The 60,948-nt window shown below is 32.0% G+C and overlaps 2 protein-coding genes across 3 annotated transcripts; one reads left to right on the plus strand and one right to left on the minus strand.

Annotated features, from left to right (window-relative positions):
* The first annotated feature begins 41,947 nt into the window (after positions 1-41,947).
* LOC107931945 (probable WRKY transcription factor 9) lies at positions 41,948-44,060 on the plus strand. Its single transcript, XM_016863918.2, has 5 exons — positions 41,948-42,361; positions 42,443-42,580; positions 42,690-43,031; positions 43,110-43,223; positions 43,294-44,060. The coding sequence occupies exons 1-5, from the start codon at positions 42,158-42,160 to the stop codon at positions 43,801-43,803; spliced, it is 1,308 nt and encodes a 435-aa protein (XP_016719407.2). The 5' UTR covers positions 41,948-42,157; the 3' UTR covers positions 43,804-44,060.
* A 6,992-nt stretch (positions 44,061-51,052) lies between these two features.
* Positions 51,053-56,169, minus strand: LOC107939512 (WAT1-related protein At1g68170). Of its 2 annotated transcripts, XM_016872859.2 has the most exons (7): positions 55,799-56,169; positions 52,569-52,628; positions 52,372-52,488; positions 52,039-52,285; positions 51,804-51,962; positions 51,577-51,728; positions 51,053-51,501 (listed from the first exon to the last, which is right to left on the minus strand). In XM_016872859.2, the coding sequence occupies exons 1-7, from the start codon at positions 55,993-55,995 to the stop codon at positions 51,297-51,299; spliced, it is 1,137 nt and encodes a 378-aa protein (XP_016728348.1). In that variant the 5' UTR covers positions 55,996-56,169; the 3' UTR covers positions 51,053-51,296. The 2 variants fall into 2 exon arrangements, with proteins under 2 accessions (XP_016728348.1, XP_040938471.1); XM_041082537.1 differs by lacking the exon at positions 51,804-51,962.
* Between the last annotated feature and the right edge of the window lie 4,779 nt (positions 56,170-60,948).

Raw genomic sequence — 60,948 nt, forward strand, 5'->3', positions numbered from 1 at the left:
ACAATCTACAAGTAAAGGAAGACAACAGTAAGCATTTTGAGGGCTTAGTAAGTTCATAAGAAAATCAACTTAACTCACCTAAGGTTTATATCAAATTAATAAATAGAAACGCAAAGATGCATAACATACGTTTCTTTGACATCTCTAAGCTCTCTTGTACATGTTTACAACATAACCAACAAGTTAGTACATTGATATAATACGATCAAAGTATTCAAATCACATATGTGTACAACCATACCAAATAGTTCCATGCTATTTCAACGTAACCTTTATAAACATATCAACTAAATTCATTATGAATCTTTCCAATCATTTCCCTTTTGTTTTACTACCATTTTCGCCCAAAGAATTATAGTAAATTAATTTCAGATAAACAGGATTGATTTGTTCACACAAGTTGTATAATTCGAGTTTGCTCACACAAGACGTAAGTCAAGATTATTCATATAAGTGTTATCTGATGCTGCTCGCGCAAGCTATAAAGAATCCGCAACATATGCTAGATCTCAATCATCGATAACTAGGTCTCTGACTAGCACTCTATCTGTATCACTTGGGTTTGCTCGCACAAGTTGTAGGTTAGGATTGTTTATAATAGCATTATTAGATGCTTCTTGCACAAGCCGTAGAAAATTCACAACATAAGTTGGATCCTAGCCATTGATAACTAAGTCCTTGACAAGCCAAAAAGCCGAAAGCTCAAACTAGTTTTTCTTTATCTTTTTCTCTACTTGCAGAACGTCCTATCGATTCTGACGCTTCAACAAAGTAAATCAAACAACAATACAATCAAAATTTATCCAAATACTCACTTCAAACAATCCAAAAACACAAGCTTAAGTTAGGTTCTCTTTTGACCAAAACCTTCAACATAGAAAACTTAAAATTCGAATATCTTGGTCTATACTTAATCTTTTCACCTAAAACCAATTCCATTCATCTATTTAATCACCTACGACTAATTCTCAACCTTTAAACTATACAAAACTACTCAATTTATGGTATCGACTTTTTTCGACATGGTTTTGGCTATTTTTCAAATTTTCATTAAACCTCAAAAAATCTTTAACGAAACTTCAAATTAAGTTTAAGTAATTTTAGAAACCTCTTAATCATGTCCAAACTAATTGAAAAACACTTTCAAACAATATTTTTAATCGAAATCCTAAAATCCACCATTAACAAGCCAATTTTTTGCTTTTACTCAAAACATGCGGTTTAATGGCTAAAAACTTGGTTTTAAAGACTAAATAACATTTATAAATAGTTGAATCATTATCTTAGATGATGAAAAATCAAGCGTTTGATCAAAAACTCGAAAAACCCACAAGCTTGATAATAGAGGAAACTATGGGGGTTTTGGGTGTTTCTCTTAACTTCTATGGAGGTTTATGACTAGGAGGATGATAGAAATCAAAGGAATAAAGTTTAGGAATCAAAATTGGAAGATTTGTGCTTAGGAAACTCAAGGGCCTTCAACACTAAAATATGAAGGAGAAACTATCATGACCTTAATATAAATGAAGGGGAAAATAGTGTGTTTTTAAAATTTTGGTTTAATTGCCTTTTAAAAACTCACAATTTAGATCATTTTACAAATCAATCCTTATTTCAAAATTGATGATCTTTTAAACACCTTTTTCAAAATTTGACTTCATTTTTATAAAAATCACAATTGAAAATATTATTGATATACCATGTCGCAAAATTCGAAACACTCTAAGGCTAAAATCCATAAAATACCCTTAAAACTTCTAGGCCCTATTTTGGGGTGTTACACTTCTTTGTGGGTTCCATGAATTGGGTCAGATCAAGTGGGTCAAATGAGGCCCATTTAATCAATTGACCTCCATAGGCGTTCCGTGCATAATGGTCATTGGTTTTGATCAGCGACTCGTGACACTAGAACATTTCCTTACATCTCTAGAATAAAGCATATGCCATAGTAACATTATTATAAATCCATCAAGGACAACTATCACATCAAGTTCAATATCATTTGATGATCCCAACTCCATAAGTTCACCAATCCCTAATAAGGTCAAATCCAATGCACATCCTAAAACGAGCCTAAGGTTGGACTCTATAAAGAAATCATCATGAGACAAGGTCCCACTCCAAGCTCTTCTCTGTTTGAGTAAATGTTCTCAATATATATATTTTAACTTAAGAATAGAATACAATAAGATGCAATAAGACAATTACAAATGAGGAGGAGAGCCTCTATTTATAGTTGAGCTCCCCTAGATCTAACGATATAGATTTAACTATATCAATGAGTGAGATTAGTGTCTATCTGCAAAATGAGATTCCTGAGGAATTTAAAATCTATACATCTTTATCCATTATGATTTACATTAATTACCTTGGTAACTATAGTTTTACTAGAGTGCTTAATTGGGCCACCACTGTTTTTCTCTATGAGTTCCACGAATCAGGCCAAATCAAGCGGGTCAAATAAGCCATATTTAATCAGTTGACCTCCATGGGACATTTTGTGTTCAATGGTCACGGGTTTCGATCTGAGGCCCATGACACTAGAACATTCCCTTACACCCTTAGAATAAAGTATATGCCACAATAACATCACTGTAAATCCATCAAGGACAACCATCACATCAAGTCCAATCTCATTTGATGATCCCAACTTCCCAAGTTCACCAATCCCTAAGAAGGTCAAATCCAATGCACACCTTAAAACGAGCTTAGGTTTAGACTCAATAAAGAGACCCCATGAGGTAAGGTCCCACTTCAACCCCTTCTTCCTTTAAAAAGGGAGGCAAGCAACTATCAACTACCAAAACTCTACTCTTAACATTCTCCATCCACTAAACTTCAATGTTTTTAAACCGAACCGATGGTCGAACTGATCAAGCCACCCATTCGATTTGATTAAAAAATTATTAAAAATTAAAAAAAAAAACCATTTCAACTGATTCTTTAGCTAGCTCAAATGGTCGGTACCTATTTTCAGTCTAACTAATTTAAAGTCATTCTTTGGACCGATACCCCGACTGATCCAATTCAAACATCCTTGCCATACTTGCATCCCTATGTTGTAAATTGCCACAATAGGCCACCCCAGACTTGTATGTTGTAATAGATTCAAAAAGTGAGAATCAGACATATCGAATTTAAATTTTTTCCAAAAAAATTATATCTTGTTTCGTTACAAAACTTAAGTGCAAAGGCTTTCAAAAAATTGTATTACTTGTTATATTCCAAGGATCTTGATTCAGAATCAAATTCGTATTCTAGACTCCATGAAAGAAACATAGAGATTAACTTTTTGGGAAAAATGAAAAACATATTATACCCTTAAAAATAAACCCTTGGTGATGGCTACCCTAAACCTGAAATTGGACTAATGACTACTTTAGCATTGTTTTATAAGTGTATTTGAGAAGCACGATGAAAAAGCATTTTTAAAAAATTTAGTTTAAGATTTAAGTGTTTAATATTGCTATCAAAAAGTACTTTTAAGAAATAAAATATTCATTTTAGAAATGATATTGTAAAATAAAAACATATGCATTTAAATGATGTTCAAATTCCTTAATATTATGATAACTTAGTAAAAATATAAAAAAAATAATTTATTGAATCTTATTATTATTTTAATATATGAAATATAAAATTTAAATATTTTTAAGAAAATAATATTAATTATTTATAAAATTTAATTTGAATAAATAAACTATAATTTAAATATCAAAATACAATCATTATAATTTCAAATACAAAATATTATATAGTTGGAATAAATTTCGATAAAAAAATAATTGTATACCCAATATAAATATTATATAAAATACATTAGATTATAAATGAGGGTTAAAAATATCATTTGACTCCAAAATTGTTTTTTCTCCAAATGCAATAGCTTTTGTGTTTAGATTCAACACACTTTTCAAAAACAATTTTGATTTTAAAAGCTATCTATTTAGCATTGCTTATGGCTCAATAAATTTAGGTCCAATATAAATATTATATAAAATACATTAAATTTTAAATAAGAGTTAAAAATATTCTGACTCCGAAAATGTTTTTTTTTTTAAAAAGGCAATAGTTTTTGGGTTTGGATTGAAAAACAATTTTAACTTCAAAAATGGTCTGTTTTACGTTGCTTATGGCTCAATAAATTCAGGTCCAATATAAATATTAGATAATATATTAGATTAAAAATAAGAGTTAAAAATATCTTTGACTCCAAAAGTGTTTTTTTTTTACAAACATAATAGCTTTTGGGTTTGGATTGAAAACAATTTTAACTTTAAAAATAATCTATTTTGTATTGCTTATGACTCAATAAATTCAGATTCAATATAAATATTATATAAAATGCATTATATTATAAATAAGAGTTAAAAATATCTTTGACTCCAAAAGTGGTTTTTTTTTCAAACACAATAGCTATTGGGTTTGAATTGAAAAACAATTTTAACTTCACAAATAGTCTGTTCTGTATTGCTTATGACTCAATAAATTCAGATAAAATACATTAAATTATAAATAAGAGTTAAAAATACCTTCTTCTTTTTTAACTCTAAAATGCAATAACTTGTGCATTTAAATTTAAAAATACTTTTTAAAAGGCATCTGTTAAGCATTGCTGATTACCCAAAACAATAGATATTTAAATGAGCAGAATTGTTAAATTATTGGCACCTCAAACCCAATATTCAAATATCAACCACTACATTAATCGAACTGCTGAAGTCCAATAGCATAATTTAATGTATAACAAATTGAGAAAGAAAACAAATTTTAAAACCCAAATGCTCAACTTTGACATTAAAATATTAATTAGTTCTACACAATTGTTAAGTATAGTGGTACCCAAATAACGTAAATAAGTAGAAATGAGTATGGTTATATCGATTGCATGCTCTTTACTTATAACATCTTCTGCTTTATGTTGTCAATTAGTGTAGTTTGTTTAACATCTAAAACCACTTGTCCTAGCTTTGGTCCTTACACCTAAAAAAGACTATTTTATTCTTTAAATCTTGGCATCCCAATTGCCCCCCAAGGAAGGTAACTCAAGTATGAAGATGATGACTCTTTTTATAATAACCCTAAATTGCCTCTTACCTACGCCCACATTCCCATAAATGTCGGGGAAAAGTATCATTATAATTCATCACTAGCCTTTGTAAACTTAGATTTTTATTCCACATCATATCGCTTGATTAACTGAATCATCAAATAAAAATCATTTCATAATAATCCAAAAATAAATATCACTTAAATTCTTGAAATTTAGTGTTACTGTGTTATTGGTAATAAACTTTTATATCGTAAAGTTGTGTTTGTACAAGTGTTGCAATAATTTTACATTTGAGCCTCAAAAGATAAAAAAAAAAAGGGTTGTAAAAAAATTGTACAATTTTATACATGTATTATTCCTTTCATGTAATTAAATTAGTGAATCTTCTTTTTACTGACACTACACATGAATTCACATGTGTTTTAATAATATTAATTATAATAAACCTTTTGTTTTCTATGACATAGGAAAAAGAGTTTTAATTGTTTTATTGGATAAATTACTTATTTAATCATTTATATAGTTTAAATATTGTTTTAGTCACTACAATTTAAAAGTTATGATATAATAATTAATATTATTGATTTATTACATTTTAATCAGTTAACTATCAATAACAATGTAATTAGCTGACGTGGCATATTATGTTTATATTAAAAGAAAATTTTAGAAGAAATAGAATAAAAGTCCCTATATATATTTTCTTTTTCAACAATTTAATTTAATTTAATTCTTTTATTTTCTTTATTTTCCTTCTTTTCTTCTTCTCCCATTATCTAACCATTACTAAGTAATAAATGACAAATTGATCTCCACTGTGCAGTAAACCAAATCACCATTCTTTTCATCTTCATTTAGCTTTCCATATATAGATAGAAAACAAAGAAAATGAGGGTGAGAGAAAGAGATGGTGTTGTGAAAGAATGAGCCAAGATGAAGTATGGTATTTGTTTTGGATTTTGTTTTAAGGGGTGGGTTTGGTTCTTCTCTTGGAGTAGGGTTGGCTTTTATTCGGTATGGGGCGAGACGGTCTTGTGTTTGTTATCAGACTTTCACATCCTCAATAACTCTTTTTTTATTTCTTACCTTTATGCTAATTTTGCTTAATTCTTAATTAATTACATTGATTACAATTAAGCGATTCTTGTAAGTTCAAAGTTGGTGATCTATTCAAGAATTCATCTAGCTCAACTATAGGCTAAAGCCCAAACTACCGTTTACACACACAAATATTTGCAGCCCCATTAACCAAAATGGTCCAAAATGGTTACAAATCAATCTCCCCAAAGATACCTCACTTTCATTCAAACAAATCTCTCCAAATAATACATAGAAAAGTGTCACAAAATTATCCAATAAAATAGCAAAATAAAAAAACCAAAGACACTAAAAAACTACTTTCAAAGTGATGCCAAACAAATATAAAGAAGTGTGGTGTACTGCAAGTATACAGGTCAAATTGTAGCATAGTTTAAATTACAATGAAATATAGAAGTATTCTGAGGATTGTACCCAAGAAGGTATAAACTAAAGTCGAATTAAACAAAAGTAAAGAACGTGCAAAGGGAAGTCTAAATAGCTATTTATCTAATCATTATAGCACGACTGATAATAAAATACAGGTGAAAAACTTACTATTAACTAAAAAGGACCTAATTGTAAAAATGACAAAAATTGCAAACAAATTATGCAAGACTGACAAGCAGGAGTTCATGAATTTTCATGGTCACAATTAATCTCAACTTAGGGATTTTTACCGATAACTTCTTAACTAGTCTAATTAATAGTTTTCGGCCAATAATTTTACCAATTTATTATTTAGCCCAATTTATCTTTCGACCTGATGGATCTAAATAGGATAATTGAATCGATTCCGGGTAAAGTCTCTTTTTGGTCTCCTTTACCTAAATTTTCACCTAAAGTTATCAATTCTAGGTTTTTACCTTTATTTAATTCAGTCCTATTATTCAATTTAAACCTTAATTTTGATTAATCACTCCTACTCCAATTAACTAACTTCTCGATAAATTTAGTTACTACTCATCACAACTCTACCATACCCACTTAACTCGTAAGCCACTTAATAGATTTAACAATGAATAATTAAAAGGGTTTAAAGATGCTCAATAGTTGATTGGTGGATTCTAATTATGGAGATTGTGTTGGAGCAGAAAAAACAATTCTCATAGATGGATTTGTTTGATCACTCTTGATGATAATAATCCACATGAACAAAATTAATGAAAAATTAATTTATCTAAATAATGAACGAAATTGCAAGTCTACAATTGTTGGAAAACTAAAATCAAAATAACAACTTTGTAGAGAATCCTTAAAACTAAACTACTTAGCAACTACTAACTATAAAAAAGTTCCCCTAATCATCTTCATAAAGTAGTATTTATACTAATTTTAAGATTTGACCTAATTTGAACGACTTTACCTTGAGTTACACTTAAATTTTCGATTGTGTAGACTAAAGCGCCCCTTCAGATTTTAGGTTCGTTGAGTTTTAATGCCACAATGCCATAGGTCTAGTGTCACGGCTTTCCTGACAGTTTGCTCGAGTCTTTATAGGGTGGCTAGTGTGTCGCAATTTTGCCTCTTAGTGTCGCCACTTCGCTGCAATGTTGTGATCGACTTTCACCTCTGGCTACTATCGTGAGTGTCATGACTTTATCTATTGAATGTCACAACTTTACTTGCCAATGCTGCGACCTCCAGTATTCAATGTCACAAATTTAGCCACAGTCCACATGCAATATTGATATTTCTCGAAACTCTCCTCCCAAGTGCATGTTTAGCTTCAATATCGTGACTTCATGTCTTCAATGTTGTGACATTTTGAGTAGTCATCTAACATCTATTTCATTTGGATAAAGTCATTTCTTGCACCAACTACATTACTTAGAACACATGATTGACCTGCCATAATTTGTAGTGGTAGATTAGGTACTTTTTGGCACTTAACGAGCTTGTTTTTTTTAGCTATTTTACATAGTTTCTACGCATTTTTAGTTTTATTAGCTTAGATTTAATTTCTTACAAAATAAGTGTTTTTACGCAATAAATTTGAGTTAGTTGACCTATTGGGCTAATATAGGTTTTAACATAGTTTTAACAAGTTCATTGAGTGTGCAAGACACCTATTTGCAAGCCTAAAAGCATTAGAAATAGCAATCGGGTCGCAACACGAGCTTTCAGGGTTGCAACACAGTGAAATGAACTCCAGATGTGAGATTCAAATTTGTGTGTCGTGACACACATAAGATGGAGAGAAAAAATTAATTAATGGTGTTTTCGTCCGCACAATCCATATTTAACATAATTAAAGCTTGTAATTGACCTAATTAAGTAGCTAACTTTGCCTACAAATAGCAAAACTTATGTTAAGCTATGGGAAGCTAATTGGGAAGTCGTTTTTAGGTTTTATCTAGTAGATTTAATTATACTTAGGATTTCAATTAGGTTTTATTTTATTTTCAAAAATAATTTATTTCTTGTTCTTCAACTTGGATTCGATTTAAGTCCAAGCATTTATTATTAAGCGTTTTAGTATTTTTCTTTCGCTTCTCGCTTTTCAACATCGACATCTTGCTAACTATTAAAGGAATTCACAGAATCAAGCACATCCAGCTTATCAAATGGATCAATTTCTTTCTTCCTCTCGTTTTAATTTAATTTGTGTGTTTCGCATGATTGAATCATTTCTAGGGAAAATGATATTTAAATTCATGAGTGGCTAATTCCTTTAGGAAGATTAACGAGCAGACGTGGCAGTAGTTAACATAAAAACGAGGATTTACCTTAAAATTAGTTGGCTTAAATTGTGCATGCTTAAACCCTAGGCTTGACAACCCTAGGAAGTAATCTAGGTAGATAGGTCGAAAGGATAAGTCTATTGAGCACCTCGTAATTTATCCCAATTTTAAACTATGAGGTCAAAAGATAAGTGGGTTTCTACCGATTAATTAATCAGTTAGAGGTCGAAAAGTAATAATTGGTTAGTTATTAGCTAATTCATTAAAACCCAAGTTTTGAAGTTAATTACAAACTCTGAAGCAAGTTAATATTCTACTTGTTATTAGAGATTTCATTAATTGTTAATTTCTTTGAAGTCAATTTGTTTTATTTTTATGATATTAGATTTTATTGTTATTTTTCGTAATATAATTTTTAGTTATTATTATTTAGACCTAGTAGAAAATAATATCAAGTTTAATTCATCCTCCCTTGGGTACGATCCTCAGAATACTTACCAAGTGTTTCATTATTAACAAACTATATTATAATTTGACCAATATATTTGTGGACACCGCTCCTTTATTATATATCTTTTTGCTGTAGTATTTTCAATCCAAAAGTTTGCACGTTTGGCGGCAGTCAAGTTGTTGGTGCTATTGTCGATGAGGTTTTGACATTAAATTAAATTTAATTTTCTGCAATTAGTAGGATAAATAGAAAAATTAAAAATTATAGATACAAGTTTTATATTTTCTAATTTTAATTGTAACTTTTATTTTATTCTCTGTCTTTGATTTTAGTGTATAACCCGAAGTGGAAGCATTCTAATTGGGCCATATTCTGGTCCGAAGCGATTTTTTAGACGCAACTATCAATTGATGCAAAATGACCCATATGTGATAGTTGATTTACCACAGGAAAATCCATTATTTGACAATCCACTTGAACCACAAGCACAAATTTGAGGAGAGCCACTGATGGCTTAACAAAGAGCTTTGCGTGACTATGGACTACCAATTCTAGATGTCATGCGAGGCAGCATTGAGAGATTAGTGATTAACGCTAATAATTTTGAGATCAAGATGGCTACTATATAGATGATCCAAAACACTTTGCAGTTCTGAGGCAACATGATGGAGGATCCCAATTAGCATTTAAAACAATTCCTTCAACTTTACAACACATTTAAATATAACGAAGTCACCTATTTGTCTTCAGTTGTTCCCCTTTTCATTGTGTGATAATGCATATGATTGGCTTGATTTGCAGGAACTAGGTTCGATCACTACATGGGATGATTTAGCTAATTTTTTTTTACATAAATTCTTTCCCATCAGCAGAAGTATCCAGCTCAGATGTGATATTGCAAATTTCAAACAGATTGAGGGTGAAACTCTGTACGACGCGTGGGAGTGATTTAAGTGTGTACAAAAATTAAACTTTCTCGCAATAGAAGACAACACTTGAAAGAATGAATTACAATTGAACTCACAAGTGTGTACAAGTGAAAATAAGAATAACAAAAAGAAATGATTGGATTTTTGTTCTTGATCTTTATAAGCTTGTTTCTTGCCTTCACATAAGTGTCTTTGAACCATATTTATATCTCTCACTGATTTTTGGATTCATTGGAAGGAGTTTGTAACACCCCAATACCCGATTCGATCGTTGGGTCTGAGTTACGAGATATCACATTCGTTGTCGAAGCAACGGCGATCAATCACAGTTTTTGCTATTTCATGAATAAATGCAATCAAAACATGCATTTGATATAATATACAATTATTATTGGGTCTTACACGAGCTTAAAAAAGCTCAAATAGTAATCTGAGGTAAAAAAAGGACCAAATTATAAAAGTTTCAAAATGCAAGGTTGACCCATACAATCTATCCTATGGCATGCCAACAAACAATATAGCTCAATTTTGCATTTCATATTTCCAATTCACCAACCAATTCATCAATATATACATATAGCATAACACAAGTCATCACAATTCAAAACCAATTTCACATTTTCATCAAATTATATTATTTTCAATTCTATTCAATTTAGTCCTCTATCTTAATACAATCGTACCAATTCAATTCAAATAACCAATCTCAGCTTACTTTCATATCTTACCATGCTAAATAATAGAAATATGAAACAATTAAAGTAATTTGAATTATAAAAATATAAACTGAAATTTTCAAGCTACTCGTTGACGGCTTTGCATTTTCTTTTCCCTCTCAACAAATCCGGGTCGATATTAGCTGTAGACTAACATAAACATATAGCACTACCAATAATCAGCCAATTCACAATCAATTTATGCAAATTTTATATTTTATTCAATTTAGTCCCTAAAATCGGGACTAACCTAACTTTCAATTTAAGCTCCAAATTAAAATCTAATTTCACCATTATTCATTACGGACCCCCTATTTCTCATTTTTACAATCAATTTTACATTTTATTTGGTTTGGTCCCTAATGTACAAAACTATTAATTAGCATTACAATTTAGTCCTTTTTCACAACTAAGCTTAAAATATATCCACTTAACACCTAAAAATTTCAATTCTCAAAAATGGAAACTTTTAAAACTTTAACATTTTTACAATTTGGTACATGGACTAGCTAAATCAAGCTCTCATGACCTCAAAAAATAAAAATTACAAGAAAAAGACTTAATTGCACTAACCAATTTATGTATTGAAAGCTTAAAAGTGCCTAATGGAGTTTTCTTCTTCTTTCTTTCTTTTGATTCAAGTGGAGAAGATGTATTTCTCTGCCTTCCCTACGAACATGCATATATATATATAATTTAAATGGTTAATTAGCATAATTAACCTTGCTTTAGTTTAGTTAAACTTTATTTTAACTAAATTATATAATTATATCACCCACTACATCTAAATTTGACATAGTCTAATTGTTATTTTAGATCTTTGATTAATTGAAATTTAAATCTTTGAGCCATTTATTAATTACAAGTCTACAGTGATTGAACTTTACGATTTAGTCCCTGGACCTCAATTAAGCCCTAATTCGACTAAATTACTTGTCCAAAACTCAATTCATCTATAAAAATATTTACGGGATAGGTTTATGGAAACGGAGTCCTGAAATCGCTTTTTTTGACACCACTAGAAACTAGGTCATTATAGCGTTTCTAACCATTGAGAGTATTAATTTCGTGCATTTATTGCAACTGGCAAGTCTATGTCTCGAGACATAGGAGGATTATCTTGAGATAGGAAGAACAAATTGATTTTTGGAGCATATTATCTTGATATAGGATAGGGTATGTCTTGAGCCATTTTGCAATATGTCTCAAGACAAAATCACAATTGTATTGACACATGGCTCCCTTGAAGCAAACCCTAAGCTTTAATGTTTTCTGTCTCAAGAAAAACAAGCTTTTTTCTTGTGAAAAAACTTAAATTGTCTCGATATTGAAGTCACTTGAAGCTTAATTTACATTCAAAGTTCTCTATCTTGAGACATATGGTCTTGTGTCTCGTGATACAGCTTGAAAAATTCAATTTTAAGGCTTAGAAACTTTTTAAAGGACTTGGGGGGAGGGGTACTCAAACACATTTGTAAAAAGTCTAAGTCATTTTGAAACTTTATTTTTGAGTTTGTAACACTTGAAAATAAATTTAAATATAATTAATGTATATAGTAAAATTTTTATTAAGAGATTTAAAATTAATTTTATTAAATCAAAATATTTGAAAGTCAAAGCTAATAGCATGTCACATCAGCCTGTCGTTACACTCTTAATGAAAGTTAATAGCTCAATGGCTATAACATAACAAATCAAAAACGTTAGTGATCATATATTAATTTATTAAAGTTTAATAACTAAAACGTAAAATTATGCGAACATAAGTAACCAATTTTGGAATTTATCTAATTTTATTTGTACAAATATCACATCACACATTCAGTAGAAGTTTGGGGACAAACACTACATTAACCTAAGAGAGGATAAAACAAATATTGAACGGAGCCCAAGGACAAATGACCTTTGTCCAACCGTAAAACTGGTGACCAAGTCTCAACCCAACCATCCTTCCACCCATCCTTTAGGGATGGCAACGGAGTGGGGAGGGGCAGATTTTTGCCCAACCCTAACTCGAAACTTGATTCATCCGTCTTGATTTTGACCCGACCTCGACTCTTAAGAAAAAAATTTGTTCTAAACCTAAACTCAAATTATAATAGAAGACCTGACTTCGTCCCGACTCGACTCAAAATTAATTTATTTTTTTATTTTGAAGCAAATAGGATACATTTTTTAATTTTGAAGCAAATAAGATTAGTTTTTTTTTAGTTTAGAGTTAAAACTTAATATATTTATTTATGGAAAGTAAAAACTTAATGTATATATACATATTAGGAGTATTTTTATAAATATTTTAGAAGGAATAGATTTACTTCAAATCTGGTCAACTCGATTATTTTTTAAATTTCACTTAATCCACCCTAAACTTGATTTCAAAGAAAATCTAACCCTAACAAATCAGATCGAATCAAAATATTTGGAATTTGAGTTTGTTTACTTTGGTTTAAAATTTTTCATAACCAAGCCAAGCCACAGAGAGAAGTGGCAGTTCTTAAATTGATATATATTTTTTTGTTCTTCAAATGTCACCGTTTTCAAGAAGTGATTGGTTCTCGATTACCTCAATTTTGTAAATTACTCTTTAATTGTTATTTATATATTACGTCACTTGCCATTGGCAATTTTATTATGATACATCATAATGTATCACCAAAATTGAGAAAGATGTAAAAAGAAATATTCATTATTGATTTATTTAGAACATAAAACTTAGGCTAAATCTTTAAAAATACTACTTATGATTTTCTTCTTTAAAAATAATATTTTCTCCAATCCGAGTAAAGTCAAATCATTACATGTGCAATTAAGTTGCATGTATCATCATAGACGTTGAATTCTGATCAAATCAAAGAGTAGAAATTATAAAATAATTAGTAACATTTTCATAGTAAAATAAAATTATCCAAAGGCTGCAATGCAAACACAAGTCTTGCGTCGACAGTTTGACACTAGTTATCTGGTTTGGGGAAAAAAATCACATCATCATGATCATCATCAAAGTTTAATTTATATTAAGGATCTGTTAACCCATGTTTGTAAATATTTTTAAAATTATCAATGACAAAGTTAAAAGGTTTTGGTTTTAAATACTCATGTTTGAGTTTATTTATGTGTACTTGTACATGTGTGGGCTTCTAGTCTCGGCTTTTGTTTATATTATGGGTGTATTTTGTCTAGTTCCTTTTTATTTGGTTTGACTTTTGTTGATTTTCATCTATTATGCTTTGTATTAATTTTATTTTACATAGATTTGTATTGTTGTTACATTAAGTTATTTATTTGCTTAAAATAACAAATGTAATGGAAGTATTAGACTACAATGGCCATTATGGCTTGGCACTATAAAAATCTGTTTAAACAAAATAGAAATAACACCAAAGTTTGTTTACGCAGTTCAATTTCTCTACGTTTGTGGAGCCTAGTTCAACGAGTAATTCCACTATCTTTAATCCATAATACAACAATGAATCACACTCTATTCCAACTATCTTGGATGGTTCAAGTTACACATGTATTTAGAGAGGGTAACCGATAGTTGATGGTTTGGCATCAATGCTGTCTTCAAGACCTTTGGGTCGATATATCTACATGCAACCACCGGATGAAGTTCTTCAACTGCTACGCGATGATTGCTCTGGAATAGCCTCGCCTTGCCTAGTTATAGTTTTTATCCTTCTTCTTGTACCAAAAAAAAAAAGAACTCTCACCTCCAAATCCTCTATTGAGAACTTGGACAATCAACACTTCAACAATGTTTACAATAATTGTTTGCACTCTCTCATAAAATAGTTCCTTAATGAACAAATTAGAATGCACTAAATAAGCTCTCATTACAAAACCTATACAAGCCTCAAAGCGTATATTCTAATTTAGCTTGCTAATTAACATAGAGTGTAAGTGAATACAAAATAACTCTTTGAAAATAGTTATTACGTAAATAACAATAAAAATAAAAACACTCGAAGATATGCTCTCTAAAGATTAGCAGCATTATCTTGATCAAATCTCCACATTCTAGGGACTTTAATTGATTCACATGAATCAAATTCAATCTTCGAATGCCAAAGATTGATTTCCATATATAGACCAAAATATCTTAAATGAAACAGTACATAACCAAGTCCAAAGATTTCATTCATTAAATTGTCAAACCAAATAAGACAAATTTTTAACCACTTCAGTGGCAATTTGTAGTTGGCACTATCTAGTGCCACTCAGCAATTCTCAACTCTTTTTGCCTCAACATGTACATATATTATACTTATAAATGTACCATATTTATATTTATGAAACTTTCAAAAAATATATTTATTACAATTTAGTCAATATTATTTAATTCATTATTTTTATTAAATTTAAAACTAAATTGTTTTAATTAAAACTTGCTTATTATGTATCATTTTTGGGTAATACCTAAGGTGAGATTTTATTATAGTAAGAAAATGAAGAGATTATAGCTTGATCAAGCCACATCAAAAATAAGGAATTGTGCTGGCATTCTAGAACTTGTTAAATTGGTTACTGAATATGTTTTTCTTTAGAAATTAATTTCTCTCCTTCTTTAGTGTTGAAATCTATTAAATTAGTTAAAAGATAAATTCACGTTTCTCAATATAAATTATATGTGACATAATTAACAATAGATTAATTTTCTTTCTTTTTCTTTCAACCATTGATTTAAGTGAATCTCACGTGAACTCACGATAATAAAATATTTAAGTTAAAATAATCTTAATTTTATTTATAAAATCTAAAAATAATTATTTATATAGATATAAGCAGCAGAGTAATATTGTAGGAAGTCATGTGGGTTGCATGATCAAATGTTTGATTCATAAAAAAGAAAATTGAAAAATTTAATGTGTTTATAGGTTGACAAATTGAAGATGAATTGAATATGCTAAATTAATCGTCATGCATGCACCATCCCTACAGGGTAGGATCCGCAATTAAAATATACTATGGTATAATGTTCCACTATTTTATTAATATTTTTCTATTGCAGGCCAAACAGCGGTCGGTAAATTTGATTTTTATTTGTAGCAATATGAAATATAATATTTAAATCCAGATTGATAATTAAATTATTGTTTAATAAGTTAAGTTTGACTATTAAATTAAATAGTAAAAAGTTGAGCATAATGAATCAAAGTTTAGACCACTAATTTTTTTTTAGATAAAATGATAAATTTTAATTTTAATGTTTATATATATTTTATTTAAATTTAATTATTAATTTTTAAAAAAGAGTCAAATAGTTTTTTAACAGGAATATTGACTAAAAAAATTTTAAATCTTTAATAATGTTGAAATGATAACTCTTATGGCAGTTTACGTGTACTTCATACTAATATAACATTATTTGTCTTATATGTTATGATAATAAATAATTTTAAAAATTATAAAAATAAAAAATTCAAAAAATTTAAAATTTATAAAAATTCAAAAGAATAGAATGAAGCACATGTGAATCGTTATGCGAGTTGACATGTTTAAAATTTTAATGTTTTAGTTAACATTTTTATTAAAAAACAATAATTTAATTTTTTTTAAAAAATTAATGATCAAATTTAACATTTTTTTAAAGATCAAAAATTTAATTTAATTTAAAAATAATGAATTAAATTAAGAAAAAGGAATGTAAATTTTAAAAACTAAACTTTATGATTATATTTTTTAAAAAAAGGGAAGAATCATCACAAAATAAGTAAAAGTAAATAAAATCTAACTTAGAATTAAATCAAATTCTATAATGGTAAGACTTTCAACCTAAAATCTCGATGATCCACATTTCCCTTGCGGTAAATCAAGGTCTATGCGACTCAATTTTCCTCCTAGCTTGGCCAAGCTAGGATTATTTATTAAACTTGTTCATTAATAGTAAATTAATTATGTAAACTATATTTCTCAACCGTATTAGGACTGGCGTTATATTTAGGTTTTATTTATATCTATCAATGATAAAAAGATTAAGGGACCAAAAATCACACTAATAAAAAGGATACGATAATTTTTAGTCTTTGAAGGAAAGTGGTCCTTAGAATATGTTTTTAGAGAGGTAGACAGGTTAGCAAAATTAGCTCTATCAAATGATGAAATGTTGCATATATTTGAAGAACCTCCTAGTTGGAGATTAAAGAGACCTTAAAAGAAAAAAAAAACTCTTGATAATTCATTTATAAATACTTCTATGTAATTTTTTGTTTTATTCATAAAAAGCTGAGAAATATATTAAATTTATACATTAATTTTGTTTTAATGTATAATTTGATATATGAACTTTTAGCTTTAATGTATATTTTGATTCATGAATTTTTATTTTGTGTAATTATAGACATGAAATTTGTATTATTGTTTATATGTATATATAAAATTTTAATTTTGATTCAATTGTACATATTTAAAGAAATTAATATATGCATTTATTTGCATATTAGAATAATATAATTGTCAATGTGTAATATCCAACATAAAATAGTGTTAAATCAATAATATTTTTACTAATTTTTTAAAATTAAATCAAATCAAAATTTATGTATAATTTTAATATTTATTACTAAAAAAATATTATTTAACCCGACGCGGCTCTGTTAAAACTTGTTTGGAGCATTTGTTAAAAAAATTATCCGATACCTAGTTTTTAGTGTACACATCTTTATATATAAGGAAACTAGTTTTTAGTGACATTTTTTTTCCTTATATATAAGCCTTACCAAAAGAATAGTAAACACCACAGATTCCTGCATCGGGGAAAACGACGGTGTTTTAAATTTGCCATTAGACTATAAATATTACAATGCCACGATTATTGTACCAAAAGGTAATATAAAAAAGAATTATGTATTTTTCTTTTAACAGTGCTTTGGTGACAGACGTATTGCGGGCGAGGTGAAATGTGTCACCAATAATGGCCCTCTTTTGCTAGTAGCCACTGCCAATTATATGTATATATATTGGTGTTTTGGGATAAAATAGCTTAGGCGGTGGAAGTTGAGGCTGTTGTGTTGCTGCATAAAAGCAAATAAAGTTTGAAGCTACTACCTTGGTTCCTAATTTTGTGACTCAAGTTCGTCATATTTTCTTCTGTCTTCCACGTTCGACTAAATCTTTTTTCCTATCTCTTTCATGTGATTTTTCAACTTATAAACTTGTTGTTAGCTTCCAAAGTAGTCGGTTGGCATCGTATCTAAACCAACATGGAAAATTCGTTCAGGTCTTTCCGGTCCAACTACTCCCACAAGTACTTGATTTTCAATTTCTTCTCAACTCATGAAAGTGACAATTTTTTGTTTTACCTTCTCCAATTGAAGTAGATTGAAAGTTATAGTTAATTTTTATTTACACATGATAGCAAAAACCTCTTCACATATAAGTAGGTTGAAAAGTGTTAGGCTTCCAATTGACTCACCAAAGAAATTACATTGTTTAATAACGCATTATCACGGGACAATAGAAACATGGATTTCTACATCCAACAAGAAGCAAAAAATCACAAAATGGCAACTCTTACTTACCTAACTTTACATACACAAAGATGCCTACCTTCCATCAAAGCATTATCACTAAACAACAAGAACATGGAAGATCAAGCGGCGAGAAGCAAAAAATCACAAATTGGTACTACTTACAATCTAATTTTTAAAATTAGCACCAACCATCCTTCCTCTAAGAACCATATTGATCCAAGTCCTCAAAAGTAAAAAAAACAACCCGATACAACAAAGCCTAAATACAACCATATAGTTCGCAAAGCAACAACTAACCACAAAGGAAAAGGCCATGGGAATCACATTATTTAAAGGTTGTCTTTTAAAATGAAAAAGGAATAAAGTAATATATATTTCATTTCCTCTTGCAAAATTCACCTTGAAAATAATAAAGATTACCAATATATATAGACATTTGCATTCTAAGAAAAATAAGACTCATCAGTATTAAGAGATAAAGGCATAGTATTACCCTAAAAAAAATAAAATCAAAAGCTACTTCTCATCCTCCTCTGTGAAAGCAAGCCATGATTCGTGGGTACCTCCGATCATTTCGAGCTAGCTATTACTTGATACAACTATGCGTTCCTCGGGAGGTAGTGGCTATGCCTCCTTTTGTGAGGTACAAACTTTAGTTCTCCGCTGGCCATTATTATCATCACTAATGAGAATTTAGTAGATAAGCTAATATGAGAGATTTATGTACCATGTCTACAACAATACCATAAAATACAATAATTATGTATACAACAATACCGTAAAACACAATAATAATCTAAAACTTGAGGCTTTATTATGCAATTATTAATAACATCAATAGTAATAAGCAACAATAAAGACTTTTTTTTTTATCTTATCAAATTATACACATACAACTACTATCCATAAATATCTTCCACAACATCGTCAGGGGCGAAGCCAGAACAAATTTTTAGGGGGGGCGAATGAAAATTTAATTTTTTATAGTCTATATTTTTATAAATTTTAAAGTATTAAATCGAATTTTTATAATTTTACGGGGGCCAAAGTACAATTTTACTTTTACTAATTTAAAATTTTAAAATAAATTCAAGGGCCTAAATATAAAACTTCCATTTTAGGGGGGGCCAAGGCCACTGCTAACCCTCCTTGTATCCGCTTCTGAACATTGTCATCAACTCATTGGCCTTATATGCTAGTACTGGGGATATTTTGATCAAGAAAAGGTAAGCATTCAGTTTTAGATTCAAAGTCATCTCAACTCTTACCACATATATCAAGCAAGTCTATAGATATAATATTAAGAACAAAATATGAATAGGATATTTAGAATAAAAAACTTGTTAACATAGGGCTCTTGTTTAGTATGAAGTAAATGAGAGAAGTTATAAAACCAAACTAATCTTGTTTTAATACCTCAAGCAATTGTTATATCAATTCAATCACATCAAAATAACGTAAACCTTTTACTTCTTATAATAATCCAACTCAATAATGCTTGTCAAAATTTCCTTTGACTAGATTACTATCCCTAGCATTACCATAGTTTGTAATTGAAGAATAACAACAATTCCACAGTTTTGTATTCTTTTAAATCTTTCATGAAATTTTGTGTGGGATCTAAGTCGATTGACTATTTTATTTGATCTTTATGTAAAAAAAATAAAATTGTAGGAACATTCTTTTTAATTTATATATATTTTAGGATTGACTATTTTATTTGATCTTTATGTAAAAAAAATAAAATTGTAGGAACATTCTTTTTAATTTATATATATTTTAGGTTGTTTGCACTTTAAGTGATTATTTGATAAATAACTTGTGGAGTTTATAATTTTTTATTTTAAATTTAGGTCATTTCAATTATTTCTTTTATTTTGATTTCATTATTCATTTCTTATAGTTTGTTTTCATAAGTGTTTTTATTGATTACGAGAAACACTATAACACTCTTAACCCATATCAGTCGTCAGAACAGGGTTACAGAGCATTACTAAAAATTTCAGAATAATTACAGATAATTCAGATCAATTACTAATCATTTTTCAAAATCATTCATAATGCCCCTTAAATGGACCCTCGAGGCCCAATATGAATATTAAAATTGAGTTGGGACTAAATCAGGAACATAGGAAGTTTTTCGAGAAATTTAAAAATTTTCTCATATACAAGGGTCACACGGCTGTGTTCCTAACCCTTGTAACTCTCTGACTTGCAAAATATAAAGGTGCAGTTTTCACACGGCCAAGACACACGCCAGGGTCTCTACCCGTGTGCCTAATCCTGAGCATTCTATTTCTCAAATTTAAGATGCAGGGGACACGCGGGCAAATCACATGCCAATGTGCCAGGCTGTGTGTCACACACAGTCAAGACACACGCCTGTGTGTCTACCCGTAAAAAAAAGCCATTTTAAGGCCACTTTTCGCACCATTTATGCATTTAACGTGCATGATACACTTTCATATACCAATATACTCCAATCCGACAACCAATACAAATTATCATACTTATTTTCCTCAAAATAAACCATCATAAAACTTGTTTAGACTAACTTACTAGCATAATTTCATTCATTATTTTACCATAATAAACTACTAAGTATAAACATACTAACATGCATTCATATTTTTACATATACATCATTCACACTCTTAGTTTAAGTTTAACCTTTTACCATTCAGTTCTATACATGCCATATAAACCATAAGTTGTAATATAAAAATTTACTGATAATGATCTGGATAGTGCGCCCTGATGTGTTGATCCGATCCACTGAATTCACGTTAATCTACATAGAACATTAAACACACAGAAGTAAGCTTATGAAAGCTTAGCAAGTTCATAGGCTTTTAAATAAATCTTACTGAATAGGTAATAACAAAACATTAAACAAAGCATTTCAATAATATTCCATGTCAATCACAATCTCAAATGTTGAATTTATTTGATTGAGCTCAATATCACAACTGATTAAATTCTTTCACTTTCATTCATATAACACTGGTAGCGACGTAAAAAAAATTTTAGTTTCGCTTGGTCGCTAATTGTGGCGATTTATTAAACATTTGAAAACCAACTTTCGATTTTATTAACAAAGGGAGTCGCCACCGATCCTTTTTTATAGGTGTGATGGGACACCTAATTATTTTAAAACAAAAAGAAGGCCAAATTTAGGTCTACGTGAAAGTCCAGAGAAAAATTGAGGTTCGGGAGTCAGTTACGCGCGAGGAAGGTATTAGCACCCTCGCGACGCCTAAAATTGGTATATCATAAACATGTGTTGACTTGATTTTCAAAAATACGAGTTCAATATAATATTTAATCGTGATCCGATTGAAAAATGAGAATTTTTAGTTTTCGATTTTTTTTAGAAAGGGTGTCCTGTTTTTTAACACAAACCGACGAATTTCACCCAACATAGCGATGAAATTGATGGCTTAATATTAAATCGGTACATTGCCTTATTTTTGAAATTAATTAAAACATGAGAAAAAAATATTCCTAAAGTGAGAAATTAAAAATAGATGAAGGACGCAAAAAAAATGATATCATTAATGAAAATATTAACATGGAATACTAGAATATTAGAATAACAATAATAATGATATTTACAAAAAATAAAAATAAAAACAAATCATGTAATAATAATAAAATAGGAAAAATGATATATTTGGTAATAATAATATAAAATAATAATATGTACAAAAAATATACATATATATATATAGGCATATAATAAAAGTATGTAATAATAATAATATCTACAATAAAAGAAAATATTAGAAAACGTACATAAAGAATATATATATAGCTAAATATAATATAATAATAACAATATATAAAAATAATAGTGATAACAATATTACATATATAACATGATTAATATTTAAAGCTGAATTAAATAGCAAAATAATATGAAATCCAAGGTGAATACGAAAAATAAATGAAAAAGGACCAAAATTAGATTAAAATCAAAACTTTGGGGCTAATTTTTTTAAAAATATAAAGGAGAAAGGACCTATTAGAACGCGCATAAAACTGTGGGGGACCAAAAACACAATTAATCCTCCCCTCAAAACATAACATAGCAAGAGGGACTAAATCGCAAAGCGCTACATACTTTAAGGCCAATTTTTGACAAAAAAAATCATTTTGAAGAGAGAAAGAAAAGAAAAAATGGAGAAAGAAGAGAGAAGAGAGGGGGGAAAAGAAATTCGGCCAAGGGGGGCCGGTCACTAGCCGATCGTCGGCCGCCGCCCGTCACCGGCCACCGTCGGCCACCGCCCACGGTGGCCGGAAAAGGTAATTTTTTTTCTTAACAATATATGTATATATAAAGAAAGAAAAAAAAACACACAAAAAGAAAGAAAAAAGATTCGAAAGAAGAGGAAAAAAAGAAAAAATACAACCTTTTTATTGATGTTTCATTTGTGTTCAAAATTTGAAGGGATTTTTGTGTTTGTCTCCTTTTTCAATTTTTGTAAAATCCCCCCTCCTTGTTACATGATTTTTGAATGGCTTTTTATAGCCATCTTTTACATGATTTTCTATTATTTCTTTTTCTATTTTGTAGGTGGTGGTGGTAGACAATGGATATCAAAAATGGGAGGAAAAATGGGGCAAGTGGCTAGGTGGCTAGGGTTTCTTAGTTTTTTTTTTTTGGGTTTGGTTTTTTTCTTTTTTCTTTTTTTTTTGGGTTAGGTATTTTTTGGGGGGGCTTAATAGGCTTTTGAATTGGGTTTAATATTTGGGTTTTGTAATGGGTTTGGGTAGATGTAAATGGGTCATGGGTTAAGGGTTTTAGTGGGTTTAGAGGTTTGGTTGGGTTTTGATGAAATCGGGCCCGGGCAATTTGGGCTTCTACAGCTGCCCCTCTTTGCTCATTGTCGTGCAACAGGAATAGAGCAAAGACTTTCAAGGAAGACCAAATTTGCCCGGTCTTGCTAGGTCTTGACTTGCTTTAGAACTCTTCTTGTTTAGTTAGTCCCTTTTTAGTCCACTGCATCTTGTAGCTTTAGTTCACTCCACTGCATCTTATGATATACGCCTTGTAGCTTCAATCTATTCCAATGTAACTTCAAGGATATGAAATTTATGGCTTCGATCTACTTCACTGTAACTTCAGAAAGGTGAGATCTACAACTTCAATCTGCTCTTCTATCGCTTCAGTGAGATAAGGTTTGTGGTCTTTTCTTCTGCGACTTCAGAAAGGCAAGATCTGATGTCCTCGATCAACTCCACCGCAACTTTAAGGAGACAGAATCTGATGTCTTCAATCAGCTTCAATCTTTATTCTCTACTCGGCATGTGATCCTGAGCTCAACTCATTTTTCGCAATATGAATTGAATCTCTAAAAACAGACATTAAAAACAGAAATTGAAAATAGCTCAGCGTGTGAGCCAAGGCTCAACTCACCTCTCGCAATATGAGTTGATTTTTGAAACTTATCTTGGAAAGCAGATTTTGAAAATACCTCGACATGTGACTCGAGGCTCAACTCACCTCTCGCAGAAATTAAAAAGCTCAACTCACCTTTCGCAATATAAGTTGAAAAAATACCACAGTGTGTGATCTAAAGCTCAACTCACCTCTCGCAATATGAGTTGATTTTTTTGAAAGACAGAAATTGAAAATACCTCAGCATGTGAACCGAGGCTCAACTCACCTCTCGCAATATAAGTTGATTTTTTGAAAACAGAAATTGAAATTACCTCAACGTGTCTTGAGGCTCAACTCACCTCTCGCAATATGAGTTGATTTTTGAAAACAGAAATTGAAATTACCTCAGCGTGTCCCGAGGCTCAACTCACTTCTCGCAATATGAGTTGATTTTTTTGACAACAGAAATTGAAATTACCTCAGCGTGTCCTGAGGCTCAACTCACCTCTCGCAGTATGAGTTGATTTTTTTGAAACAAAAATAAAAACATCAAAATACCAAAAGATGTCAACTGGTGGAACTCAGATGTCTTTTCCTTTGATTTAGTGCGACTCTTATTCAAGATTTCTTGCTCTGCTGGAATACCTGTATATTCCATGTATGATGTTAACATGATATGCACATGTTTGTCTTAAATGCTTTTATGCCTACATGATTATGCAGTGCTCCTTAAGCATGTTTGTCGTATGTCCATTTAGCCACGATTGTTGAGGATCTGTGTTCATTGCTTTGATTCTCGACTTTCTCTTCAGGCCTTATACCTGTCTTCAAACTTCACGAGTAATCGACGTTTCTCAGATATCACTCTTCTGCCCCCGATTGAACTTTGTTCTTACTTTGAGACTCTTGTGCTTATCAAATTTTCATTCAGGTAATGCTTAACATTTCTTTTGTTTAGAGTATGTCATTTCACCATTTATCATGTAAATAAACACATAATGAGATGCATGAAAAAGGTCAGATAGGGACAAAAATGATATTTCATATTCATCTATTTCAAATGTGGCAAACAAAGCAAGTTAACCAATGAGAGTAAAAAATGTCAAAAAGAAAGAAAGGATCATATTCAACGGATACAAATGCTCTAGATATTCAACACATGAACTCTTCCTCGTTCCTCAATCAAAAATCTTTTTGAGCGCGGCTTCTTGCGTAGAAGATTTCGAGCTTTCAGAAATGCTTCAAATACTGTAGCCTCACTGCTTGACCTATCGTTCGACCGCCAGGTTTGTTTCATTAGGACGCCCTCTCGAGTTTTCATCCAAATCTTTTTGTACTAATCAAGATGCCCTTTTCGGGTTTTTGCCTTGATCCCTTTTCTTTTTTCTTTTCTTTTTTTTTTAAGATGCCCTTTTCGGGTTTTCATCTTAAGCATAATATTTCTTCACAGCATCTGAGTTCACTGGATTCAACACTTCTTTCCCATCCATCTCGGTAAGGATCAAAACTCCTCCAGAGAATGCCTTCTTTACGACGTACGGTCCTTCCCAGTTTGGTGCCCATTTCCCTCGCAGATCTTTTTGTATTGGGAGAATTTTTCTCAGGACGAGTTCTCATTCATGGAATTCTCTTGGTCATACCTTCTTGTCATGGGCTGCGATCATTCTTTTTTGGTACATCTGCCCGTGACAAATTGCCCTGAGTCGCTTTTCTTCAATGAGGTTCAGCTGATCATATCGAGCTTGTATCCTTTCTGCTTCTTCTAACTTTGATTCCATTAAGACTCGTAGAGAAGGGATCTCAACCTTGATAGTAGCACAGCTTCCATTCCATAAACCAGAGAGAAAGGAGTTGCTCCCGTAGATGTTCGTACAGATGTGCGATATGCAAACAAAGCAAATGGAAGCTTCTCGTGCCAATCTTTAAACGTCTCAGTCATTTTCCCAATGATCCTCTTAATATTTTTATTGGCTGCTTCAACAGCCCCGTTCATCTTTGGGCGATAGGGCGAGGAGTTATGATACTTTATTTGGAATTGCTCGCATACTTCCTTCATCATCTTGTTATTCAGATTCATGGCGTTATCTGAAATGATTCTTTCAGGCAAACCATATCGACAAATGATTTCCTTCTTCAAAAACCTGCAAACTGCAGTCTTGGTCACATTGGCAAACGAAGCGGCTTCTATCCATTTTGTGAAGTAATCAATGACCACAAAAATAAATCGGTGTCCATTAGAAGCTTTTAGAGAAATTGGCCCTATAACATCTATGCCCCACATAGAAAAAGGCCACGGAGAAGTCATGACGTGAAGGGGCAAATGGGCTACATGAATTTTATCACCATAAATTTGACATTTGTGGCATTTTTGTGCGAAATTAATGTAGTCACTTTCCATCGTCAGCCAGTAATATCCGAGTCTCATAATCTTCCTGGCCATAGTGAAACCATTGGCATGCGTTCTGCAAATTCCCTCGTGGACCTCTTCAAGTATTTTTCTGGCTTCAACATCATCCACACATCTCAAAAGCATCTGATCTTTTCCTCTTTTGTACAGGATGTCCCCATCAAGAACGAATCCTGTTGCCATTCTTCTGATTGTTCTTTTGTCGTTCTCGTTTGCTTGTTCAGGATACTTTTGATTCTTGATATATTCTAAGACATCATGGAACCATGGCCGTCCATCTGTCTCTTTCTCGATGCTGAAACAATGTGTAGGGGCTTCATATATGCTCATTTGAAGAGGCATTATTTCTATTTCCCAGTTTGCTTTGAACATTGAAGCCAAAGTGGCCAAGGCATCAGCCAATTGGTTTTCTTCTCGTGGGAGGTAATTAAAAGTTATTTCTTCGAATTCTTTAATCAACTCTGCCACTAAATCTCTGTATTTAACCAGTTTCGAGTCTCTCACTTCCCAATCTCCACGGATTTGGTAAATCACCAAGGCTGAGTCTCCGTATACCTCTAAAGCTTCAATGTTTCGTTCAATAGCTGCACGGAGTCCCATGATACATGCCTCATATTCCGCTATGTTATTGGTACAGAAGAAATTCAGCCTGGCAGTGAGTGGGTAATGATTCCCTTCTGGCGATATTAAGACTACTCCAATCCCATGCCCCAATGCGTTCGATGCACCATCAAAGCTCATCTTCCATGACTTCTCTTTTGGTGACTCGCATTCTTTTTCTGTAATGCACATCAAGTCTTCATCTAGGAAATCAAATCTTAATGGCTCGTAATCCTCCGTTGTTCGAGTTGCTAAGAAGTCAGCTATTGCGCTCCCTTTTATCGACTTCTGACTTACATAGGCAATGCCATATTCCGAAAGGAGGATCTGCCATCGTGCCATTCTTCCTGATAGTGCCGGCGATTCCATCATGTATTTTATTGGGTCCAGCTTTGAAATTAGCCATGTCGTGTGATACAACATATATTGTCTAAGTCTCCGAGCTACCCAAACCAGAGCGCAACAGTATTTTTCAATGGATGAATACTTTGCCTCATATTCAGTGGACTTTTTACTGAGGTAGTAGATCGCCTTTTCTTTCTTCCCTGACTCGTCGTGTTGCCCCAGTACGCAACCCATTGAATTTTTGAACACGGTCAAATACAATATCATTGGTCTCCCGGGAGTTGCCGGTACTAGCACTGGAGGACTAGACAAATATTGCTTTATCTTATCAAAGGCCACTTGACATTCCTCATTCCAATTTCCCGGGTTATGTTTTCGAAAAAGCCGAAAGATTGGGTCGCATTGGTTGGTAAGTTGAGCGATGAATCGGGAGATGTAGTTTAATCTCCCTAAAAATCCTCTAACTTCCTTTTGCATGCGTGGAGGTGGTAACTCTTGAATGGCTTTTACTTTATCTGGATCAACCTCGATACCTCTTTCACTGACAATGAAGCCTAGCAACTTCCCCGAGGTAGCCCCAAACGTACATTTGGCTGGATTGAGCTTTAGCTGGAACTTTCTCAGTCTGTCGAACAATTTCTTCAGGTTCACTACATGCTCTTCTTCCCCTCAGGATTTAGCAATCATATCGTCGACGTAGACCTCTACTTCTTTATGCATCATGTCATAGAATAACATCACCATAGCCCTCTGATATGTTTCCCCAGTATTCTTTAACCCAAATGGCATTACCTTGTAGCAGAATATTCCCCATATTGTTACGAAGGTAGTTTTTTCCATATCCTCAGAGGCCATCTTAATCGGATTATACCCCAAGAATCCGTCCATGAAAGAAAACAATGAATGTTTTGCTGTGTTATCCACCAACGTATCAATGTGTGGTAAGGGAAAATTATCTTTAGGACTTACTCGATTCAGGTCACGATAATCCACGCACATTCGTACTTTACCGTCTTTATTTGGCACCGGGACTATGTTAGCCACCCATTCTGGATATTTGGAGGCTTGTAGGAAACCAGCATCAAATTACTTCTTGACTTCCTCTTTTATCTTCAACAACATCTCAGGCCTCATCCGTCTTAGCTTTTATTGAATGGGCTTGCATTCTGGCTTTAATGGGAGCTTATGGACCGCTACATCTTCATCCAATCCTGGCATGTCCTGATATGACCAAGCGGATACATCTTTGTACTCGTGGAGCAAAGCAATCAAATTATGCCTGGTGCCCCCTGAAATAGAAGTCCCAATCTTCACTTCTTGCTTCCTTTCTTCAGTTCTCAGATTTATTGTTTCAACAGATTCTTAATGAGGCAAAATTTGTTTATCCTCTTGTTCCACCATTCTTAGCAAGTCAGGAGATGAGACATAGTCTTCAGCATTTTCTTCGGCTTCGAATTCTCCTAAACAAACAGCCTTCTCAAAATCGATTTCAGGACTCGTAACGGGTTTGTTCATGCCATTGATATCTGAGCACCTGAAAGTTGAATGGAAAAGGAAACTATAGAGGGGCATCCAAGTATTGGAACCAACAAACGAAATGTTATGGCATGGTATGAGGCAAATGTACAGATAGGTTATGAAATGAGGAGATGATTATGAAATTAGTGATAATGCGAAAGATCGTGATAAAATGCATCTTCATTGATATTCATTTAAATGATAAAGAGTGAATGCAAGCTCTTACAAAAGAGTTCTATTATATCTAAGGACACAATAGAGGGTTAATGTTTGAGCATTACTCTGAAGACTTATAAACTACAAGAAGGTCCTCGGCAGTCCAATTATTCAACATGAAACCAGGAGGACAATGGCGTATCGTTGAAACATCTTTAATAGCCTCACTTCCTTTGTCAATGACATTTATACTGACATTCTGAAGACCCATTTCAATTAAAAACAGCGTGCTTTGTATATTATCCTGTCCGGGGTATATCATTCCCGCAGATGTAAATGTTTTTGACAAATGAGGGTATGTTATGAGCTCCCATTCTACTTCTCGGCCCAAATTTCTCGCAATCCTTCTCTCCTGATCTTTTTTCACTGTTTTTTCTTTGACGTATGTCCAGCTATAACCCCAAACTGTATCGGGCCTTGTGATGTACTGGCTTTAGAGCCCTGACTATTCCTTGCAGGTACCTTTCCAAACCTTTCCTTGCTCGGGCTCATTTTCCTACAGTCAACTTGACACTCATCTTGGTATTTCTCGACAGTTTTGGCTCGGGAATTCTGTTTCCCTCAGCGAAAAATGTGGCATTGACAAATTCAAGAGATCGGAAGGAACATTCCATAGCATCTTTACTCACTTCAATATATGGTGCGTCGGTAGAAATAGATGCTACAATGTCTTCTTCTCCCTCGACAGTGACCAAACAGCCATCCATGATGAATTTCACCTTTTGATGAAGGGATGATGGGACCGCTCCAGCAGAATGAATCCAAGGTCTTCCCAAGAGACAATTGTATGATGGTGTAATATCCATGACTTGAAACTCAACATCGTATATGTAGGGACCCACTTCTAAAGGAATCTCAATTTTTCCCATAACTTCTCGTCTTGTTCCATCAAATGCCCTTACTGTAGAATGGCAAGGCCTTAGATAGGACAAATCCATCAGAATCCTGGAAAGTGTGGCTAAAGGCATGACATTGAGTGCCGATCCATTGTCGATGAGCACATTCGGTATTATATAGCCCTTACAACGGGTTGTGATATGCAATGCTTTCACTGGGCCTCTACCATTGGGCGGTATTTCATCATCATTAAAAGAAATAAAATTATCCGCATTCAAGTTGTTCACCCACCTATCCAGTTTTTCAACGGATACATTGTTTGCCACATAAGCTTGATTTAACACTTTCAGCAGAGCGTTCCGGTGTGGTTCTGAATTCAACAGCAAAGATAATACCGAGATTCGCGCTGGCTGTTTACTCAATTGTTCTACCACGTTGTACTCACTGTGATTGATAAATTTTAAAAATTCCTGTGCTTCTTCCTCGTCCACAGGCTTTTTAGCTTCTTGTTCAGGCACAGTTTCATACTCATCTTCAGTCACATGCATCGGTGCTTTTCCTTTCTGTTTCAAGTCACTGTTCTTTACTGATTCGACCTCTTTTGAATAACATCTTCCGCTACGAGTGAAATGACCTACTTCTCCAACGCTTCTAGTCATGGCTTTGGGTTTTTCATCTTCAGGTGTGACGATATTAACGTCATATTTCCATGGTACTGCTTTATTATCCTTATAGGGGAAAGGAGATGGTACCTCGATTATCACTTTTGGTTTCACTTGTTCCTTCTTCGCGTCATAATAAATTATTAACGGTCGGTCGGCGCTATACAGACAACTTGACGATTGATTGTCGGAGGTACATACTTCTTTCTCATTGGCCTCTTCGCCTTTATAAAAAATCCCAATCTCCTTATTGTCCATCATATTTTGCAGTAATCTCCTGAACTCTTTGCAGGATTGAATATCGTGCCCCTCAATACTATGGAATTCGCAAAAACTTGGATCTTTTGTATTCATTCCCTCGAATACTCTGTTAAGATGACAAAGCGAACCCTTTTCAACTAGCACCTCCCAAATTTTTTACAGAGGTGTTCTTATTTCAGAAACCCGTCTTCTACTTTTTCGTTTGTCCTCCTCTCCTACTGCGCTCACATTCCTTTCAGCGTGGTTTGGGAATGGGTTCCTGGATGTACCGCCAGTGCCATCAAATCGCAGAATACCCGCATCGATAAGTCCTTGAACTCTCCTTTTGAAGGCCAGGCAGTTTTTCGTAGAGTGCCCCTGGTTCCCGGCATGGTATGCACAACTAGCATTTGGATCGTACCATTTCGGGTATGGAGGTTTAAAGGGTGCCATGTAATGGAGGGATATTAACTGTTTCTCCAAAAATTTTGGGTACAGTTCCCCATATGACACAGGAATAGGGGTAAATTGTAGTCTCTCGGAATTGGGTTTTGTTGGCCTCTGCTCGTTTTTGGGTTGACCTTGGACGGGTATTATATTTTATGGGAATGTGGTGGTTGGTCTCGAGTTACTTGTGGCGTAAATGGGGTAAGAAGAGTAAGGAGGCGGTGTTTGGTAGTAAGGGGTTTGAGGAGGGTAATAGAAATTCGAAGGTGGATAATTTCGAGGTCGGGGTTGGTTTGGATATGGGTTAGGGGCATAACGGCTTTCCATTCTCACCATGTGGGCTTCTGGTTCTTTCTTCTTCGTGGGCGCTGCCCTTCTTGAACTATCTTGACCTTCCATTCTACCGCTCTTGACGGCATTCTCTATAAGCTCACGGATATTACAATATCCGCAAAGTCTTTCGTGGCACTTTCCACTAGTTTGTCGTAAAACGGTGCTTTCAAAGTGTTGATGAAAAGAACGGTTATCTCCGTTTTTGTTAGTGGGGTTCCACTTGGGCTGAGACATCCTTCTATCTCTGCTCATACTGTCTAAAAGCTTCTGATGGCTTTTTCTCCATCATTTGCAAAGTCATCCGGTCTGGCACCATATCCGATACATGCTTGTATTGCTCATAGAATGCTGACGTAAAGTCCTTCCAAGATCGGATCCTTTCCCTACTAAGCTGGTTGTACCACCGAAGAGCCGATCCTACTAGACTATCCTGAAAACAATGTATGAGTAGCTGGTCTTCATTCACGTAACCAGTCATTTTTCGGCAAAACATGACAAGATACACCTTTGGACATCTCGTGCCATCGTATTTTCGAAATCAGGCACCTTGAACTTTAGAGGCAGAACTAGATCGGGCACCAAATTGAGCTCTTTGGCACTTAATACAGAGAAGGCTTCAGTACCCTCTATTGCTTTGAGTCTTTCCTCTAAGCTCCTATACTTCTCTTGAGCTTTACGATCGTCCGTTCTCAACCTGGCTACTTCCGCTGGATCGTCTGAATCTGGAATAATTGGATTGGCAGGATTAGCCTCAGAATTTGATATGAATATTCCTTGCCCTAAATGAGTATGTGGCACCGGCCGTTGCTCTTGTAATTCCTTTTGAATTCTCTCCACCCTTTCAATCCTTCCATTGAATTCGGCCTCCATTACTCTAGTTTGTCAGCGCGTTCTATACGAATGACGTGGTTCCAGTCTTGTGGTATTGCAACTGCGAATTGTATGTTTTAACCTCAGCGAACGAGTATGGGATATGCAATGAATGAATGGATGCATGAATGAATGCATGAATGTTAAATGAATGTCAGTCATGAATGAATATGCAAAAATTTGGTGTTAATTTCAAGATAGCCCTTATTTAGGCATTTCCTTAATCAAAGGAGTCTATTACACAACGTTTCGGTCACTCGTATAATTGACTCCTCCATTAGAAACCCGTTTTTGGCAACCAATCTCTAATCAACACCTTCCTAACAAGATGCCTTCGATGCATGATGAAAAATAGAAATACAGACAAACGACCTTGGGTAGCGGAACACATATAAACAGAGAAAAACTGTGGAAAATCTAACAAATTAAGCTATTTGGTCCAGTGGACTCGATTCCCTTGCTTAGAAAGCATAAATGTAAAAGAAATAGAAGGTAAGATGTGCTTTTCCCGTGTACTTATTTCGGTGACTACTAAACGAGCGGAGGTTCGGCATGGCTCTAGTTGGGTGGCTCGTATGGTTCACTATATGCGGTTTTGGTTCTAGATGGGTACTCGATTCGTCTGCACTGTCATCTACTAAAATTAGTACAGAGCCTCGGTCATGGCCCATCATAGGCTTACGAGATCAATTCGAGGGATTACATTTACTTATGCCTATGCGGAGGGACAAGTTAACTCACGAAAGCATAAGTCATATGTAACCCGAAAGTATTCACTAGCCTGTGCGGAGGAACGAGTTAACTCACGAAGGCGTAGCGTTTACTTTCACTTAACAGGGACGGAGCCCGGGTATAGAGCTCATGTTATGCAACAAAAATGCACGTGCACGGTGTGTGGGGAGAAACTTGCAAACCTTTACGTTTTATTTAAAAAACTAAACCAAAACTAAAATCACAAAAATTTAAAGCTGAAAAACAACCGGATAAAACAAGTTAGAATATATACAACACGATGCAAATGCATGATTTTTTTGAAAACAAAAAATTTGAGGATCACAACTAAATGTTAATTTGAACAAGGAACTTTGAAAATTTTGACAACGCGAGTTTAATTCGACTCGACTCTCAAAAAGCGTCCCCAGAGAAGTCGCCAGCGGTAGCGACGTAAAAATTTTTTTAGTTTCGCTTGGTCGCTAATTGTGGCGATTTATTAAACATTTGAAAACCAACTTTCGATTTTATTAACAAAGAGAGTCGCCACCGATCCTTTTTTATAGGTGTGATCGGACACCTAATTATTTTAAAACAAAAAGAAGGCCAAATTTAGGTCTACGTGAAAGTCCAGAGAAAAATTGAGGTTCGGGAGTCAGTTACGCGCGAGGAAGGTATTAGCACTCTCGCGACGCCTAAAATTGGTATATCATAAACATGTGTTGACTTGATTTTCAAAAATACGAGTTCAATATAATATTTAATCGTGATCCGATTGAAAAATGAGAATTTTTAGTTTTCGATTTTTTTTAGAAAGGGTGTCCCGTTTTTTAACACAAACCGACGAATTTCACCCAATATAGCGATGAAATCGATGGCTTAATATTAAATCGGTACATTGCCTTATTTTTGAAATTAATTAAAACATGAGAAAAAATATTCCTAAAGTGAGAAATTAAAAATAGATGAAGGACGCAAAAAAAATGATATCATTAATGAAAATATTAACATGGAATACTAGAATATTAGAATAACAATAATAATGATATTTACAAAAAATAAAAACAAAAACAAATCATGTACTAATAATAAAATAGGAAAAATGATATATTTGGTAATAATAATATAAAATAATAATATGTACAAAAAATATACATATATATAGGCATATAATAAAAGTATGTAATAATAATAATATCTACAATAAAAGAAAATATTAGAAAACGTAGATAAAGAATATATATATAGCTAAATATAATATAATAATAACAATATATAAAAATAATAGTGATAACAATATTACATATATAACATGATTAATATTTAAAGTTGAATTAAATAGCAAAATAATATGAAATCCAAGGTGAATACGAAAAATAAATGAAAAAGGACCAAAATTGGATTAAAATCAAAACTTTGGGGCTAATTTTTTTAAAAAATATAAAGGAGAAAGGACCTATTAGAATGTGCATAAAACTGTGGGGGACCAAAAACACAATTAATCCTCCCCTCAAAACATAACATAGCAAGAGGGACTAAATCGCAAAGCGCTACATACTTTAAGGCCAATTTTTGACAAAAAAAAATCATTTTGAAGAGAGAAAGAAAAGAAAAAAATGGAGAAAGAAGAGAGAAGAGAGTGGGGAAAGGAAATCCGGCCAAGGGGGGCCGGTCACCGGCCGATCGTCGGTCGCCGCTTTTCTTAACAATATATGTATATATAAAGAAAGAAAAAAAAACAACACAAAAAAAGAAAGAAAAAAGATTCGAAAGAAGAGGAAAAAAAGAAAAAATGCAACCTTTTTATTGATGTTTCTTTTGTGTTCAAAATTTGAAGGGATTTTTGTGTTTGTCTCCTTTTTCAATCTTTGTAAAATCCCTCCTCCTTGTTACATGATTTTTGAATGGCTTTTTATAGCCATCTTTTACATGATTTTCTATTATTTCTTTTTCTATTTTGTAGGTGGTGGCGGTAGACAATGGATATCAAAAATGGGAGGAAAATGGGTCAAGTGAGAAAGTGGCTAGATGGCTAGAGTTTCTTAGTTTTTTTTTTGGGGTTAGGTTTTTTTCTCTTTTTTTTGGGGTTAGGTTTTTTTGGGGGGGCTTAATGGGCTTTTGAATTGGGTTTAATATTTGGGTTTTGTAATGGGTTTGGGTAGATGTAAATGGGTCATGGGTTAAGGGTTTTAGTGGGTTTAGAGGTTTGGTTGGGTTTTGATGAAATCGGGCCCGGGCAATTTGGGCTTCTACAGCTGCCTCTCTTTGCTCATTGTCGTGCAACAGGAATAGAGCAAAGACTTTCAAGGAAGACCAAATTTGCCCGGTCTTGCTAGGTCTTGACTTGCTTTAGAACTTTTCTTGCTTTAGAAATCGGGCCCGGGCAATTTGGGCTTCTACAACACTTACCAACATTTATTAAATTATAGAACGTCTTACGGATCTGAGTATATCGTTTGCTCAATACCATAATCCAATTATGGTCTTTCACTAATATTGTCATGGCCCTGCCATATTCTTTCACTGATCATGTCGCCATAACCCAATTATGGTCTTATACGTGTACACTTACTGCCATGGTTCAACCATGGTCTTACGTACACTGTGCCATAATTCAATTATGGACTTTTCACTGCAATGCCATAGCCCAGCTATGGTCTTACATTCCACACTTTACCATGGTTATACCATGATTTTTATCCTTTAATTCATCATTTATCACTGAACGATTATACTCAATCCAACGTTCTACTCAATTTGAACATTCAAATCACTTTTCATATACTTTTAATAGTCATAATTCAATGAAAAACACATGAAATAATACATTATATCATTTATAAATTAAAAAATAATCATAAAATTTTAACCAAATGAACTTACCTAGGCCAATTCGTAGAAGTTGTAGGGATTAAGGAACAATCGGCAATTTTCTCTTTTCCTCGTTTATCTTCGAATTCTTGATCTAAAATATAAAATTTTCTATTCATTAGCATCAAATTCAATTCTAATTCACTTCAAAATTTATGCCTTTTAATTTTTGAAATTACACTTTTATCCCAAATTTTACAATTTTTACAATTTAGTCCCTAATCAATTAACCCATCAATTGAACTTATTTTTCTCAACCAACACTTTATTCCATCATTCTAAACTACTACACAACCTTTGATGTTCATGATTTCAACATCAAACCCTAATTCTAAACTTTTTCACAATTAGGTCCTAAAAGTCATTTTCTATTAAAATCACTTAATAAAATCATCATATAATGAAATTAAATCTTCAAATTCCATGGTAATTTATCATAAAAATACAGAACTCATCCATGAAAACTTTCAAAAACCACCCATAGAATAAAAAACTAATGAATTCAATAGGTGGACCTAATTGTAAAAGTCACAAAAACATAAAAAATTCAAAGAAAAATTAAGAATTGAACTCACATGGTGTAAAAATATGAAAACCAGCTTCTTTTAGACCTCATATGGCATTTTGGCTGAAGAAAAGTGAAGAGATCTCTAGATTTTTCAATTTAGTCTTTGTTTTATTTAACTAATTTGTAAAATTTCCAATTTTACCCTTATTTTACATTATTTTCTTACTTATTTCTTTGCCCATACCGTCTAGTCCATTTAATTTGTGTCTAATTGCCTTTTTAATCCTTCTTTATTAGACATTGAAACCATTTAATCACTTTAACAAGTTTTGCAACTTTTACAATTTAGTTCTTTTTAATTAATTAACTATAGAAACGTTAAAATTTCCTAACAAAACTTCAATACTAACTCAATAACACTCCATAAATATTTCTCAGTTTATGAATTCGAGGGCTCGATACCTCGTTTTTAACTCAGTTTACCTAATAAATTCTTTTAAATCACAACATTCTCTAATTCAAGAATACTTTTAAATTCACGCATGACTTATAAATATTAATTTGCTAAATTTTTGAATTCGCTCGTCAGATTTAGTGATCTCGAATCACTGTTTTCGACACCACTGAAAATTAGGCTGTTACAAACACTCAACTAAGTAAACTGATGAATGAATTTGTGCTAGCCAATCGGTGGACTTTGATATATGTATATAATACTTTATCTTTTCTTATGGTACTAGTTTTTTATTTGTTAAATGAAGGCATAATGATTTTCTGGGTCCTCTTAATTTATTAAAAAAAATTCTTTTTTATTTTTTATTTTTATGGTCTTTGAACTTGTATTGTTTGTCAAATTACCTTAAAATAGATGGACAAATTTACTTTTGTTAAATTTGTTCGCATGGTATACACGTGGATTTAATGACAGAGCCACTAAGAAAATTATAAGCTCAATTGACCCAAAAAAATTTACTTCTATAATTTTTTAAAAAAACACTTATAATTTTTAAATATATATAATATTGGCGTATTAGCTTAAAAAAATATTGAAAATGACCCCACAAAAAAATTTAAAAGAGTCCCAAAATTTTTGAAAAAATAAAAATTAATGAATCTCTCTCTACCTACTAAAACTAAAAAATCTCTGATCTTTTTATTTAATTCAAACACTCATCACTTTACTATCAAATTTATTTTTATTCTCTCACTCTAGAATTTTTACAAGATATGTGTTCAATTTTCAGTACTTTCATGTTGGTCGCCCTAATTTGATAACAATTTTTTTTCATTTTTTATTGATTAATATCTAGAAAATTAGGATTTTGGCTTTTCTTATAATAGATTAGGATTTTTATACAAGACTTAGGTGCTATTTAAAAAACTGTAAAATTAAATATTGAAAAATTAAGTGTTAAAAAATTAAGTAGTAAATTTAAGTTATAAAATTTATTTTATATATTTTTTAATTACAAAATTAAATATAAAATATGATTATAAAGATAATGCTAGAAGAAATAAAATAAAAAGAATTGAAATTTTCTATATTAAGTGATTAGTTGCTCTTTATCCTCTTATTATTTTTCATTTTTTCCATTTAAAAAATCTTATCATTTTTTTTGGATTTTCAAACATCCTTTAAAATAATGGTTTATCAAAAAAGCTTACCTTTTTTATTATTTATGTAATAATTTTGAGATATTGATTTTGTATGAGATTCTTAACAGTGTGATTGAGTAATCATTTTTAGAGGTTAATTAATACAAATCTTTGAAGAAATTAGGATTGATTGTATTTATAATATTAAAATTCTTGAATATTGATTAGAAATTATTTTTGCTATTTGTGATTATTGTGAAACTTGAGTTTAAAAAATTAGCATATTGCATTCTCATGACACCAAATAGCACTAAAGTGTTTCTTATTTTTGTGAAAGAAAATTACTAATTATATATTGGGTTCATGAAAACCTCTGTGTTCTAAATGTTTAACAAGAATGAAAAAAGTATTTTAAAAGAATGTTACTAGTGAAGTTGATGAACAACAAGAAGAAAAAGAAATATTAAGCATTAGTTCTTATGACTTTTATAAATGTTTTAATTTTTTTTAAAATTGATCCCATAATTCAAATTTTCTAGCTCCGCTCTTATGTAGATTATCATGTGTATGTCACGTTAGCAATCAATTATTTTTTTAAAAAGTTAACATTAAAAAAGTTAAAAAATTTTAATGTTTTTAAATGATTTAAATATATATATTTGTTTTTTAAAATTATTGTTTTGAATTTTATATTTTAAAAATTAGTTAATTACTAACACAACATTCATATGATAATCTACAACGTTAATAAAATTAACAAACGGAAATCATTTTATTCATTTGAAGGTGATTTGACAAATAACACAAGTTGAATGATTATAAAAAGTGAAAAATTAAATAAAGAACTAATTTTTTTTTGTAAATATAAAAGAGCAAAATAGGTAATTATACCAAACAATACAATAATAATAAATTTTCTAAAACAAATGCAAGAATTTTCTTGTATAAAAAAATCAAGGAACTTTTTAATATTAATAAAGGTTGAAAGAAGCATACGGCTCCTCCTTTATGTGCATAATGAGAATAATCCGTGGAATTAAAAAAAGGTTGAAATATTGTCATTATGAACTGAACGGGGCTAATGTTTTTACAAGAAATCTCTAGCCAACCCTCTTGCAAAAGATCTTTTCTTACCATCAAGCGTGTTTGTACTAGATAAAAAAGTAAACTCCAACAATTTCTTTGTTCTCAACGCTCCTTAATTTCCAGGAATTAGTCACTTCAACAATCTTCGATGGTTATATGGGTATCCAAAGTACGAACAAGATGGATGTTTTTGTCCCAACCATTTCTCTTAGTTCTGATCCCGATAAAGAAAGGGAATCATTAATAACAAAGTTTTCGTGTTGTTGATTCCTAGGCGTAGTGCTTCTTCCTCTATGCCGCCTATTGGTACTAATGTAGTAGGGTTGACCCACAATTAAGACCCATAGGTGTAACCTTTCGCTCAATACTCGAATCAACAATTGAAGCATCTGAGGTTTCATTAATCGGGGATACACGACAGAAGGAATTGCTTTATTTATAAACTTCACCTTCATTAAGCATAGATTTCTTTTTTGTTTTCAATAGCCTTTTTTCTATTCTGAATAATGTGTCTTTTTCCTAAGACTGAGAGTGGTAAAGTAAATAAAAAAGTAAATAATAAATAAAGAATAAAGTAAAATATATATAATAATAATCAAATCGCACCATCTCTATAATAAGTAAATGCCTCTTTTTCTCCTGAAGTTGTTGGAATTATTCGTAATAAGATATTGGCTACAATTGAAAAGGTCTTATCAATAAAATTTCCATTTATCTGCGATCTAGGCATCTCCTTCCAAAATAATATTAAAATCCGGAGCCCATGAGACATTTTCTTTTTTGTGACACCATCTATAAATTAAGGGTGTATTTGGGTGAAGAATTTGTGAGAGAAATTTTATTTGCATTAAAATTTTTAAAAATAAATTTTCTGGGTAAATAATTTTTAAAATTTTTTTTTTGAGTGAAAAGTTTATGTACTCATTGTACATTTAAAATTTAGTCCATTTATTTTTGTTTCCAAGAATTTAGTTACTCTGCTTTTCAAATTTCAAAATTAAGATTCAATTGTTGCTAAAGTTCATCTCATACATTCACTGGCATTTTGAAATTAAAAAAAATACTCATTTGGTAGCTATTTAATAAAAAGATGACATTGTAATAAAGCTTAATTTAATAGAAGAAATTTATTAATGTTAACAACTTAATTTTCATTTTTAAATCCGAAAAGTAGAACTAAATTCCTTGAAATAAAAGTATATAAACTAAATTCCAAATGTACAATGAGTATAGGTACTTGAAGCATATTTTAACCTAATTTTAAGTACAACTCTCTATATATTGTGTTGAATTGTAAGAATTATTAATATAGTTTTTCTTATCTACACTATCTATTAAACGATTGATTGAGTTTATGTCACCTATCAATCAAGTCCTAACTCAGTTAGGAAATTATCAAATACATAGTTATTTTACAAAATACTAATATACTTAGACGGTTTTTTTCCCTTTTTTTATCTTATTTATTTTTATATAATTTTTTTTATAAATATATTTGTCACATAAATTATTTTTACCCACATCGTGTATGTCATAATCTAATACGTAATATTATATTTAAAGTGGGTAGTTTGAAAGAGTTAATTATCATTTTTATTTTAGTTTTCTGATATTTAGACATATTGGGTAGGGTTATTTTTACTAATAAATGGAAATAACTATTTTATAGTTTTTATAAAATTAGAGTTTTAATTATTAATGTGGTACTGAAAATAAATAGAAATAAAATATCCAAAGGTAAAGATTTCATAAAAAAACATAAATACAACCTGATTTGAGGGTTGAGATGAATTTAGTAGTTATTATTATATTTCTTTCTTAACTTAGAAAATACCACAGTTGAAGCAGATTATTAAATTGAGACGGTGGTGTTTCATTAATTAATTATCCCATAAAGATGGTTACTTTATGTGTATGAAAAGAAATTAAGAAAAATTTATTTAAAATAAGAAGGCTATTTAATCTCATTTTTATACAGTCCATTATTATTTTCATTAACTCATTAATTATATTTCCAATACGTTAATTATTTAGCTTTATAACAACACAATTAACCACGAGAAAGAAATCAACAATTTTCTTTCTACATCCAGGTGGCTTTCCTAATAGCATTGAAAATACTGTTGCATGTAATTCAAATATATATATATATCGTTGCATGAGCATTTAATAGCGTTGAAAGTGGCCTAATTAATTATATATATACTTACGCAAAGAAGCAGTGCATGTTCTTTAATTTGCCGAGGAGATATTTTAATAATTATTTGTTTATAATAACGGATTTACTTTTTCTCTATCTATATTATTATTACGTGTACTCTTTAATTTAGTTCTAATTCAGTTATAAAATTATCAAAAGTTCATTTAGTGGTGATTTTAATTTTTTTTTTAAATTTAATAAATCTAAAAAATAAAAATGCATGACGGAAATTATGAGATTTAAATCCATAACATCATAAAAAAAAGTTAATATATCAATTTGACCATTTTAACTAAAATGATATTAAAATATAATGATGAAATATGTTTTAGGTTTTAAAAACATTTGATGGAATATTACTATTATTATAGTTTGGATAATGGTAAAGAGAAAGCTAAAAGACTCCTTAACATAGATCATAAATAAATTAGGGAAAGTAGTTTAGAAAGTTGAAAAGGTTAATTAATTAATTAACTAACTAATCTTTTTTGATAAAGTATAGGTGCAACCTGTTATTGTTTTGGAGCTTGGTGATGAAATAATGGAACATAGGGGGGGTGCCCTAAGACTGTAATCTTATTAATTAAACAGCCATTTGATTATGTATGTAGTCTTTAATTAATTGAGAGGTTAATTAATTAAGGAGCCAAATAAAGTCAAAACTTAGATGCGTAGAGTTATCCAGGATGGGGTTAGAATGAATAATAATAAAACCCTTTTTCTCTATTTTATTCAGAATTTGATATTTCAAGAGCCTTTTGACTTTCTTTTTAAACAAAATTATTGGTTTAAAGTTGGGATCCCATCCAACCATTAAAACAAAGTCTATTACTCACACGTCCTTGTGGAAAGGGAATTGACTTTGGTGCCTCAAAAGCAGCATTTTAAGAGAGAAAATAAGGGACTCGATGATGTTGAGGAAATAAACTTAACAGATCAAAAAGGGAAATGGAGATGGATCTGTCCCTCAAAATAGATTCCCAGGAAAAAGAAGAAGATATGGAAGAATCAATGGATTCTAAGATGCAAGTAGAGGAAGCAGAAGCTACTCATGAAGATAAAGAGGTCACATCAATGGCTGCCGCTGGTGAAGTAGAAGATGTTGATGCACCATTAGAATTGTCCTTGCAGGGAAACAACAAAACACATGAGGTATTATCAACTTTGATCCTTTTCTTACATATATGTTGGTGTAATTCAGTCTTAAATCTATTATGTTATGCATGTGTATAGTTGTCTGTCTTACAACTGGAGATGAATCGAATGAAAGAAGAGAACAAAGTGTTAAGGAAAGTGGTTGAGAAAACTATGCAAGATTACTATGATCTTCAGATGAAGTTCGCTGTTATTCAGAAAAACGACCATAAGCAGGTTCGCTGCCACCCTCTTACAATCATTTATTTTGATTTAGTGTTGTTTTTTTTAAAAAAAAAAATTGAATATTAATCTCAAACATTTTGGATTTGTTTGATATATTTAGGACCCTCCAATCTTTCTTTCACTGAATGGAAATGGAAACGGAAACTCAAGTCAAGACCAGGAACCTATTCAAAGAAACTTAAAACATGGATCATCAGAAGGTGATCATAATGATGAAGAGAACGAAGAAGAACTAGGGCTGTCATTAAGGCTACAAATCAGTTCCAGTCAAAGAGAGCGAGAGGAAGAACACAATAAGGAGGGAAGTGAAGAAACCCCAAATGTTGCATCAGAGCAAAACAAGCTTCAACCAACTTCTTTATCAGCAATCACAAGCCATGCTGTTTCCCCACCCAATAGGAAAGCTAGGGTTTCTGTTAGAGCAAGATGTCAAACAGCAACGGTATGTTGAAATCATTATATTTTGTATCCATGTATTCAATTTCCTCAAATGCTCAGAGATGATAATTACTTTTTGCAGATGAATGATGGGTGCCAATGGAGGAAATATGGTCAGAAAATCGCTAAAGGAAACCCTTGCCCTCGAGCCTACTACCGTTGCACGGTAGCACCAGGCTGCCCCGTCAGGAAACAAGTAGTACAATCTTCATAACCAGTACTTTCTTAACTTTATGATCTTTCAATTTAACTAGTATTTGTTTTAGGTGCAACGATGCCTGGAGGATATGTCCATTCTGATTACAACCTATGAAGGAACTCACAATCACCCACTCCCTGTGGGTGCAACAGCAATGGCTTCAACAGCTTCAGCAGCAGCAGATTCCTTTATGTTCCTGGATTCAAGCAACGCTCTTTCTAATGGTATCCCAAACTTGAGCCAAGCTTCTTTGCCTTACCAAAACCATCCTCATCTAATGAAGTCTCATAGGAACGTGATGAACTTCACCGACCCTTCAAAAGGAACCATTCTCGACCTCACAAACAACCGCCATGTCAATCATCACTTCCCAACGGCTAGCTCTTCGAGCTCCCACCATCCATCACCAGCGTTCCCGTGGATGCCAAGCAGATTAAGCAATGGAACCAGCTCCAGACAATGGAAATCTCAAGAAGATAAGTCATTAGCTGAGAATGTAACAGCAATCGCTTCAGATCCTAAATTTAGGGTTGCAGTTGCGGCTGCCATTACATCTCTAATAAATAAAGAAAGCTAACCCATCCCTACTCGCATTGCGTCATCATTCATTGCCATTGCCATTGCCATTGGTAACAACAATTGGGCACTCGTGGAAGCTGGTTGGCCCATTCAAAATTACTTATAATTACTTGGGCTATAATACTTTGCTCTTCTTTACTTGTAAATTAACTTTAAAGGCAGATTGAAGAGTACATAAAAAGGTAATGTACTTTTTATGTATCTTGCTTGGATTTGGTTTTTCTCTATTTAATATGTAAGGTGGTTGTTTTTGTTTTTGTTTTACTACAGTAATAATATTTACTAGTGAGATTTCGTATGTGGTTAAAGTATTTTAACCCCATCCATCATGGAAGATGAGTTAAGAACATGCATACAATCAAAAAAGTATCATTTAGTTTTGATTTGTAAATTTTCTAGTTTTCCTTCTAAGACCCAACAATTTTTTTTTTGTTTTTCATACATTTTCTAAAATATTTTGGGCTAAAAACACTTTTAGAGTCATAAATGTTATACATACATTATTATTTTTAAGTTAAAAGTGTTTTATAACCCAAATGTGTAAGCCATGATTTTTTGTTTTTGCATTGCATTTCAAAAAAAATATTTTTTTTTGAAGTTAAATGATATTTTAAATCTTATTCATATTCTAATTTATTTTACTTAATATTTATATTGGGTATACAATTATTTCCCTATTGAAGTTTATTTCAAAATATAACATTGTTCTATCAAATATATATAACATTATATAATTGAATTTGTAATGTTATATTTTAATTTTTAAAATATAGTTTATATATTTAAATTAAATTTTACAAATAATTAATTTTAATTACTTAAAAAATTAAAATTTATATTTCATATATCAAAATATTAATAATGAGATATAGTAAATTATTTTTTAATATTTTTATTAAAATATCATACTATTAACAAATTTGAACATCAATTAAATGTACCATGTTTTCAAAATCACTTTGTCATAAAAATCTTTAATGTCTTTATACTTGTGATTTTATATAAGTTTAGTCAAATAAACATAAAAAAGTAAAAATTTGTTTTATAAAGATCAAATATAAAATTTTTATCCCAAATTAAAAATTTTGGAGTGCTATGTTTCCTACTATGCAAGAAAATCCCCATTGTCTTGAGTCCGGTTAATTGGATTGTTAGGTGTAATGTACAAGGGAAGCTCGTTACATGAAATAGGAAGTGCATTAAGATCAATTACAATACGGATCAAGAGGGAGGTTTGCTGGAATGGCCTTTGAAAATTAGAATTGATGGACAAGTCCAGTTTTGACAGCTACATGATTCAGCTAGGGGAAGATATGGACATGTAAAGGAAATTTGCCTGAAAATAAACCAAAATTAATCGGATGATGTACATGTCTAGTTGGGCCTAAGTAGCATCCAGAGGAATTAGGCTTGATAAACATGACTGAGCTTGAATTATATAAAGACAAACCAGGTAAGCACCTCACTTGATAGAGCCAAGCACACTATTCGTGGGTGGATGAATACAAAAATCCCTATGACTAGAGAGTTTGGATTGAAATGGAGAGATGCAAGGTAATGTTGTTAGGAAAAAAATTAATGAAGAAATAACGTCGATGTCAACGTTAGTAGTTATGGAAACAAGAAGCCAATATGGAAGATAATGACAATCTTGAAGATGTTGATGAAGAGGCCAATGAGACGGGGCTCAGTGCTTAACAGCCCAGGTTTTTCTTTGTTCTCTTTGATGAATTTGAAAGCCATTACTTGGAATTGTTAAGGATGTGGAGATCCTCAAATTCCATAGAATCGTTACGGAGTATGTGAGTGAAACATGACCTAGATATCTTTGCTTATGTTGAAACACGGATTGGTAGAGATAACGCTAATAGTGTCATTGTTAAGCTAAGATTCTAATATTCTCATCATGTGGAATCTTAAGGACCTTTTTTTTTATGGCATTCGAATTTTCTAAAAGGATTTAATTGAATTAGATGTGTAGTTTTGAATCATTTGCAATTTATTTACTGTAAAGTTAAAAGGTGTTGCTAGGTAGGAACTTTTTTTACTTAGCTATAGTTTATAGTAATCAAAGTAATTGTTGGTGTTTTGGAGACAAAGCAACTAGGCTAAATCTAAGTCTTGAGCAACAAGGCTCGTTTCTTGTGGAAGAAACAAGCAGAAAAATTGCTAAGAAAACAAGAATATAACTGAAAAGCAAGAAAATAATATAGCATATGAATGAAAGATGATAATTTTCATTAAGAAAGAACACTGGCATATTGCCATTACATATACTAGACAATGGCTGGTCAAAATCAACAAATACATCACCTAAACATTACCTAACTCCACTGAATGCATTGGAACTAGGTGAATTATGATTGCACACATAAACAAAGCTCGTGATTAGCTCTTTCACTATCAAATTACATCAATACAAACTAAACTAAGTTAAAAATAAACTAGAACACATTACATTAACTTAAGTTACAAAATAAACAAAACAAAATAGCTGCAACACTTGGCTCGACAGCTTCTTGCTTGGCATGAGCTGCTTGATCTGCTTGCTGGTGCATGTGCTGCATAGAAAGCCATTCTCTAACACTCCTCCTTGGTCTCCATGCTGCTGACTCCTAACCGCTTCCTCAATTTGATGAACCTTGACACATTAAAAGCCTTTATGAATATGTCAGCAATTTGTTTTTCAGAATTGCAATGAATCAGCTCCACCTCTCGAGCTTGTTCCATCTTCCTTACCACATGTAGCTTGATGCTAAAATGCTTAGTTCTGCCATGGAAGACAAGGTTCTTTGCAATTGCAACAGCAGATTTGTTGTCACAAAAGATCTCTGTTGCTTCCCTTTGATGTAGGTTCAAATCAACTAGGATTTTCCTTAGCCAAATGGCTTGATTAACAGCATTTACAGTTGCAACATACTCAGCTTCTGCTGTTGACTGAGCTACTATCGATTGCTTCTTTGAACTCTAACAAAACATTGCTGAACCAAGTGTAAATGCATAACCAGAAGTGCTCTTTATATCATCTTTTGAACCAGCTCAGTAATTGTCAGTGTAGCCTATCAGCTTTTAGTTTTCAGTTTTGCTAAACTGTAATCCATGGCTCAAGGAACCTTTGATGTACCTGAGCACTTGATAACATACTTACAGCAAACATGATATCTGGTCTAGTTGCTGTCAAGTACAATAAGCAACCAACTAGACTCCTATAGGCAGATTCACTGGCCTGTTCATAATCCCCTTGGCTTGATAGCTTCATTCCAACAGCCATAGGTGTGCTTGTTGGCTTGCAATTCTCCATAAAGAACTTGCTTAAGATTTTTACAGCAAATGTTTTCTGTCCCAAGAAGATTCCACTTTGTGTTTGCAGCACCTCCATTCCAAGGAAATATGTCATCTGCCCCAAATCAGACATCTCAAACATGTATTTCATTTTGGCCTTAAAATCAGCCAATATAATCCGGTCTCCTCCTGTTACTAAGAGATCATCAACATAAAGAGACACAATGAGCTGTGTTTCAGCTTGTTCCTTCTTGACATATAATGTTGGTTCACTGATGCTTCTTTCAAACCCCAAGCTAACCAGGTAGCTATCAATCCTAGCACACCAGGCTCTAGGAGCTTGTTTCAGGCCATACAAGGCATTTTTAAGCCTGTATACCATGTGTTCTTTGCCAGACACAACAAAGCCTTGAGGCTGCTCAATGTAGATTTCTTCTTCAAGGAAAACATTGAGGAATGTAGACTTCACATCTAGTTGATGTATGATCCACTGCTTTTATGCAGCCAAAGCAACTAACAATCTAATTGTATCAAGCCTGGCTACTAGTGCAAAAGTCTCCATGTAGTCCAGACCATATCTTTGACTGAATCCTTTAACAACAAGCCTAGCTTTCAGCTTGTTTAAACTACCATTAGCATTTTGTTTGGCTTAATAGACCCATTTCACACCAATGATCTTTCTGTTGGTAGGTCTTTCAGTCAACTCCCATGTCTGATTCTCTTGAATCATCTTAATTTCATTAACCATGGCTTGTTTCCACCATTCATCAGCTTTAGATTCTTCTAAACTGGTTGGCTCTACTATAGCAACTTGTGCTCTTTCATAAATCTCAGCTAAGGGTCTGATCCTTCTGACTGGCACATCATCTATGTTCATTTCAGAACTAATTTGATCAGGTCCAACCTGATCAGCCATCAGCTCTTCAAAAATAGCTTCTGGCTCATTTCTTTCCCAGTTTCAGCCTACTTTTTCATCAAAGACCACATCTTTGCTTACTTGAATTTTATTTGTTGAAGGATCTAAGATCCTAAACCCTTTCTTGACTAAGTTGTAGCCTGCAAGAATACCAGGTTGGGCCCTTTTTGACAACTTATCCCTCTTCACAGCCGGTGTATGAGTATAACATAAGCAACCAAAGACTTTCAAATGAGTCAATGGTGGCTTGAACTCGAACCAGGCCTCGAATGGTGTTTTGTGAGCCAATGCCTTTGTTGAAAGCCTATTCTGAATGTACACAGCAGTGTTAACTGCTTCAGCCCACATGGTTTTAGGCAAATTGTTCTAAAATAGAAGGTATGTGGCTATATCCATCAAACTCCTATTTTTCCTTTCACTAACCCTATTCTGTTGAGGTGTATAAACATTAGTTAGCTGATGTTTGATACCAGCATCATTGCAGAGAGCTTGAAACTGAGCTGAGGTATACTCAGCTCCATTTTCTGATCTGATGATCTTGAGTTTGTATCATTTTTCTGTTTCAATTGCAGCTTTAAACTTCAAGAACACTTGAGCAACCTCAGACTTATATTTCAGGAAGAAAATCCAACAATATCTAGTACAATCATCAATGAAAAGAATGAAGTACTTGTTACCATTAAGTGACTCAGTCTTTATGGGGCCACACATATCAGTGTGCATCAGCTGTAATCTCTCTGAGGCTCTCCAAGCCTTGTTGGTAGGGAATGGGAGTCTGGCTTGTTTTCCTATTTGGAAAAAAATCACAAACCTCATCTTTCTCAACCGAGTTGGTGAAGTTCTCAACTAATTCTTTACTGACCATTTGAGCCATTGATCTAAAGTTGGCATGACCAAGCCTTTGATGCTAAAGCTTGGATTCTTCAGTTGAGGCAACATAGGCTGAGTTTGAGTCACTTGGCCAGTTGACTTAAAAGCATTTATCAGTCATAGTGACTGGCATGAAGCTTGATCCATTTGGATCAGCAATTTGGCACTCATTGCCCTTGAACACAACTGAGTAGCCTTTCTCAAGCAATTGAGCTACACTGAGAAGGTTCCTATCAATTTCAGGCACTAGCAACACATTCAAAATGATCTTATTGCCTGCAGGAGTGCATATCAACACATCTCCTTTACATCCAGCCTTAATAAACTGACCATTGCCAACCTTTACTTTAGTCTTGCAGCTCCTGTTCAATGTCCTGAAGATGCTTGCATCAGGTTTCATGTGATTGGTACAACCACTATTAAGGAGCCATCCATTTGAATCCTTTTTGTGCCCTGCTGAACATGACACAACAAAGACCTGCTCTTCATGGTCACTGCTTTCTTCAGCTACTCGAGCCTTAGCCTTTTGCTACTGGGGTTAGTTCTGTCTTGGTCTGCTTTTGCAAACCCTTTCAACATACCCCATTTTCTTGCAATGTTGGCATTGAGCATCTGGTTTAAACCAGCATTTGGTCTCTGGATGACCAGGCCTTTTACAGTATCTGCAGGGTTGGTCCCCTCTTCTTGCAGCATCAAACTTAGGCCTGCTTCTCCAGTTCTTTTTGCCTTTGTAGGCAGAGGTGCTCGAGGCAGCTTTGGCCTTGGCTTGAAAAACATCTTCTTGGTGCTCTTCCATCCTGCTAGCTCTCCTTTGCTCCTGAGCATAAAGGGCATTGATGAGCTCAGTTAGGGAGATGCTTGCAAGGACTCTCGAATCCTCAAGGGATGAGATTTTTGCCTCATATCTTTCAGGCAATGTTGAGAGCACATTCTCTACAATCCTGCTTGAAACATTTTTGACATTATCTTTTTAGAAGGATCTTCTCAAAATTAATTTTTCTAAAACTACTGTAGAAAAAAAATAAAATCCTTATTATCAATATAATTTTTCCTAAACCCTAAATCTAAACACAAAATTATTTTTAAAAACTAAACCCTAATTTAATTAATTTTCTTAAAAACTCTAAACCTTAATTTAATTTATTTATTTAAAACCCCTAAAAACTAATTTAATTAATTTTTTAAAAAAAATCTAAACCCTGATTTATTTTTTAAAATTCTTAAACACTAAACTCTAAACCTAAATTATCTTAACAAAACCCTAACTCTACAACCCTAGACCTAAATTATTTTAACAAAACCCTAAACCAAACCCTAGGGACTAAGCATGCAAATAGCTCCCTTAGAAAAACACGAAGCAAATCGCGTCCCTGAGGGAGCGATTTTTTCACCTCAGCAAAGCGCGTCCAAGTTAGCGCGTTTTGTGCTGACATCGCAAAATTGCTCCCTCAGGGATGCGATTTACTGAAATTTTACCCAAAAACGCTCCTACGTGGACGCATTTTGCATATTTCGACCATTTCCAGTAAATAATGAAATAATTGGCCCATTTCTATAAATAAAGTTGGAAATGGGCTTTTATTGGTAAAATGGTCCGATAAAGAAGAAGAAAAGATGGGGAAGAAGAAAACAAGAAAAAAAGTGTGGAGAAATAGAAAGGGGCATAGGAAACAACCGTGAATTGGAAAAAAAAAGTAAAGGTTAAAAATTTGAGGGGACCATTATTTATTATTAAAGTAAACAAATATTGTAATATTATATATATAATATTTGTCTACTTAATTTATTTATTTGATTAAAATTTTACTTTTAATTAAAGATATAGTTTTAATTATAAATTATTAAAAATATTAATATTTCTATTTAAAATGAAACATTATAATGTTAAAATATTTTATAAAAATATTTTTTTAATGGTGTGTCCTAATGTACTTGTATCCTAATTTTTTAAAAATCGCGTGTCATTATATCTTTATCGTGTCATACTTATATTATGTGTTTGGTTCGAATATTCTTTTGTAATTTTAAGTAATATTAATTAATCGAAAGAAATAATGCTACTAAGCCTCCTTAGGGGTAAGGTAAAATGTTGTTTTCGGTAATCTAAGTGTAGAAACAAAAATCGTATTTTATCTCCTTAAATCCCCTTAGTGAACCTGATTTGAGTGACGGCTTATTTACACTTTGGGTTGTTTTATAGAATTACCCACAACATAATTAATTTGCAACCGACTCCGCATTAGTCACAAGCTTATGGCCTTTCATGCACTAAGGTAGCCAACTAACTATTTGGTACTACCACGAATGTAGTCTATGGTTTAGTTCACTGAATATTAACCAAATTCAAGTTCCTTTTTTTTTGGTGCTCCTATCATCTGTTACTTTCCCTATCCTTCATCTTGTCGATGATTAATCGGTGAAGCCTAGGGGGCTACGACATTCGTTTGACTGTTAATACAAATGTTGTCATCCGTAGAGTCGACAATGATGTCAACAGGTTCTTCCTGCATGGAGCTTATCGTTGGTGGCACTTCATTTCTTGATGCTGATAATTGATCCTTCATCTCCTTGCCTTTACCCCAAAGCACAATATACAGCCCCAGCACTATGAACACTGCTCCAAGTATGCTGAAATTTAAGAAGGGGGGAAAAGTTAAATAAGTAGCTCTTCATTTCTGCATATTAGAAATTAACATCCCTAACCTTCCCAGGTAAAGCTTTGCATCTAAAAGCAACGACTCAGCCAAAGCGACTAAAACAAGCATTAGAGGGTTAAAAATGGAACCGTAGAGAGGGCCTTTGAGGCGCACACACCAAATTACAATGGTACAAGTCAATCCCGACACAGCAATTCCCTGCAACACAAACAAAAAGTTGCAGATTCCTCGTATAATACAAGTATAAAAAAGAAAGGATTAATGGACACGCACCGCGTAAGCAACAGTGAGAAGCCTAATATTGAAACCTAGTTTCCACTGGCTCCAATCTCTTTCCAAGCAAAGTGCATAACCAACTGATTGCATGGCTCCCATTATGCACATCAAAGCCGTGCTTGAGTAAGGACATGGGTAATTTTTACTCATCTTAGCCTACATCATCCCACGACTTTACCTAAATACTTGTTAACAGAACATTTGAGTTAATAATAAAATGTAGGTATATTACCTGAATGAGCAACCAGAAGGTGTAAGAGATGCAGCAGGCAAACGCTAGCAAAAGACCCAAAAGAGATTTGGATGAGGCAGCAGGGTGTGATGCAGGTGGACCATGACTTAGAAGCTCCAAATGTGTAGGCCAAATGTTAACTTCAACTCCTTTGTAGAATGTGAGAAGCATTGCACCTCCTATTCCTGTTAATGTTCCAAATACTTTTGCCTTCCCTGCCATTGTTCCAAATGCTAGCTTTTCCAGTCTGTCATTCAAATATATAATATATAAATTTAAAACCTGGTATGGGCTAAAATAAGGGTGGAGTACTGAAAGATGCATTATATATACCCTAAAAGGACGGTGAAAATGAGGGTAGTGACTGGCATGAGATTAGTGATGGCAGAAACAAATGTTGCAGAAGTTAGAGCTAGGCTTGCAATGTATAGATTCTGAGATAGTGATCCCCTGCAATACATGCTTAATTTTCTTCACACACTAGTATATACATATATAAAAAGGAGAACATGATTAGTTACAAACTTTACCCAAATAATCCACAAAGAAATGCCTGGAAGAGTATGGTCCAACTGAGTTTCGGCCTATTTCTGCGCCAAATCAAAATAATATTATTCAACCATAACATTTATTTAAGCACGGATAATGTACACATTCATATATTAAAGAGTTTTAAATTTAATTATTAGTTTTTTTAACAAATAGAATCTTATGATTTATTGAAATCATATTGACAAATTCAAACTCGATTAAGCTCATACATATTCAAGTTTGACCTTAGCTCGATAATTAAGTTTAAGGTTAACAATATACAAGGGAAATTATATAATTTAATAGCATAAAAATGAAAAATTCAATTAAGCTGAGTATTATTAAACTTAAATTCGACTTGATTGATTACTCGAGCTTGGTTTGATAATTATGTAATTGAGTTTAAATTTTATTTTTCGAGTCACACTCGAATAGTTTGCAAACACCACAATCTCATTTACATCGTACATGTATTAATTTATTTAAAATGCTATTTTTTCCTAAAGTCAATAAATTACTAATTTGTACTAAATTTTTAACTAATGCAAGCAAAATTTATCATTTTATTCCAAGAAAGGACAAATATTCTTTTGAAAACTTTAAATCATGTTTCAAAATTTTAATTTTAGGTTATCTATTTATCATGAAACCTTTGATTGAATTAGTATAATAATTTAAGAGAACACAAAAAGATCGAAAAGCTCATTTTTAAAAAAAAAAATTAACAAAAATTTATGGGAGTGTTTCTATCTTTAAATATCTTTATATAAGAAGAATTACCTTGGAAGAAAATCTACTACTTTCTAAAATAGCTACCCATTCCTATAGAAATACTTGCACTTTAAAACTTTTACTTCTTTTTGTCAACCACGTAGTGACTTTTTTTTATCTACTTTAAAGAACCCAAGTAAGAAAGCAAATCAAACTTGAACCAGAAAAAAACAAATCCAACCAAAAATTAGGAAGCCATTAAATTTTCTGTTCTGCGACAGGAAGATAATAATGAGGGGAATCAATTTTTTATTAGAGAAATCTTTAAAGTATTATTTTCTAAAAAGTCGATCTAAACCTCGAACAATAAAAGTATTGTATTTGAAGTGTCTATACTTGATTTTAGCTTTGGAGTTTTGTCTCCCTATTACGAAGAGATCCTAAAGAGGTTCATAGAGTTTACTGGGAGTGCTTTGAATCCTCTAATGAAATATTTTTATCATTTTAACTTTGGTGGGGTTCAAACTCAAACATTTAAAGGGTCATACTTGGCTAGGCGAATCCTAGGCACTTTTGATAAACTTCATAAACCCATTTAAACGCTCTTTAGAGTCAAGACACAACTCTTAGTACAATACTTCTATTGTTTGAGGTCCAGGTCAGCTACTTAGAGGACGATACTTGAAAGACTTTTCCCAATAAGGAATCGATTCCTCCTCAATAGATACCCCTCTCTCTCTCTCTCTATATATATATATAATATAAAATGGCTGGCTAAGTTGACGTCACGAGTCAACTAAAAATCAACTCAGTCATAAAATTACTAAAATACCCTTACTTTCAAGGAAATTTAATATTATTAGAAGAGCATTTTCATATTTTTATACTTTTATATAATTTTCAAATAAAATAATTGAAAAACATTATTTAGGAATCAAACACAAAATCAATATATTCATATAAAAAATCTTGTATGCTGAAATATTTTTATAAATATATTTTTAAAATATAAGATATTTTCATTCACCCATATTGTGAGTGATAAAATCCCGTATATAATATGAGTTATTTGGACACATTAAGAAATTAATTAAAAACTCTTTTAATAAAGAATTAAATATGAATATAATGATGTTTGCATCTTTTGCTATTTTTACAAGAATTGGATAAATAAAACAGCTAAAAAAGCAATGTTTAAGGATTCAACCCAAGCATAAAGAATATTTACTAATAAGCAATTGGCATAATGTTAAATTTGACCCTCAATTTTTATTTTTATTTATCAATTTGACTCTTTTTTAGTTAAATTTGGCCATTAATCTTTCAAAATGAGTTAAATCGCTTTTTTAATAGAACTATTGACTAAAACATTATTTTTTTTAATCATGTTGAAGCAGCAACCTACATGACAATCCACCTGCATTTCATACCGACATGTCATTATTTATCTTATGTGTTATGTCAACAAATAATTTAAAATTTATAAAAATATCCACAAATAAAAAAATCAAAAGAAAATTATAAAAATTAGTGAGTATTCGTGGATTATCATCATACTGGTTACAATGTTTGCAAAATTTAATATTTTAGTTAGTATTTCGGTTAAAAAATAATAATTTGACTCTTTTCGAAATGTTGATGATGAAATTCAACTCTTTTAAAAGTCAAATTTAACTAAAAAAATAAGAATCAAATTGACAAAAAAAAAATAAAAAAGTTAAAAAACTAACTTTGTTATTATGCCTAAATATTTAATCATTTCACTTATAACTCAATTTTTTTTTATAAATATAAATTTAATATTATACAAAATCTAATATAAATAAAAGTTGTATAGAAGGAAATTCCATATAGCATCCAAACTGTAAGTTTTGTTGATTATATATACATAGCTCATGCTTTCAACATTTTTTCCAAATCGGTTGAACTCTGTTTTTTAAATAAATTCAAAAACAAATCTAGCAGCCATACCAAATCAGAAGTATAACACGCAGCCCTCCTCTTCTCATCCTTCTTCAAAATATAACCCCATTAAGTCTTTGACTTAAATCAACTTCAACAGTTTTTTTCTCAGTAGACAGAAAATTACGGTAACACTTAACGCTACTTTTGACTTAATGGTAAAAATGGTTCTAGTTCTTAGTTTAAATGGTCATCCTTGTACTTCTTGTATCACATCTTACAATGATCTCAACTTTCTTTTTGTATCATCCACAAGTTTTCTAAATCTACTGGACTCTTTTAAATAAATAAACTACAAGCCTGCAACCCTTGATCAGTCATGCATGCTTTCTTCATGGTAGAAATTTTCTCTTTTTTATAATGAAAATTTGTTCCTTTATGCATGTTTATTCAAAACTGTTTCCTAAAGTTAACATTGTTTGGGGAGAAAGGAAATTACATGACAAACAATTACTTAGTAGCATGGAGAGAGATCGATCTATAGAAATAAAAGTACTTAACGATCCTACATGAAGTGAGTATTAATGTAAAAAAAGAAAAAGAATGAAGAGCAAACCTTTCGAAGAGAAGAGCAAGAGGAAGCATAACAGGAACTGCAAATAAGAATCTGTAGGCAGTGATAATCTTCAAACTCATTCCATCATTAGCAGCCAATTTATACAGCACATTCATTCCAGAAAAAGTTGCTTGAACCACCACCATAGCCATTGCCGGCTTCAATCCTTGTAAAATACTACACTTGTTCTTCCCCATTTTTCTTTTATCAATATTCCAAAACACAAAAAAACTCTTATCGTATATTTTCTATACACTTAAAGAGAAAGGAAAAGCTTTTTAGAAGCTTCTGCACTGTCGTTTTCTACTGCAACTGCACGTTTCAATTTCATAACCTCAGATATTAAATAATGAAAGAGAGAGAGTGCTGAGGAATTTAGTTTTTTTTTTTCTCAATTAGATGTAAATTTCTGGTTAGTATAACAATAGCAATTAAACACATGGGGAACTCTCTTAATGTGTTGGGAAGCTAATTATGACGTACTCGATTACGTTGAAGCTCAATTCCCACACTGACTATTTTTTAAGCATTTAATAAATTCATAAACAATACATTTTCAAATAAATATGCGCGGAAACTACTTATATAGAATTTAAATATGTGTGAAACTAATTAATCATAATCATTAGTGAAATATGTACGATATTAAAATTAAAAATTTAATTAAATTGTGAGTGAAATGAAATTTAAACTCATAAATACATTATATTAACAATACTAAATACACTACAATTGTTTATCATGTTAAAATAAAAATGTAAAAAATATATCAAAATGAAGTTTCAATTGAGTGATAAGTTTAAAGTTTTACCAACATAATTGGCGTGTGTCTAAATCTCATCATATGTGGATTTTAATTAGTTTTTGTTAAAATAAAAAGACTAAATTAACCTCAAATAATATAATTTATTTTATTGAAGGACATTTTTGTAATTTTCCTAACCTAGTTGGTGCCATGTTGACTCGTGACATTAACTCAATTAGGGGCTTAAATGAAACTATGTATAAATATACAACTGATGGAGAAAATAAATAGTGCATATTAAAATAAATATATATAAAATATATTAAAATAAAGTTTTTGTTTAGTACTAGTAAATTTAAGGTTTTATTAATCTAATTGGGTGGGTTTAAATCCCACTATATACATATTTTTATTTTTATTGGTTTTTGTTAAAATAAAAAAGGCTAAAGTACCTTAAAATAATATAACTTATTGTAATCATAAAACGATATTTTCATAATTTCCTTAATCAAGTTGGTGTACGGTTGAATCGTGAAACCAACTCAATCAGAAACTTAAGAATAGTATTTACAGATTTATTCCTATATTTCATGCTTAGTGTTCTATTAAAGTAATAACTTTATTTTAAAATTTGTGGCGCCCCAAACCTAATTGAGACGGTTTGATCCGAATCTAGAATGTCACATTAGCCATTTATGTGACTCTTCTTATCGACCATCAAATACACCACAAAACCATTGTTCACCCCTCACAATATTCATGCAACATATTTACATGCATAAACATCAATCATATAGTCTAGGGTAAACATATGAACTCCAAATCATGTTTCCGTTGTGCTATTTTGATCAATACAATAACATGGTAAATTCATCTGTTCTCATGCAATAAACAAATCATACATAACTCAACAAGTTAAGCATACATATAGCTTAAAGCATCTAAACTTAGACTACATTTAAAAGAAACAGTTCAAAACGATAAGAAAGACTCAATTAATTACAAAACAAAGATTTATGGACTAGTTTGTAAGTTTAGTAAAATACTTTGATTTTTTTTTAAATCAAGAGTATAATTATGAAATTAACCAAAGACTTAATAATGCAAAATTTCAAGTAATCTCATCGCATTTAAAGACTCTAATTGCATAGTATAAAAATCAAGACTATATTGCAAAACTATCAAAACATGGTTCAATCACTTAGTATGTCACGTCGCAACCATGCAACATTCTTTGTCGCAACATTGTCTGCAATTTCTGCAGAAAACAGTCCAAAACTGCACATGACATTTTGTCATATTACCAAGCATACCAATTCGTACATTTAGCCTAATTTCTCTAATCCAACATATCATCTAACATACATAGATCATATTAAGCATACTCACACACACTTCAAAACTTACCAACACACAATTCAACATTCAATGTAAATAGTTATGCTAGCATGCAATTTCTAACTTCATAAATCAATTACTTAGCATACCAACTTTACATTACCAACATTTTTATGTGAATCAAAGGTCTATTTCATATCAATAAGTCATTTAAAAGTTGCTCCAACATCTAGCATGCACTAAAAACATTTATGTCATTATTCACCTATAGGCATACAAATTATTTATCATGCAACTCAAACTATCATAACATGCATGTTCAAAATCAACATTCTCAAGCAATCAATGATTAAAAGGCAATTATAAAAGTCCATAAACATTCCTTAAAATGTCCATTACAACCCAAGAAAATATCAAAGTCTAACTCCCCAATTAAGTTCCCACATTACCATCCTTATTAGAGTAGAAAACACAATATATATTCAAGAAAGTTTGGCCTTGCTTTGGATCGCTTGGATGACTCATTTTTCCTCCAACAAACCAACTATTTATCTATAAAATATACATAAGAGTGTGAGCTTTTACAAGCTCAGTGAGTGCTCAAAATGGCCACAAATAAACCACAATCTCAAGGTTATAAGAAAGCATACTATATCCATTCACTCATGGCATAACATTAAGCATAACTCCTATCAATCATATGGATATATTGACATATTGTGACTAAGAAAAATGTACAAACATATATGCATTTGACAAGTGGATCTCTCAACACACCAAATGACTCAAAGAGTCTATACTAGTCCCATAAAAATGTAACATGAAGCTAACACTCTCCAAACACACTAACCAATCCCATTGAATGGAGTTAAGTTCAACATTCCCTTGTCTCTCCAAACCAGTCCCGGGGCTTTAATGTTGGGAAATGTGCTCATATTGTAGCAAACATGTAATTGTCTCTATATATTTGAACGATGAATAAATAAATAACGTTAATTTCACATTTCATTATTATGTCTTTTGTGATTGTCTTTCATATTTTGCATGCATAGAAAAATTGTGACAAGAAAATATTAGTTCATTGATTGTCTAAGTTCAAAACTGATGATGAGTGGCATTGTAAGAACATTTACATTGCGAGAAAGACAACTTATATCAGTAGATAATCTAAACGAGTCTGTGATCCTGTAAAAGAATCAAAGTGAGCGTTTGATTCAAATAATTAGAAGGATTATTATGTCGTCTATAATTTCAATTGAGGAGATGGCTAGTCTTGGCTATCGGAGTAGTTGAATTTACGGTAGAGACATAGATGTATTCATTTAAAGAATGGTACGTTGGACTGGGACCAAGATGAATTAATTATGAATTCATTTGTGAGTTCATGGTTTGATTTACCTAAATCTTGAGTTAGCCATAAATCATGCGTATATAACTCATATGCTTTGATATAAATGGAGGCTTACGCTCTAAAGATGATCGAGCCCATAGCCAATATGTTGGGTACATGACTTGTGTATTGCATGAATTTACTAGCAATAATAGAATTCATAGCTCAATTAAAGAGTTAACAATATCCTCTCATTGGCATTGTGTGGATTGATAAATATGGAACGTGGTCACGGGTTACTTATTCTCGAATAAGCAATTTATCACAGTTATTTGTTTACAGTGATCATATTAATCATTAAGAAGACACAATGGTCACAATTAGATAAAATAAGATTTTATTGAGTGAACGGATTTAACTCAAAGGAATTAAGGATATCATATAAGGGTAACACACACATAACAAGGTCATCGGACAAAGCAGATAGATGAATTGCTTTGTAAAGAATATACAATAAGCAGTTTTCAATCATAGTACTTCTTGTGGACTAACTCAATGATTAAGTAATTCCGAATTATTGGAGCGATGCTTCTGGACATAATTGCAATTACTATATCCTAATTGTATATGTCTAATTGATCCCTTACTAGCTCAACATTTGAATGAGAATAAAACTCTACGACTTTAGAAATAATTTAATTGAGTCGATTTATTCAATGTGGAATTAAATTAGGAGATCATGAGAATTATTTAATTAGAGAATTTGATTAAAGTAATTTGAAATTAAATTAAATTAATCAAATTAATTAAAATAAATATTATATTTTTAAAAAATTAATTTTCAAGTCAAATAATTGGCTCAATAGGCCATTGAACTTGAAAATTGGACCTAAGATTTAAAATTAGCCCCAAAACCCAAAATGAGACCTAGAGTGAGACCAAAAAACTGGTCAAACCGACTTGGTATGTGAAATTGGGTCGACAATCAAACCGATGGTTGGATCTGACCGGCCCGGCTGTCATTAGGCCCAGACCGAACCGACTCAGGGTGCTGTAAGGGTGTCGCACTTGCGATGCCACCACTGGACACGACAATGTTGGCGATGGCAATAGTGGCATTCCGATGGTCGGCGGGTGGTCCTTCAACGGTTGAGTAGTAAAGGAATCACACTTCTACGAGGGCTCTACCAGATAATTTGATTTCAAATTAACTATTCCAAAAATAATATTGTTTTAATAAATTTAATATTAAATTTAATTTAATACTTATATTGATAGTATTTTATTAATTTAATATTAAAATAATTATTTTAATATTAAATTTAATTTAATATTTATCTTATAGATAAATTATCTATTACTTTAATAAATTTAATACTAAATTTAATCTAATATTTATCTTGATAAGTATTATATTAATTTAATATTAAAATGATTAATTTCAATCAAAATTGAACTCTATAAAACTCTCCTTATATAAAGAGAGTTATGAGTTATTTTTTTTCATACACTTGAATTCAACTTGACCTCAAAGTTTAGAGAAATTATAAAATTGTTCCATTGGTAATTTTGTGAAAATTTTTTTGATTCGAAACGAGCCCACACTCGGTAGACATGAGTTTGAGGATAGCAAAGATGACTACTCAGTCGAAGCTTTCATCCTAGATGAATAAAAAGGTACAGTCTTGATTAAGTGTTCTTTTTTTTTTTACTTTAGATATCATAACCAAGTTCTTA

This window comes from Gossypium hirsutum, chromosome A12, assembly GCF_007990345.1.
Source record: "Gossypium hirsutum isolate 1008001.06 chromosome A12, Gossypium_hirsutum_v2.1, whole genome shotgun sequence".
Lineage (NCBI taxonomy): Eukaryota > Viridiplantae > Streptophyta > Magnoliopsida > Malvales > Malvaceae > Gossypium > Gossypium hirsutum.

Excerpts from the sequence above, each read along its gene's own strand:
- LOC107931945 (XM_016863918.2), top strand. The coding sequence starts at position 42,158 with ATGGAGATGGATCTGTCCCTCAAAATAGATTCCCAGGAAAAAGAAGAA. Across the intron at positions 43,032-43,109 it reads CAAGATGTCAAACAGCAACG|ATGAATGATGGGTGCCAATG; the intron begins GTATGTTGAAAT and ends TACTTTTTGCAG. Across the intron at positions 43,224-43,293 it reads GCTGCCCCGTCAGGAAACAA|GTGCAACGATGCCTGGAGGA; the intron begins GTAGTACAATCT and ends TATTTGTTTTAG.
- LOC107939512 (XM_016872859.2), bottom strand. The coding sequence starts at position 55,995 with ATGGGGAAGAACAAGTGTAGTATTTTACAAGGATTGAAGCCGGCAATG. Across the intron at positions 52,286-52,371 it reads ATTTTCACCGTCCTTTTAGG|ACTGGAAAAGCTAGCATTTG; the intron begins GTATATATAATG and ends TTTGAATGACAG. Across the intron at positions 51,729-51,803 it reads TTCTCACTGTTGCTTACGCG|GGAATTGCTGTGTCGGGATT; the intron begins GTGCGTGTCCAT and ends TTTGTGTTGCAG.